Below are 60,948 nucleotides of genomic sequence, written 5' to 3'. Positions count from 1 at the left end.
ACATTAATATTCACCCTGAAAAAGAAAAAATTCCTGAAGAGACAGCAATTCACTGACATGCAGACAATGAGGTACCCATTGTATATTGTATACTGTGCACATTGCTCGTGAAATCAATTGCCTCAGCTGAGCTGCCTTGATGACCACAAAAACAAATACAAACAAATAATTTTTATGGTGAGAGCGAAGAACTCCTTCCTGGTCTTGGGATCGTCTTCAAATACTCCCAACATGACACTTGTAACAGTCCTGACGATCTTTTCGACGCCTCTCATCAGCATGCGCCCGTTGTGACGAAATGTTCCCGAAACGGAACGCAGACACCAGATTTGAAAGGAAGAGCACAGTAAAGGATTCTGATCCCAACACGGCCTCGGTGATCAGAATGGTTGCCCACGTCTAGTTGTGCCCTGTGACTGGCAGCCAGTTCAGCATGAAGTATGCCTTTTGCTCAAACTCAGCTGGGAGAGGCTCCAGCACTCCCGCAACCCTTGTGATGATAACCGGCTAAGAAAATGGATGAATGGATGGGAAAGTAGTTGCTACAGCTTGCTACAGTTGCAGTTGTTCCAGGTGTGATGAAACCAAGATGGAACTTTTTGAGCACAATTTCAAAATCAATGCTTGCCAATTACAACCCTCTGCATTAACCAAAAGAATGCAAAATCCACAGTAAAGCTTGGTCGTACCACTATCAATATTCGGGCTTGTTGTTTTAACTGGAGTCTTATTTGAGTCCACTCCCACCATGCACCCTTTGATGCAACACACGTTGGCATCAGCAAACCATTCGCGCCCACAACGCAATACAGTACATGCTTTCCGCTTATCTACCATGCCCAGTGACAACCAGGATTCATCACTCCCACCGAATTTTGTGGAGAATTTTTTGTTTTAATCTAAGGAACCAACCAGGAGGCACATTATGATTGCCATGGCTGTTCAAAGCACGTCATCGGACATAAAAGTGTAATTATATCGTAACTTATGTAAAATTGATTGTCATATTCCCAAAATGATTCTCATGATCAAACTTTCACAGGTAAGGTGAGGCGAAAGTTAGATGTGTGGCTGTAACGACAAATGAATCGCTTTTAACGTTTCCTAGCTACTCTTGAACGCATCACAAACTATGTCTCGCGCACACACACACACACACACACACACACACACGACTGCAGAGCTCATCTCGTTCAAAAAGCGACAAACCTTGTCCGTTCATGTAACAATTGCATGTCGATAATGCGGGTAAACAAAATGTGACAAATTATTGGCTGGTCATGTAACCGTGGTGAGTCGCTTGTGATTATATTGTGATATTGTAGTCCATGCAAATGCAACAAACCAGGCCACTCACTGTTCTGCACATATTTATGGAAGATTGTTATAAACAACAAAATATACAGTATATCTACAATATTTGGGAATCTTTGTTTGTAGTCTGGGCGGCACGGTGGCCTCACAGTTCTGAGGTCCTGGGTTCAATCCGGACCCGCCTATGTGGATTTTGCATGTTCTCCCCGTGCCTGCGTGGGTTTTCTCCGGGCACTCCGGTTTCCTCCCACATCCCAAAAACATGCAACATTAATTGGACACTCTAAATTGCCCCGAAGTGTTATTGTGAGTACGACTGTTTCTCTCGATGTGCCCTGCGATTGGCTGGCAACCAGTTCAAGGTGTACCCCGCCTCCTGCCTGTTGACAGCTGGGATAGGGTCCAGCACTCCCCGCGACCCACTTGAGGATAAGCGGCAAAGAAAATCGATGGATGGATGGATGATCCTAGTCTTACTGTATGTATTGATTAGCATTGTGATCTAAGTTTTGGATGGGTTTCTGAGGTTTTACAGATTGGGCCTCGGCCCTTTCAATAGTTTGGGGATGACTTCATGTTCAGTGTTCGATCTGTAACGTGTCGACATGGGCAAAAATGTGGAGCAACGTTTCCATAAGTTGATCTCCATGAATTACTTCTTTTCTTTAAAGCACAAAACATCATTGGTGTGCTGTCATGCAGGACTAAGGAAATCAGAAAGTTTTCACATGTTAATGAGAATCTGAAGATTTGGACTTAAAAAAAAAAAAAAATTATAGAATATATATATATATTTAGAATGTGGTTTGAATCGTTTTAACTTCCTTCCCATTTTGTGTGCAATAAGCTTTTTGTGGGAGTCACGATTTTACATGTTTTGTGTTCAGTGTTTCCTTTGTGCATTTAAATATCTGAACACTTGTGATTTCCATTCTCTCAGTGGATTTTGTAGAATTTTCATTCATGCATTTTCCTTTACTGAGAATGGTCCTGTGAATTCACATCTGGAGTATTATGGATGTATTCTTGCGTCATTTTGGTTTTCTTACTGTACTACAAAAAGTGCTTAGTCGATTCCAAATGGCCACATTACGGACGTAACACGCACACAAAATGCTAATTTGTTTCCATTGCACACTCAAAATATACTCATCTGTGAGTTTAATGTCATTCCCGTTAACAACTTTGATACTATATCACGGGAAGCTCATTGTGTGCACAATGTCTTTTTAACTTATCAAAGGAAATTCCATCTTACGACCAGATCCCTGACCGATGTCTTTAGGCCTGCCCTCAACTTCCAACTCCCCGTTTTTTTCGCTTTGTTTGCCCAACTTTCCAACTACGCTGTGGCCTCAAATTTGTATTTTATGCCCACATCATACGTAGCCCAAACCGCTAAATCGTTATTTCGTCACCAAAATTAACCATTTTGTGCGGATGTTATAGTGTCAATAATGTGGTCACAATGTCACACATAGATCATTTCAACTACATATGAAAGACATCATGCAAGTTCAAGATATATAGTGAAATATGTTTTGGTATGATGTTTCAAACTTTTGTTCCATGTGTCTCCCTTTTTTACCTTTGAGCACCTGCCCATCTAAAGTTCTCTGCACAAAAATTAGGACTTACATGTATGTCGTATGTCTTCACATGCTGCATTAGTTCCTTTATATTTACAATGAAAACCATTTTCCCCCCGTCTTTTTGGTAACTACCTGATTGCAGACCAACTGTTGGTTGAAAATATTTTGGTTGTGAACTTGACTCCCATGCGTTCATTGGGCAGAATTGCATTCACATTAAAATGGAATTAAATGTAGTTTAGTGGAAGAAAACATCTTGATGAGAATGTGCTAGTGTTTGTTTATTCGGAATTTTCACGTTAATTATCCATAGAACGTTACGAAAGCTAAGGTGTATATATCAACTTGAATAAAATGAAACCATTTGCAAAAACTTTTGGAACTTTATTTTCAACAGAGATACTCTATACATGGTTTATATACTGTTTATTGTTTTATTTGGGAATCCCAAAATATGGAGAAAGTTAGTGCAGGCAGTGAAGATGAGAATCTTCGCACATCACGGCAAGAGAGACTAAATCAGCACAAGTAACTTAAGTACATGAAACTTGCATACTGATTGGGATCATACAGTAGGTGGGACATTTGCAAAAATAATGACACCCCGTGTGCATTTAAAAATAAAAAAAAATCCAACCATTTTATATTACTATGATTGAGCCTTTTCTCTCTCTCTCTCTCTCTATATATATATAATATATATATATATATATATATATATATATATATATATATATTTGGGGGGGGCAAAATGCCTCAATCTTGATTCAAAACACATTTCGGTTAAAAAAAAAAAAAACGCGGTGGCTTGGATGGTTAAGATAAATGGTGAAACAAAGGTTCACATTTAAAGCTGTTTGTACTAAAAAATACAAACATTTATTTATTTTTTGTGTTATTCATGTTTTGTTCATAATCACACGTGCTGAGTTCCTGAATTTGGCCATTTTTGACTAAAACACTTTGCAAACTCGTTTGAAATCAGGGCACAACAATATAGCCCGATTTAACTGAAATGAAGGCATCTGATGTTACATCTCCCACCCCCAAAAAACTGCAACGTTCTCGGAAGTGTATGTATTTATTGGCTATGATCGCTATCATGATTAATCACAAACTTATACAGTCCATTTTTCAGGCATCATAGATGCTGTCCAAAGAGTACATGGCATCTAGGAAGTGCTTTGAAGTACTGTGACGTATTCAGTGGTATTTGTGCTTAGCGATTGCTACTCTTGTTGCTTTCACATGAACTTACTCAGGGAATTGTAGTTTCTTTTTGAGTTTTTGAGTCTTGAACTTAAAAACGAGTATAAAACGTTAGTGGAGTGCAAATAATAACTGTAACTGTTATTATTTGTAACTGACATGCAAGAAGCTCATTAGTCAAGGACATAATATAACCTTTCATCATCTTTATGAAAAAATAATATTCTCATATTAACAACACTTTAAATGCAGGGCATGTTACAAGATATAAATACATCGAGACTTCAGTCAATTCCAGTGGAGTGTTTTCTGTCGTCGCCACGTTACTCTGCAGGCCACGACTTGTGGCCGCCGGTCGGGCTCCTCGGAGACTTCGGACTTCCCTGAAACAGAGAATGTCAAGCGGGGTGGTTCCCAACCTTTATTGTGCCAAAGGATCCGGGGGGAAAAAAAGCCATATGAGCACTGAAATAATGATGAGCCCATCTCCGGAATTACCCATGAGGCCAAATTCACCCAAAATGTCAGATAAAAGTTGAAATATATAAAGCTGACATTTGCTGAAATTTTACTAAAATTGCTGACAACTGGGGACATTTAAGTTCATTTTTTCCCCTCATTAATGTACACACAGCACCCAATATTGACCCCAAACGAAATGGATTTAGTTACATTTTTTTTCCAGCTTTATTAAAAAATGTAAACTGAAATATCACAGAGCCATAAGTATTCAGACACTCATATTTAACTTATGTGCTGTTCTTTTCCTTTTCTCCTGATCATGCTTGAGATGGTTCTGCACCTTCATTGGAGTCCAGTTGTGTTGGATTATGCTGATTGGACTTGATTAGGAAAGCCAGGCGCCAGTCTATTTAAAATATAATACAGCTCACGGGGCAAGTGAGAATTATGAGGTCCAAGGAATTGCCTGACGACCTCAGAGACAGAATTGTGGGAAGGTACAGATCTGGCCAAGGTTACAAAAAATGTATGTTGCACTTAAGGTTCCTCAGAGCACAGTGTCCTCCACCATCCTTAAATGGAAGATGTTTGGGACAACCAGAACCCTTCCTAGAGCTGGTCATCCGGCCAAACTGAGCAATGTGGGGCAAAGAGTCTTGGGTGAGAGAAGTAAAGAAGAACCCAAAGATCACTGTGGCTGAGCTCCAGAGATGAAGCTGGGAGATGGAAGAAAGTTCTAGAAGGTCAAGGCATCACTGCAGCTCTCCACCAGTCAGGGTTTCATGGCAGAGTGGCCCAACCGGCCTCTCCTCAGTGCAGGACACATGAAAGCCCGCATTGAGTTTGCTAAATACACCTGAAGAACTTCAAGATGGTGAAAAATCAAATTCTCTGATCCTATTAGACCAATATAGAACTTTTTGGTCATAATTTTCAGTGGCATGTGTGGACAAAACCAGCCACTGCTCATCACCTGTCCAATTTAGCAACAACAGTGATGTACGGTGGTGGCACCATCAGGCTGTGGGGGTGATTTTCAGCTGCAGAGACCGGACGACTATTTGCAATCGATGGGAAGAGAAATGCGGCCAAGTACAAGGATATCCTGGACGAAAACCTTCTCAGACTGGACAGAAGGTTCACCTTGCGACAAGACATTCCGGAACTGTTCTTGAAAGGTCCAGCCAGAGACTTCAACCCAATTGAGTATCTCTGAAGAGACCTGAAAATAGCCGCCCACAAACGTTCACCATCCAACCTGACACAACTAGAGAGGATATGCAAGGAGGAATGGCAGAAAACCCCCAAAACACTCGAGGCTGTACCAGCTCAAAAGGGTACTTCTACTCAATACTGAGCAAAGGGTCTAAATACTTTTGGCTGTGTGATATTTCAGTTCTTTTTTGCAATAAATCTGTTAAAAAAAAAAAAAAAAAAAAAATTCAACAATTCCATTTTTTTTATAATTTACCACAGGCGCTCTGATGATCTTTCAAAAACCCTGGTAGGGAAATAATAAAATAAATAATACTGGCTGTCGTTAAGAAAACAAGAAAAATATGTCAAGAGCATCATGTTGCCAGTAGGGAGCAGCAAAGTACTCTATAATAATTTGCACGTGTTCTAAAAAAGACGCTGAAAAAATACTATTACATTGCTAAAACCCAAAATCAAAGGGTATCCTGAAGTTTCACACTGCAACTGTTTCTGCCCGTATGCCCATAAACCGCACGCAAACTTACCACAGCAGACGGAGTTTTGGCATAGTTCATGTGGGCGTAGAGGAGCACAGCGGTGTCGTTGTGAGATGCCTCCAGCGCAATGGAGAGAGCATTGCTGCCATCCTGCAGTCCCAAGGGAGGAGGATAAAAAGATTAGCAAAGACTGGAATAGACTCCTGCTTCCATGCGACACGGTATTGAGAATCGAAATGAAGTAACGGTGACTACGTACAACAACTTTGTTTGAGAAACTATGAAACCAGCGCTGATAGTCGGCGACTGAAATGGGTGAAGTTGTTTTTTGATTTAATTCCTGGTTTGTCATGTTTTGTAAGTCGAGTTGTGTGCAGTTGGAGTTCCACCACCCCGCCCCCCAGCCCCCGCGCCTTCCCTCACCCCACCCTCAGTCCAGCTGTGCAAAAGTGAAACACAATCCAGGAGCGGCCAACTCAATCTGGCTCGACGTCAGCAAGGAAATGTCGGCTTGTCTGGACATTTTCCTCCAAGCATGCAGACTAATACAATGAGAACTTTTGGTTTCGCCTTAGTTGATTGATTGCTGGAAATGCTTCACTGGTGAACCTCCGTTTTCCACAAGACTTGAGCCTCATCCATCTGCATACGTACATTAGAGATTAGGTTTTTTTGTTTGTTTTTTGTTCCCAGGGAGCTTCTAAGTCGCTCACTGTATTTTCGCCCACCAGGACAATTTGTCGTGAAGTGAAAGCAGACAAGTGATCGAATTCTGGTTCTATCTTTCCGAGATGGAAATAAGAGCATAAAAAAAAGCCAAAGTGCCAGTGAAGATACTGCTACAAGCTGATTCCTGAGGACAAATGAAGCTGAATCACAGATGTGAACACGCTCAAGTTTTTTGGTAAGATCCAATCGTCTGCAGAACTTGCAGGCTTTCACCACAAACACAATGTATTATTATCCATTCCATTATTATTGTATTGAGGAAAGCTATTATTTTCTTTGACATAAATGATCACTCATTTGGTACTAAATTATTGAGTGGACAGTAAGTAGTGAAAACTAAGATTACACAAATGTAACACGATGGATTTACAACTCATCTCAGATTTAAATTAATAGCTTGATTTAATATTCCACAATAAACTGAAAGTTTACATTTTAGGTGAGAACGGACTGGCCTTTAAGGGGGAAATTTTAAATACTTTACCATTTTGTATGAATTAATACTTGTTACTTGAGGAGTTGTTACTATGACTTTTTGATTGATTAAATTTTCTGGTTTTGCAAATGAGCTGAGATTTGTGGCCAGAAGAATACTAATTTGACCAAGAAGCAAGTTTCTATCTGAATTTTATATAAAATCACTTGAGATTGTGCTTATGTAATGTTCAAATTTCTTCAGATTAGGAATTTGGGGTTTTTGTTTGCGGTAAGATAATGATGATAAGGTAATACATGGATAAATACACCACTCGGTGCATTTGTGAGCTTCGCTTTTTTTTCTCTGCTGTGTACTGAACTATTGAAATGACGTTTTCCACGATATTCTAACCTAATGAGCTGAACATGTGGCCGTGGCAGCAAGTAGCATTGAAGCGATATTGAGTTGCCGTTACAAAAAATGCACAGTTAGTAGCTAGTAGCTCACATTGTCAACGATGGCGATATCACAACCGGGTTGCTCCAACAGAAGTTTGACGATCTCAGCACGGCCGTGTTCGCTGGCGCACATCAGCGCTGTGGAGCCTTCGTCGTCCTGCACGTTGACGTCGCCGCCGCACTCCAGAAGCGCCTCCACCATCTCCTGGCGCCCGTGACTGACAGCCAGCATCAGCGCCGTCTGACCCGCCTGCATCGGTAGAGCATAGGAACAGATGTTACACGCGCACACGCAGGGACTTTTTAAAATGCAATACATTGTATTGGGTGAAACTGTTGACAGATGAGTCAAACCAGGTCTCATATTGAAACAATCCTGGGGTAGCACAGACAGCAAAGTCCTTTTTTTTTCCCCCCCCAGTAATTTAGGTAAGGTAATCACTAGTAGTAAACTACAAGTGAAGAAACTATTGACCTTCCAAAAACAAGCATGCATCCCTTTTCCTGAAAGTTGTTGCTTCTTCTGTATCCAATTCACCATTTAGCGTCGAAAGATGTGTCACCAAAGAGCGTGTGTTGTTTGAAAAAGCCAAATGAACGTTCTTCATAAGTGGTTGATTCACATCTTAAATGGGAGTTTTTGTGAGCTCTCAAATGGAAAACTTTGTGTGGCTGATTTAAAACTAAATTCTAAATACCCCAGCAGCGTGACGTTTCGCTGCATGCAATGTTTCACGCACCTCAGGGCAACAACAAGCCTCAGTACTTGAATTTAAAGCCCGGGCCGTGACGCCAGAGAGTCTTATGACTTCCTATTGTGAGCGCATCTCCGTTGCATAAACCTGATTGAATCATCCCAACAGATAAGACCACAAACATTTGCACAATCGATTCCCACGGGATCGCATTTAACGTGGAACCAACAGACCTTAGCCCGGGAACACATTAAGAATTTCCGATAGAAAGGTCAGCTCACGTAAGCCTTTCTGCTCTCAATCTATGACAAGCTGATGGTAGAGCATCTGCCAAGCTTTGATATTAAATGTGTGATCGATCACCTGGGGTTGTAGAATAGCTATATCCACTAGTTCAGTGCTACTGCTTTTCAAGGGCAAAGTCACATCAAAGATTTTTCTTTTTTACTTTCCTAAAATGAAGCAGACATATCTGTCACCCAGCACTACGTTCAGCATCAACTCGGTTAGGAAATTTAAACACGTTTCTCATGTCATCCATAATCCGTTTTACATTGATATCCATTCAATAATATTCGCCACACCAACAAAATTATGTATACCTCCTTCAGTAGAGAAAACAAACTAGGTTCCAGTTAGGCTGCAATTTATCATCAGTGAGACCTTTGCAATGTCTTGGCCTGACATACTCACTTGAAAATCATTTCGTATACAACCACTACCCACAAACAATAAGCAGTACTCGGAAACTTGAAACTACGTGGCTATTCCTCGAGGGACAAGGATGTCTCGTTATCTTGATGACGAGCAAAATTCTGGGGAAAAAAAACAACTCTGTACCCATTTAAAGCACTAGATAGATCAAATCGAGGCGAGTAATCGTGCTACTAATCATTTCACAAGTCACATGGCCCCGCATCTACTCCTGGAACCAGGTCAGCGTTGTTTTATGTAAGGCTAAGTAAGACCAAGTCGAATCGACAGTCGACTGTCACATGCCTGGCTGGCTTTGGCGTTGACGTTGCCCTTGCTGAAGAGCTTCTTGACGACGGACATGTCGCTATCCTCCTTCACAGTGGACAAGGCGGCCAACATGATGGCCGTGTAGCCCGCCTTGTTCTGCTTGTCCACACAGCACATGTCTGGAATGGGCAAAAGACTCATTGATGTCATTGAAACAATAAAGGCGGAGCAGATTTAATTTAAAAAAATCTGATTTATAAAGATAAGCTTCAGTTATGTTGACAGTCTCAGAATAGCATTCATATAAGAATGCAGTATGTTTGTTATTGTGGTTGCTGTTTGGAGCGATGGAGAAGTGCACTGCTTCAGAGGTTTTTCATTTTTGTGACAGTTGATCAACACGGGCGGGAAATTGGTTTTTCAATCAGGTGAACTTAATTTTGTTCTTTGTAAGTGGTGCACTGGTTTACTGGTGGCCAAATTATAGCCAGTGTGCCTCATACTGCCCGCTTCATTCATTAGTAGAGCCCACCAAGGATTTTCAAGAGTTATGTACCGTAATTTCCGGCCTATGAGCCGCGGCTTTTCTTCACATGCTTTCCACCCTGCGGTTAGGGTTAGGGTTAGGATCATTTGTGCATTTTTTTTCTAACGGCCGCAAGGGGGCACTCAAGCAGAAAGGGTAAGAGTGAGACCTGTGGAATATATGTGGCAAGGAAGTGACTTTTAGCAGTATGTGTTTTTTGTTTTTAACTGGCCATATTAGCGCTGCGCTAGCCTTAGCATGTTGCTGCCGTGTCACTGACATGATTTTTACTGTATTTTTTAAACCAGCCCTGTTAGCGCCGCGCTAGCAGTTGCTGCTGTGTTACTGCCACGTCTCAGTGATTTACATGTTTTTTTTTACCTGACCTGTTTGTGCTGTCCTACTGTGTTGATACTGTGTAGCTGCCACATGCTGTTTTTTTGTTGTTTTTTTTTTTTTTTTTTACATCCAGCCCTGTTCGTGCTACTGTGTTGTTGCTATGTTAAGCTAAGCTAAGCTAAGGTATTAAAACTTTGAAAACGCTTTCTGTGTACAGTCTTTCTTTGTAAATATCTCGTGTTTCAAGGTGGGCACTCGTGGCTTTTACACAGGTGCGGCTTATGTATGTACCAAATGGTATCTCCTTTACAAATGTACTCGCTGAGGCTTATAATCAGGTGCGCTCTGTAGGCCGGAAATCACGGTAATTGTTCTGCCATTCATTTAGATGCTTTTCGTTCCTAAATTTAAATCTACTAATTATGTTTTTATCCATTTAGCTCATCATATTGTTTGATTTATTGTAGCATACTAAATAAAGAAAACATTTGTTAAATAATTTAAAATATTTTTTTCATTTATGGATATATAAAATAATTGGTTACATCATTAAATCAATAAAAAGTAACATTTTAAAATTAGTGAATTATTATTTTAATATTAAAAGAAGCATGTACATATAAATTTGACGTTTCCGTCCACCTTTTTTTTTTTTAACCCAAATCCAAATGACCTGGCATATCTGTAAATTTTCGAATGTGGCCCTGAGCATAAAGTTTGCCCCTTCCTGCACTAGATGGAGCTGCAGTGCAGTTGGGATTGTTGAGTCTTGGCAGGGGGTCTTAACCAGTGATTCCCCACCTTTATTGAGCCGAGCCCCCCTTTTTCCTCTAAATCACACGGCACACCAACAAATAAAAATCTCCCAAATGTATGTACTAGAATAATGATGATGTCCACTCAACGATTTCACACTGAGCAAGTCAATTTAGTAAATTAATTGATATGAGATCACTATTATTTCAGTAGATACACTTTTGTAAAATTCTAGTTTGGTAGTGTGCTCTGAGATTTTTATTATATAAATAATAATGCTCGATGAAGGTTGGGAAACAGTACTGGTTTTGACTAGACCAGTAATAAAGTGTTCAATTAAATGTTTGGAAATATTAATATTTTTAAAGTGGCTTAGAAGGTTTTGTTGTTGTTTTTTTTTAAAATCCAATACGCCGCATTTCCTCTCAATCTCTGTTTAACTTTTAAGGACAATACAGTCCATGTTTAAGTTAGTTTTATGAGGCTGCTCAATTGTCCGGTTTTAGCACAACATGTGATTGGAATTCCACAGAGCTTCAGCCTCTAGAACAAAAGAACATCCGCTGAGGAGAGCAGCGACCACGCACCTGTGTCCAGCAGCAGGTCCACAACACCAAAGTTGGAGTGCGAGACGCTGTAGTGAAGAGCGGCGTTGCCGTTGCCGTCCGTCATATTGACGATGTGCTCCAGCAGTAGCGCAGACACTTCAGAGAACGCCATCAGGTAGTCGGACACCCGTGAAGGCTGAGCCATTTTGCCGCTGGAAACCCGGAACCACTCGAGCTGGACCGTGTGGGTGCTGGCGAGCTGTAAGTAGATTTGGCATTACAACTTATTGGATTGCTTGGAATGTTTTTTTGTACATTGTTCGTACTAGCAGACATCATCAACCGTCAGTAATTATAAAAAGAAATAACATTGTTCAGGTGATGAGTGTAAATGGTTTAAAGAAGCATAAAGAGACGCACCACTTCCTTACTCTTCAGTGTTTGGATGTCGTCATTGAGGTGATTTTTGAGAATCAAGCAAGCTTCACGCATTTTGGAGCTGAGTTCAAACCTGTTCCGAACAAAGCAGTTGCTAAATTGCCCTTCAAAACACTTCTCGTTGTTTTCACAAGTTCGCTGTGAGGAATCCACGTTTCGAAACGGACACAAGACTGGAGTCCGTACTTCTCTTTGATGTGTTCAGATGACCCATTTGATGCTCTCAGAATTTCCTCGTCCGTGTCGCTCTCATCAATGTTGACCTTTCTTTCCTCCTCAGACGTCTCTTCCTCCGGGTCCACGTCATCCTCCTCCGTGCTGTCCAAGCAGTCCCCCTCTCCGCTTTCTTCAGAGGAGCTTCCCTCCTCCCCCTCCTCTTCATCTTCCTCTTCTTCACTGGATGTTGATTCATACCTAAATCAATACAAATACGATAAAACCTCTAAAAGGTCACAGTTATTGACTGCCTTTTTTTAAGTGATGTTGAACATACTGAAAAATGTTTGTTTTTTTTCAATGCAGATTGTGTTAATGGATTTTAAGGCAATTTATGAGGTGTTTTTAAAACTGGGACACCCACCCTCCATTTAAAATGCCAACAAACTGCAGACTCTTCTTGCCCGATGTGCGATTTTCACCTGCACCGTTTCCATCTTTCCGCTTCATGATTGATTTCAGCATACCTGTTCCCATTAGGGATGAAATGGAAAAGAATACATAATACTCAGTATTATAATCATTCAATATGTTTCACATTTAGTTTTGGGGTAACTCAAGGTGGAGCCAGTTCTCTGAGCAATTAAAAAAGGATTTAGCATGATTATATTGGGTCTAAGGCAGTGATTCTTAACCAGCGTGCCGTTAGAGCTCTTATTGTGTGCCACGCGAAATTATCATATTTCACGTAATTGGTCACAATATTATTTATTTACTACAAATAATGTATCTTTGTGGATGTGTCTATGAGAGCAGCATATAAAAACAGAACAAATAAATGATGGCAGAAAGGGTATAATTGACCTGTATCAGGTCGGGGTGCATCCTGCCTCTTGACCACAGTTAACTGGAATAGGCTCCAGCTTGCTTGAGACCCGAATGAGGACAAGCAGCACAGAGAAAGGGTGGATGTGTAGATGTATATTTGGTTCAGCATGTACACTGCGTGAAAGAGGATCATTTGCTATAGATGTCCTCTTAAAGTGCACTTGGCTATTTGAGTGTGCATAAACATATTTGTCAACAAGCTGCAACTTTACTCCAGGTGTTTTTTAGTAGGGTTGTTTCAACCACAACTTGATCCAGCAAACCTTTTCTGTTCACAGTTTTCGTGACCAGTAGGAGAACAAAGCGATCTCTCGTGGTTGATTGTGATGCATCTAGGTTCTTTTGAATTGTTTTGACTGTGTGAAAATGGACAGAACTATCTTGAAAACAGAAAGCATTCACAAACCCATCAACTGATTTGGACCAGACAACATGAAGGAAACGTTAAAGCAAAAATAATTACCGTAATGTCAAGTTACCTGTTTTGTTATTGCTGGGCGCCCTTATGTCGTCTGGGTCTTCCTCTTTCTCCTCAGACATACTGACTGCCTCCTCTGGAAAGATCTTGTAATCATTTATGGTTAACTGTCTCTTCTTGAGCACAGTTACATTCTCATCTTCAATCTTGTCACCAATCATGTTTTCATACTGGCAGCCAACAGTGACCATTACAACAGATGGTGTTTTGTCTGGTGTTGTCATAGCATCAGTTTGGGCACCTCGCTCAGTCAGGTCTGCTGGGAAGCTGTTACCTACGCAGACATCCATCACAACTGGCCGGCACAAAACAGCAGCATCTTTTATGGTAGAGAATGTAGTCTCGATCTGGGCATCCTTGGCGTCTGGTTTGGCTAGAACTCCCTTCTCAAGCGTAACTTTTAACGCTATCTCCTCAATCTGTGCTCGGAATGTTCCGAGATCTTTGTCTGCCATGCTCAGCTGGCTCTCTAGACTCGCAATAGACTCCTGCTGAAATTTAATAGTGTCCTGTAAGGTGTCCATCTCACGCTGTGTCTCAGATGCCAGCCCAAGTTGCGACTCCATAACCCAAATCCCAGCCTCTCTTGTCTCCGCTCTGACCTGTGTTCCTTCCTCGCAGAACTCAGGGTTTTCAGTTCCTGTGCCCTTCTCACAAACATGGAGCTCAGCTCCCACAGCGGCATCTTTCACACTGTGGCTGTAATAGAAAACAACTGAGTCTATGGGCTGATCATCACCCACAGCCACGGACTTCTTCTCAACAGACAGATTCCTAGTAGCCTTCAAAACAATTTTAGATGAAAGTTCTGCAGCGCAATTCTCTTTCCCCTCAAATTTCTGAGCAAGATTCTTCAGTTCCCTCGATTTTCCATGGACTTTGTGATCAGGTGAAGCCGGGGAACTTAACTGACTCTGGATAGTAGGGATGGATTGGGAAGTCTCTATGGTCTGGGTGGAGGATTGTACTAACTGTTTCTGTGGCTGAGAGATCACATCCATGGTTGCTTTCTTCTCCTGAAGCGCTAACATTAGCATGTCTTTCTCAGCACGAAGCTCAGCCACCTCTTTTTCAAGAGCTGGAACACCTTTTACTCGTTCTTCCATCTCTTTCAGTTGTCTCAAGGCTGTAGCCATCTGCTCTCTAACTGTCTGCAATTGGCTGGGAGGGACTGCAGTAGGAGTGTTGAGTCCAGAGGTTTGAGGACTAGGTTTAATCCAGCTGGTTTGCAGAGGCTGAGCCGATGCAGAGGTTGACACCTGCTTGGGAGGATCTGCAAGCTGGAATCGGCCACCATTGTGCTGACTTTGTTCCTGCTGTAGGCGCCGGCTGGTTTCTAGAAGAGTTCGCTCAACCCTCGGGTTGCGTTGTGGTGGAGGGGGTGGTACTTTGGCTCCAGCAGAAAGCGGGGGGACACTTAGGAGGGTTACTGGGGACAGAGAAAACACTTCAGACGGTGCAGAGCCAAGCCGGTTTCTTGGCGGGGGCAGGGGAGGCACCCTGCCATCCTCGCTACCAGGAGAGGCAAGAGACTCTGTGGAAGTCCATCCACTGGTGCGCCCCCCCACACATCTCTGAGATGTTTTCAGCGCCCGTCCGGAACGACGAGATGTGACAGCTGCCCTGCGAATATTATGTCCACTTTCTATCTCTTCCACATATTTGAGGAAGTCCAAATCAAGTTGGAAACCATATGGCGTTTGGACAGAGTAAGATGCCGGCTGGTCAACTTCCTCTTGACTGGAATAGAGAAATGGAGACGCCAAATCTGTCGGGAAGATTGGACATGTGACTGAACAAAATGAGACACATAGATGATCCTTCACACACATTTGGTTGAGAGGATGAGATCCCAGACAAAAGTTGTTTCAAAACTAAATCTGTTATTGCTATCTTTACAAAGAGCAAAACAGTGATGCGGGAGCTACTTTTTTAGTCATTATATGTAAACGGTTGATTAGTACTATTTTGATTTCTGACTTTCCCGTTCTTCATCTCTCCAGCCGTCCCATGCAGGAAGCATATTTCGAGCTCATTATTTTTACTTGCTGACAAATTGATAGTTTTAAAGTAAAAAGCTTTTTTCGTCCGTTTTGTTCCTTCTTCATACTTTTGAACACAATTATGTTTTCGAAAATTGCAACAGACACTACCTTCTGTTCACAATAGCATGCCAGCTAACAAAAATGTTACTGCATTTACTGACCTAAGAATATATTTTTTCTCTGTTCATGGGAATAAATTATTATAAACCTAAACAAGTTAGACTTGCATCCCGGAAGCGATTATTTTTTCATTTTAATGAAGAACATACTCATATACTTACCAGGCAACTTTGGGTTAACTTGCACTGACTGAGTCATCTTTCAGTTGCAGGACCTTTCAGCACACACTGCCTTAAACAACACCTGGCTAAGAAAACATACAGTGACATGATTCCATTTGTCATCTGTGACAAAGTGAGCAAAACCGATGTCATATCCAAAACACTCCCCTTAGTTACTTTGATTTATGAAGAAAAAAATTGCTGCCCCTCCGGCAAACAAGCCTCTTCTCGCTGTAGGTATTACAGGGCGATTAGTCTATATAGTTTGTCATCATGTCTTTAGTCCACATTTTTATGCAGGTGACCTTTGAAATAAAATGAGACACAACTTCTTAGCAAAGTTCAAAGAAGTCTGTGTTTTCATAACACTACTTTGTCCTGTGTTGTGTGACGGCCTGTCGCTGAATTGAAAAGAATCCATCGCAGGGATAAAAAGTTTTGTTAACTGCAAAACCAGCTGTTTGTTTTTCAACAGACTGACATTACCTAATATCTAATATCTTCTGACCTCTTTACCTTCGGGGCTCTTTCTACTGTAGCTAGTTTGTGCACTGGTGCATGTGGCTATTGGTTGTCAGATGCAGAATGATGCTTTCAGGCCTACCTCGATCAGGCTAAATGAAGGATTCATGCAGCTGGAGTCCAAGCTGGTTCCCTCTTCTCTGCTGTACTCAGCCCTACAAAATAAGAAAAGGCCATGAGTCTGTGTGATTGCCAAACACGATTCTCCCTCACAGACTTTGACATCTCATCTCTTGGAGTGAATTCACTGGCCCTTTGAAATTGACTTGATCCCACAACACCTGCGTTACAGTCTGCTATACGAACCACTATATGGCCAATGGCCACACACCATGGCATGTTCCCAAACTTCCCACCGAGAGATTCCATTCAGTTCCATAGCAAACACATTTTTCGTATTCCCATCGTCAAACTGGAAATAATACAAGAGGTTTTCATTTCATGATCGTGAACGGCATTCATTGAACTACTTCACAAAGCGGCATAACACTACGTCTCCTGGGACAAGGCGGCACACTCTGTTATTGCTATTACTTTGTGTTTTTAATGGAATTGTTTTATATCTATGGCCTATAAGTATTTTTATACATATATCTACTGTAATTCTGACTTAACTACCACATTAGTCTTGGTTAGGGGTAGACTATGGCGTGTTTTGACACATAAAAATTTAGATTACATCACCTCTGTAGGAATTCTGTCGTAAACCGTGGCCTACCACATTTTGGCTGTCCACTGGGTACAAACTGCAGTATTACAGTGCGGTTTAGTGGAACTAGACACATTGCGACTCTCTGGTGCTACTTCCATTCAACTACAATGATCAGGAAGAATAAGTAAATAACTGCATTTTATTCAAACCATTGAACTATATCACATCAGTTGTTGCAAGTTGACAAAACTATTTTCACAAAGCTTGTAATGATAAGCCATCGACATCAATAATCGTGATACTCTACGACATGAACCTGCAGTGCCTTGGAAATGGCAAAACTGTGAGACGACACTATGTTTGTGCTTCCAATCCATATGCATCATATGAGCTCACAGTGATACCAAACTTAAGAATAATAATAATAATTAATAATGTGTTGCGTGACTGGGAGACTCAGCTGGGAGAGGATCCAGCGCCCCTTCACCCTGAATAGGTTAAGCGGTATTGAGAATGGATGGATAATAATAATAGTTACGATAATTACCGTATTTTCCGCACTATAAGGCGCACCTCCAATGAATGCCATCTTTTAAAACTTTTTCCATATATAAGGTGCACCGCATTATAAGGCAAATAGAATAGACGTTACAGTACAGGCTGGGGTTACGTTATGCATCCTTTAGATGGAGCTGAGCTGCACGAAAGGCTCAATATTGATCCATATATAAGGCGCACCAGATTATAAGGCACACTGTCGGCTTTTGAGAAAATTAAAGGTGTTTAGGTGTGCCATATAGTGCAGAAAATATGCTAATAGTTACAGTAATTTAAAAACCCTTCATTGAAGAGAAATTTCTTCACCAATCCTCCTCCAACTGATTTTCATGTGACGCCTCCTTCAAACTACAATATGCCAAGCTGAACTGAAAAGAAGCGTGTCGTTGTTTTGAAGACACTTAAAAGACAGACAAACAAGAAATACAGTACTTGGAATAAAGCAAAGTTGTGCATTCACCAGCACCGTGACAAAGAGGAAATGACAAAATGCCCCATTTATGAAATGTGACTAATTGGTAGTTTCTCATCCAGACTCATTTCACGCAGAGAACCTCAAGCACATGCAGTCATTCATTTAGGTTCACAGATGTGTTTCCTAGCAGCCTCAGGCACATTCCTCCAACTTGCTGTTGAAACACGCCAGTCGTCCTTGTATCTGACTGACAAATGATAACACGCGCGCTCACCTGTCAACTCACACACTGTATTATCAAAGTATAAACCACAAAGCCCACAACAGACAAGACACTCAAAAAGTTATTATGGGATATGATTGCTGCTGGATGAATTCATAAACAGAGGACAGGGAAAAGAATAATACGTCCGAAGTTTCAGAAGTTTCTGCACAGCATCATCTTATCAGCTACTGTCTGTTTCTACTCAGTGTGTTGGTCTGTTTCTTGTCTCACTCCAGAGCACAATGAACAAGACAACACACACACACACACACACACACACACACACACATGCACACTTTTCAAGGGTGAAACCTCAGGCAATGTGTTTTCTTCCATACCAGACAGAAGCAATTAATTTTATTACTTTTTTTTTAACTGATGCTCATGCTTTGGCTTTGTTTACTTCTTTGCTTTCCCACAAACTGCACCAATTACATAACACCCAGAGCGCTTCACATGCTTGAAGACTTCAATTGAGTCTTCTACCAGTAACCAGTGTGTCTAACTGCGTCATATTCAGGACAATTGACCCCTCCGTGGATATTGCGCAATCCGCGTCACTGACCAATCAGAGGCCAGAGATCTGCATAAACCAAAGCCGGTTTTTGCTCCCGCCATTTTCTCAGACAACATTGCATGGTCCAGTATAGGTTTTGTTAGCGTTTTATCGCGTATTTGGGTTATTTAACAAAAAATATGGTTAAGAGGTGTAGTCACGGACTTTGTAATAGTGACGACAGGTATCCTGAAAGGCTAGTTGGTGGAGTTCGATTCGTACCCTTTCCAAAACCGAAGACCCAGTACGCCTTCAATGGATCAAACTTTGTGGAAGACCGCATCATCAACTAAATCCATCTAATATCAACCGGAACAGATATGTTTGCACGAAGGTATGCCGTATATTTGATTTTCAATACATGTCTCGTATAAATGAATGAGACGTTCTCCGCTAGCATAACACCGCTACGTGTGAACGATTAACACACTTATTCTTTGTTGAGCGATATTTAGCGATGATCGGACTGCACAAACGTGTCGGTTTCTTGCTGGCTCGTGGCCGAAGCTTAACCAGACTGTGTTTGCACGAAGATATGCCCTAAATTTGATTTTTAATACACGTCTCGTATAAATGAATGAGACGTTCTCCGCTAGCATAACACCGCTACGTGTGAACGATTGACACACTTATTCTTTGTTGAGCGATATTTAGCGATGATCGGACTGCACAAACGTGTCGGTTTCTTGCTGGCTCGCGGCCGAAGCTTAACCAGACTGTGTTTGCACGAAGATATGCCCTATATTTGATTTTTAATACACGTCTCGTATAAATGAATGAGACGTTCTCTGCTAGCATAACACCGCTATGTGTGAACGATTGACACACTTATTCTTTGTTGAGCGATATTTCGCGATGATCGGATTGCACAAACGTGTCGCTTTCTTGCCGGCTCGCGGCCGAAGCTTAACCAGACTGTGTTTGCACGAAGATATGCCCTATATTTGATTTTTAATACACGTCTCGTATAAATGAATGAGACGTTCTTCGCTAGCATAACATTGCTACGTGTGAATGATTGAATGAAATCAGAAGCATGGCGTCTCTCTCAGTTCAGAATGTATTGTATTTAGAATCTATAATGTATCGTTGATTTGAATGAAATCAGAAGCATGGTGTCTGCACGTCTAACAATGTATTGTATTCTATTGTATTTGCCATTTTTTACGAATTGTTTGTCTTACGTCAGCGCACGTGGCGTGACGTCACTCCAGGAGGCGTGGTTAAGTGCCCTGTACGGAGGGGTCAATTGTTAGTCCACTGGTGCCACAAATTGGTTAAGTGTGAGTCTATCACACACACACACCACTGTTCAAATCCCCAAAAGTGAGACCAAGAAAAAAATTATTTACATATTGCTTCCACCATTAAAGTGACCTATAACCTAGTACAACTCAAGTGAATAAAATACCATAACTTCCAGCATATAAACCGCGACTTTTACAAACGCATTCAACCCAGCGGTTGATGCGGTGATGCGGCTAATTTGTGCATTTTTTCCTAACGACCGCAAAAGGGCACTCGATTGCAAAAGATAAGAGTCAGAGTGGTGGAATATATGTGCCAAGGAAGTGTCTTTTACCGGTCCGGCCCAGTTAGCGCTGCACTAGCGTGTTACTGCCATGTCTCAGTGATTTTTACTGGTATGTTTTTTTTTTTAACCGGCCCGGTTAGCGTGGCGCTAGCATTAGCACGGCGGCACTAGCATTAAACTCTGTGTGTACCGTCTTTCTTTGTAAATATCTCGCGTTTCAATGTGGGTTTCATTGCGGGCACTTGCGGCTTTTACAAAGCTGGGGCATATGTATGTACCAAATAGTATTTCCTTTACAAATGTACTAGGTGAGGCTTATAACTTAAGATGGGGTGGTGGTGACAATCAACCAATAACATTCAAAGTCATGTTAAATGTGAGTCAGCACACACCTCCCACAATTTAGTGCCTGTAGCTGGCCCCAAATCAAGTTCAGATGTGTTAGTAGGCTTTTCCTGACATTTTTGTAGTCACTTGTTACACAAGCCATGGTCCACAAAGAGCTTCCACAGCATCAGAGGGCTCTCATTGTTCAAAGGGTATTAGTTTGGACTCAGGAGGAAGGTCCAAAGAATTAAATCTACCAAGGAACACAATGAAGTCGTCATCTTAAAATATGGGACAACAGTGATATTACTAAGATGCGAACATGAAGAAATGTGGTCAGGGAGGTTGTCAAATTTCTTTCAAGTACTGGCTGTTTCCGGGCTATGGAGTAAGACAGAAAGACAGTAGGAAACCTTATCTTACAAAGAAAAAATATACACCCAATCACGTGGGAAAATGCCTTGTCTTCGATAAGACCAAGGTTGAAGTTTCATGGCCCTAGTTTCAGATGGTATCCTTGCCACAGACATGACAGCGCGAGTCACCGAAAGAACAACATACTGTACCTCAAGTGAAGTACGGTGGTGGCAGCATCATACTTGCACACGTACATCAACAGGTTCCAAACACCTACCAGTGTAAGGACAGAAAGGTGAAAGATGAAAAGGAACAAAATCAAAAAAAGAAAAGCATTACCAGAAGAAAATTTAGGTTTTGGAATGGCCCGGCCAGAGTTCAGGCTTGAATCTGACAGAACATCTGTGGGGTGAGCTGAAGAGGGCTCACAATCTGATGGATTTAGGTTTTTTGGAAAGAAGACTGAGTAAGTATTGCCACATCAAGATGAGCCATACTGAAGAGATGTTTACCAAAAAACCCTAACCCTCCCAGTCACCCCCTCGCCTCCTTTAGCTAGTTATCTTGCGTTTTCAGTTTTTCTTTTACTGTTAACAGTGTAGTTTTACACACAGTATAACTTTATTTCAATCAAAGAAATATTTGCTTGTCCTTTCATTTAAGCCTACCTGTTTTGGTTTGTTTTGTCCATTGTTGCCCCGACAGAAAGCATGCCAATCATCTGGAGATGTGCAAAAATCTCACTGTATGTACATTATCATTCGGCTGATAAATGTCCATTTCATTTGTACTTTTTCACTGAAGTACATTTAGAAATGTGCACTTTTGTACGCAAGTAAAGGAGTGGTTTGAGTACTTTTACCAAAACTATCAGTACTTCAAGGTTGTGCATTTTACCAAACCAACATTTTCTCTCATATTTGGGATATAATAGTGTCTCTGTGGTGCATTAGTAAACATGTGAAATGTGTATTAAAGTCATTCACACATTCCTGATTTCCAGTTATTTTTCTGCCGAAATGTCCTGAACTTTGAATCTCTCAAGCTTATCTACGTCACTAACAAAAATCTCTGCCTACTTCTCCGCTCCCGAGCCAACGCTGTCAACAGAAAAAACACGGGCTCTCACTAGTGGGTCTTCTACAGAGAGGCAACCATTCAGAGGCAAGAGGGCAGTCTTAGCCAAATATGGACAAAGCGGATACAAAACTGGGTCAAACAGAAGTAGCTATGAGAAGGGCCTTTTCTGGTGTGATGTTTTTTCAAATTAAATTTACTCTTTTATACTAAGTCTATGTTAGAGAGTCACTATGGAAGTCTAAATAACCAAAAATAAGGGACCTTTAAGTAGTGAACACACCTTTGACATCCCAGGTGATCTTTATCGCACTTAACCGCTTTCTTTTCTTGTCGTTCCGCCCTCTTTACCCTTCGCATTTCACACAACCCGTTACGGTTAGTATTCTTCATGAGTGCACAAACACGCACAGACAGACACACAGTACGCTCCTGTCTGATTTGATGAGAGGCAGCAAATTACAGAGTGCACGGAGACGCTGCATTCCTTCCTTCGACACCCTGAGCTGTGAGCAGCAAAAAACTCACACACAATTCAATACTCATATTTCTTGGACAGCCCAAATTAAGTCAGTGAAAACCCCAAAAATGTTTAAATATATGGCTTGTACACACAAAAATGTCAACTTTTTATAAAAGGAAGCACTCATTTGAAGAAGCAGTTTCAGTTTGTTCATTGTGTGGCTATTACAAGTCATAGTATTTATTAGGCATGGGCATAATAACCAATGAGATGGAAAATAGTTTCTGGCTGAAATCTTTTTGATTATGTTAAATTAATTGTGGTAATTGTTGCTTGACGCAATTTAGGCAAATATGTGAAAATGAACTACTTGGCTGTGACCAGCAGATCAAAAGTTTGTGCCTGCAAAATTGACCCCAAACTGGATTTGTCACACAAACTGGAATTTTAGCATTGCGGCCATCTGCCAGATGCAGTAAATTGCTGTGCTGTTAATTTAATTGATTCTGTGAGGTATACAGATGAATTAGGGTGGCTGATTTTGCGACTTTAAATACAGAGTTGGATAGGTATGGGGCCAACATGTCGCTGTGTGTAACTATGTCGATGGGATGCAGGGGAAATGAGCAAAGAGAGGAAGAACACATCTTTTTCACTTGCGCAGACAGAAATAATCTTCGCAACATATTGTCCATTCAGCAATGCAATTTTTTGGAACTTTTGAACGATCAATGGGCTGATTTGGAGTCAGTCACGAGGAGGAGTCATGCCATATCAACTATGACAAACCTCCTGTGTCAAGTTTTAAACTCAATATAATGCAGAATGTGATTACTTAAATCAAGCCAAACATAGCTTTTATGTGGTTACTGGCTTCACGAAAATTAAGAGAGTAAATTATTTTCTGTAACTCAGTACTAAAATTCTCACACCACAGCAAGCAGGATAACAAAAGTAGCAAATAATAAAACATAAAACAACGACTGAAGAAATAATTGACGCAAAACACGCACTTTAAATCCTACTTACATCCTTAGTGCTGCAAAGCATGCTCGAACTGCCTCCCAGTATGCTTTTCTGCTGCATTTTGCTATTCTGTTTGGAGTTGTGTGATGATTTACGTTTTAATATGACAGTATGAGTTGTCAATGACATTATGAGTTGTCAACGTGTTGACTAATGACTTGCCTACACTGTCTGTGCTAGGAAATGTACACTTCTTCTGCTTACATATGTAAAATTGCAAATGTTCCTTACTTCCTCATGAGGGGCATCATATGGTAGCATTGTTGCATGCTGAAACATACACTAGCATGCATGCTAACAAGATGCATGGATTCAGTTGTACTTCATTGGAGTAGTCACATATTTAGAGAGTTTGGAACTTGGTGTGCACATAAGGTGTGCGTATAAGTCTGTTGATGAGAAAATCTAAGATTTTTAAGTGCACCTAATTGGTATGAAAATATGGTACATAAAGGGGGGGGGGGGCGACAAAACTTTGAGAGCAAAATCTATGAGTATGGAAGTCCACGAACGGTGAATCACAGCTTGTAATTTGTTTGTCTTCCACTACCTCTTGCAATTCCATCACTTCAAACTTCAATTTCTGCTCGCAGTGCTTTCCAAATTTTCCATGGTGAAAACCCATCAGTGCTACCTAAATTGCAAAACCCCCCTTTAAAACACGATGGTCTCCACCACTTTTATACATGTTTCCAACAGCACACCATCTGGTAGAATGAACACTCAATTTAGCTTTGTGCACAAGGCAAAGGTGTGAGATTGGCTCACCAGTAAATCACACCCAGCAACTAAAGCTTCAATCAATTGATTGTTGCAGAAAAAAAAATTGTGAAATCCCATTCTCATCATCCACGATAAAGTTTGTGTGCCAATTCATATCCATGTTAGAACAAAAATTACGTCAAGATGTGTCCCTCACATCAATGCTCGTCATATTGCAGTCAATTCTTTCACATAAATGTATAACGACCTGCTTCAGCAGCCTGTGCCAGTGTCTTCATACTTTTTACTACAAATTTGCATTGGTAACATAAAATGCAATCATCACAGTTATGTCATCATATTTACTGAGCCAAGGGAAGAACCACTGACTTACAGCAAGCACATTTATACAATTTTAATTGAACTAGTCATACTGCAACTATAAATATCCTATAATGTGGCCAATAAAGAGCACCTATTTGATGCAGATTCATTTTTTCCCCTCTTAGGTCCTGTAGGAACATGTGACGAGCGGCACAATCCCATTTCCCAGATGGAATTGGGCAAAAAGACAACACATTGGATCATCCAAATTTTCAGAGAAGAGGAAATGTACTGCTTTGGATCTCAGAATCATGTTTTGCAACAATGACCTCATTTCCCCACGACACTCATTTTCACAAAAAAAGATGTCAGGGCGAAAGAGCGAGACCCTGGCGATGGGGGGAAGGTTCTAAAAGCCGATGTCCTACTCCTGACTAGGCAAGTTCTTTTACTATGTGTAAGAAAATCCTCATTCACTCATCTGTAAATCAAAATTTCAAAATAAATCTTATGCCTTTTTGTTCTTAGAACCGCAGAGTGAAGTCATTCCTATTTTATCTCATCCAAAAGGACATTTATATATATATATATATACACACAGAACGAACAGACTGATCCTAAATGTATCGGCATATACAGTCAGTGCAAGTAATGAATGTCTGCCGCTCCAGTAGGATTTTTGGGGCCACTTTCATACATTCCAATACGAAAGGAGTGCATTTGAGACAGAAAGAAATGGGAGCAAATATCACACATTTCCATAACTTGAAATCGGCGATCATCTTTACTGTAGATCATATCATTTGAAAGAAAATGTTTGTGACATTTAGGCTTCACTGTGAAAATGATTCACACTTTCTCACTCTCACCCAATTTCAACCTAAACCGATTTTATCTTATTTGTAATCCCTTGTAAAGGTGATTTCATTCACATCTTCATCCATGAAAATGCAGAGGGGCCTCTTGCAGTTTTGACAGAACTGTGTAGTTTCCTGAAGGGAAGGCGACTTTTCCCCTAATAAATCCCACCCACTCTTGTGTGCCCCTGCAGGAGACCTGCCATTGTCTCCCAGTAGGAATCAGGGTGGAAGTGGTGGAGGGCTTGGGAGGAGGAGGAGCGGCCAGGAAGCCCATCAGGCTGTCCTGAAAGCTGCTTCCTGAATGCGGCAGGAAAACACTGCAGTGAAGACAAGCAAAAGATTGAGTACTGAACAAATAGAGTCAGCATGACCACAATACACACACACACACACACACACACACACACACACACACACACACACCACCGCTAACCAGAGGTCACACGAAGCTTGGGTCCAAGGTTTTTGACGGCTCTTCCTCACATACTCCACTGTAAACACTGTCACCTCCGTCTTTTACAGTACACATTTAAAGACTAACAAGGACCTACTTCCTGTCTCCCGTCTTTTCCGCACCCATCGCACCCTCACATCACATTTGGTGTTTGTACTTCAATCACAGTCAGGTTGACTTGTAACATCGCATCCAGGCCCTCCCCTTTCCTTCCAGATAGTCCACCAGGCACAATTGAGCACATTGAGGTACAACAATGAAGCTTTATGCCTCTTTGGTGGCGACACTCTCAGTGTCTTGTAAGGCCTCGTTGTTTCCTTTCATACCAGCATGCCTGTTCACTCTCTCAGAACTGCATACAGGTTCAAAATGTCGCGCAGTCAATCTAATAAAGTAAGCCAGTGTTTGGTGAGAGTACTTGAGAACCAGCTGGACAGTTTGACACAAGTTATATTATCCAGTGCCTGTTTCTAATGCATGGATTGAAAGTTATAGTACATGCACAGTGAACTTAGTCGTGGTCCAGTATTTGCAGATTCACAGTTGCAGATTTTTGGGCAGGAACCAATGGAAGTAAATAGGTGCCACCAGGATTTGAATTTGAAATGCCACAGAAAACACGATTTGAATTTGAAATGTAAAGTGATCACATTTTCATTAGTTGTATTTCAGTGTAACATTTCAATGTTAACAATTCAACCGGCTACAATTTGCTGTCTAAAATGCACCGTCTGTGCCACCAGGCAGGGTTACTCAGCCAATCCAGTTACGCACATGACTAAGTTAGCGTAACTGGATTGGCTGGCTCTTTGGTTCTTCATACTGCCTGGTGGCACATACAGTGAATTTTAGACAGCGAATTTCAGACAGCGAATTGTAGTTGGTTGAATTTCAGAGAGCGAATTTCAGACAGTGAATTGTTAACATTGAAAGGTTACACTAAACTACAACTATTGAAAATGTGACCACTTTACATTTTAAATTCAAATCCTGTATTCTGTTGCATTTCAAATTCAAATCCTGGTGGCACTTACTTACTTCCATAGGTTCCTGCCCAAAAATCTGCAACTTTGAATCTGCGAATACTGGACCACAACTAAATTCACTGTGCATGTACTATAAGTTTCAATCCACGCATTAGCTGCACTTTGCATAAGAAACAGGCACTGGATAATAGAACGTGTGTCAAACTGTCCAGCTGCTGGATGGAAGCCTTTCGATGTGCACATCGACACATTTAGCACCCCTGATTTACAGATTACTCCTCCCTCCCCAACTATTGTTTTTTTTTTAGTAACTGTATAGGCACCTATCTGTCATTTGGAACCCACGAAGCTCTCGTCCTTTGCACCCATTCAATTTTCATGACAAACTGGGTCTCTTGCAAACTTATGAAGGGTAAATCCATCCTCCCAAGTGTTCGAGCAATATCCAGCGATACAACGAGCCGGCATTCTGGCTAACATGAAGGAACAACGAGCGATCATCCCGCAGGTAAAACTAAGAGAAAAAAAACGAGTCTGATGGAGCGCGCTACTGCTTCCGTCACTTCCTGCTTGTTATGGAAAACAAATGCCTGGAGAGGATTTTCATGGCGGGAGTTACAAAAGGCCATATACGTCAAAATCATGTTTTGTGGTGAAAAAACGAATGGGTCCATACCAGCTGCCGTTTTTTTTCATTAATAACATACTAAAAATTATCCATTTCATGACACTTGACCTTTAAACAGCATAACCCTACATGTCCTTTCAATATGCCCCCTGAGGCCCTGAGCAATGAAGGGGTGACAGCGCAAAATGATTACAAATTTAAGTTCCTTTCGCACAGGGGCCGTGTAGGGGGGGGACAAACATGATGAGCATTCTAAATGACTTACTCGAGCACAATAAAATATTTACAAATTGTGGCATTGACGCTGTAGTGACAAAACACAATGTTTTCAGTTAAAAATTTGAGGGATGACAAAACGTTGCTGCATTATTGCTTTTCATGTTTCTGTTCTCTCCCTGATCCTTGCAAAAAAAGCCAATTATTTCAGAACAGGCAAAAGTAGTAGTTGCCCCACTCCTAACAGGCTAGAAATTAGAATAATTCAAGAAAAGTATATTTGTGACACCTTAACACATTAATGTGAATGAAGAAAAATGTTCCAGTGGCAGCTCTGTGTGTGGGCAAAGCAGCATTGTGGCCTTTTACTCTAACTGCAACATTAAAAAAATTATATATATATATATATTACCACAGTAACCACTGCCGACGAGATGTGAATTATTCTCAGAATAGCAACATTTCGTCTGTCATTTTTGAAAACAATGGCATTGGTGGCATTCTTTGTCATCCAAAAATGGTACAAAGAGCTCACAGTTTTCATCTGAGTAGCAACTCTCAGTCCGGAACCTCAACATGTTCCATGCTGGAAGGCACACAGCCACTCACAAAATGGGGTTTTCCCCAACTATAACATCGGTGATGTCAGATTCCCTCTTGGACCAAGCACACCTCGCTCTACCTTCATCACATTCTGACACACTCAAACGTAATCGTGAAATAGAAATACAAATACCTTGCTGGTGGTTGTTTTCTCTCATTGTTTATTTTCACTCCTCACCTTCAGGTCTTTGTGTTTTCCAGCAAGCACACACTAAAAGTCAAGCGTCTTGTGTTGACGTAGGTCTGTACTCAACAGTGTTGTGTTTAAAGACTTAAGTCTTCTTCTTCGCAACAGAAGCGACTGCAGTCCCCAGATGTTTGCTTCCTATATTTACGGAAACCGACCAGATGGCAGCAGCGTTTTCTGCTTCGAAACAACAGAAATGTGTTATTTACTTCACTCGCAGCAATTATAGCACCGGAGTACATCTTTGATGGAGTGGCTGGAGTAATGACAAGGTACATGATGTGCAGTGCGTAGACTTGCCAAGAACACACCTTTGTCTCCGTGGAGACGCTATCAGTCGTGATGTGCCTTGTAATTCCGTTTCCTAGAATAGACTAATTCAGTTAACGTTTAATTGGTGTTGTCTGACATACGAAAATATGATAACTCCTTATATTTCCTCACTATTCTTTAATGAGTTTATCTTTATAGCCAGTTTCACACAGCTGAACCGACTAAAAGGTGGAAGAGATGTCTCTTGACCGTGTTGACCCCCAACAGTTTGCTGAAAACATCAAGGTTTGTGTGCAAAGTTAAAAAAAAAAGCCGGATAGAAAGCAAAGGGAAATTTTACCCTCTCATTTTCTCCTTTTGTTTTGTGCGTGTGCATGTGTGTGTATTACGAAATTAACCAAAAATTTGCAGGGTTTTTTTCATGGCTCAAATTGGCCACTATAGTACCGTTATTGTAAATAAGTGTAGATTTAAAAAAATAAATGATGGACATCCATCCATCCATTATCTACTGCTTTTCCGGGTTGAGTCGTGGGAGAAGTAGCTTCAGCAGGGATTCCCAGACTTCCCTTTCCCCAGCCACTTCTTCCAGTTCTTCCAGAAGGATCCCGAGCTGTTCCCAAGTCAGCCAAGAGACATAGTCTCTCCAGTGTGTCCTGGGTCGTCTTCGGGGTCTCTTTCCGGTGAGTCATGCCCGGAAAACCTCACCAGGGAGGCGTCCAGGATCATGACACAGGAGAGTTGCTTTCATGAGCCGTGAGGAATTTAATGTGCTTCCTAGTTACAAATCTGTTGCCAAAGGTGAATGGCTTGACAACAAAAAATCCTGTACCAAAATAGCATGTTCCAGACTCCAGAGACTTGTGTTTTGTATTCCTCAGTTAACACTTCCACCATGACACACTTTGCTCTCTCTTTTTCTCTCTCTCTCTCTCTCTCGCTCTTCCTCACCCTCCCTTCTTCCCTCGCTTTCTACCTCCACTGTAACTGATGCATTGCTATTTTTGTGCACTAATAATAGACTGAATTTGGGGAAAAAAATAATTTATTTTCCATTTACAAAGGATTTGGTGACTGCACATTCAATACTCCCAACAAAGCTATGAAACATTGTGCAAGATTATGCTTCACATTATAAGGATCTTTTTGGCCTTTTGCTACTTTTACTTGTCATTTCCAGCTGGAAAACTCCTTTACATCACTTTTACGCAAACAAAGACAGAGAAACTATTTTTTAACACATTATTCTGTCCTGATGGTCCATTTTATCTGATATCTGTTATTTTGGGGTTCATATTATTGAGGTTTCATTTTATGCACATCAATTTAAGACACAATGTACACATTTCAATTTCTTTCATTGACTTTTTCATATTAAATAGAGATTCTGGATATTTATTTATTTATTTGGTAAGGTACTGGGTGTAGACTATGGGAAATGATTAGATTCAATGACTTCAAGAAAGAAAAAAATGAAGCTCGAGTTGGCTTAATGTGCTTTGACGAAGCTCTGTTGACACCAAGTTCAGCTTTCTGTAATGACTTCATAGGGCAGGGAAGCATTTCCACAAGCGGCGCAACATTTCCGTTAGGAGCTACTGAACAGAAGAGATTTGTATGCAAACTGAAAACTGAAAATTGTTCTCATGTTACCAAAAAGGGACAGTTTTCAAAGTGTTTCATTAGGAGCAACGTGTTCTGAATGTACTGTATGCTATCACCACATTGCATCCCGACTGAATGACGCACTATTCCCTCGTGGACTTCATCAGATCTAAAGTAACAATTCTCGCTCAGCAAGAAACATGTGTCCTTGTCGTGACGTGTTAGAAATGATTTCGCAAACTGTCGTTCAAGACCAAAACAAAGGCTAATGATGAGCTGATAAAGCCAGTGCAGGATATACTGATGTTTCTTGACAAAATTCTGGATAGTGGTTAAAAGTGACATTCAGGTAATTGCATCCAACTTTCCATTTTCCATACTTCCTCCTGTTCAGGTTTGCAGGGAGCTGGAGCCAATCACAACCCAACATTGGCTGCGAGGCAGACAACACCCTGCACTGGTTGCAAGTTCATGTGATTATGGGAGATCAAAATGAATCACAATCCGAATCTGCTTTCTTGGCCAAGTATGTAACAACACACAAGGAAATTGTCTGCAGTAGTTGGTGCCGCCCTAGTACGGTGAGTGCTCTCTAATCATTCATTCGTCATTCCATAATTGCATACAATGCATAACAGTCCACTGTTAGATGTTTATCGTTGAATAGCACATATTAGATCAGCAATTCTTAACCTGGGTTCGATTCAACCCTGGGGTTAAGGGTCTCGGTAAAGTGCCAGCAAAAGTCACGTTAATTTGCAGCAAATATTCATTACTTTAGTTAAGTCAGAGATTCTTTTTTTTTGTTTTGTTTTTGGTAAAAGATACAATTTGGAGAAATAAAATAATCCTGTATATTTTTCCATCTACAAAGGGTTTGATGACTACATATGAAAGTTGTGGGGTTTTGTACCTCCAACAAAGTTATGAACCACTGCGCTAAATCATGCTACACGTTATAAGGATTTCCTTCGTCTTTTATCACTTTCACTTATCAAATCTGCCCACAAAACTCTTTTGTCACTTTTACTCAAACTGTAACCATAGTCTGAATGACTTTTTAATCTCTACTTCTTAACCACTAATGCAATCGAGACAGGAATTAAGTGCATCCACGTTTTTAACCAAATGTGATATCAATTAGGTTTAACGCCATCCAAAAATCTTGTGTATGCGTCCCATGTGCTGTTCCAGTAATGCAAAATTTGATCCAAAAAAAGAAGTATTTGCGGGATCACTGTGGTTCTAAAGACGGTCATGCTTTCGGTCTTCCAACAAGGAAGTGCTCAGTTAAGAATTGAACCTTTTGGGTGATCCCACCACGACGTTGTCATGCGCTTAAAGTGATTTACTTTCACACTCAACTACTACAACCATCAAATACGTGAAAGTGTGTCACTCTATTGGTGAGTGTGTGTCTTCACAGACAGGCAGTAGATTAATGTCTCATCCCCAACCCTTGCCAGTACTTCAGAGAACAAGTATTTTTAGCATGGAGCAGACAGAAGGTAACATTGGGACACACAAAACAAACAAACCTATTTAATGTATAGTACTGTTTCAATGGACCAGATGGCTTCATTTATCTAAACTTACCATGAAGATGAAAGAACTCCTATAAGTAAGCACAATGGTTCAATGGCACACCCAAAGTGTGTCTAAAGACTACCTAGCGTATACTCATAAGCCAACATGTACGTGCATTCCCATCAACATGAGCACTGTTTATTTTAATACTCTCAAATGTACTTAACTGACAGACAATTGTAAATACCTCAAAGCCGCGACTTTTTTCACATACTTTCAACCCTGCCGTTTATGGGGTGATGCGGCTAATTTGTGCATTTTTTTCCAACGGCCCAAAGGGGGCACTCGAACAGAAAAGGTAACAAAGAGTGAGACCGGTGGGATATATGTGCAGAGGGAGTGATTTTTACCAGTCCGGCCCTGCATTAGCATTAGCATTACCGGGGCACTAGTATTGAACTCTCTGTGTACTGTCTTTCTTTGTAAATATCTCGTGTTTCAATGTGGGTTTCAATGTGGGCACTTGCGGCCTATACATAGCTGCGGCGTATGTATGTACCAAATGGTATTTCCTTTACAAATGTACTGGGTGAAGCTTATAACCAGGTGCGCTCTGTAGGCTGGGAATTACAGTACTTATAATATACTGCACTTCATCCAGTTCCTAAAAACAAGAACATGACTTGCATTTCTTACTGTATTCTTCAAATGACCTGAGCCACAGAGTTCCCATTTTCATGTTTTTTTTTTTTGTATCTATTCCTCATTTAAACACAAGAACACCTAATAGAATGTTGATAAGGATTTGACTCAACTATGGTTGAATTCTAAAATTATAGCTACACTACAATTTCATCGTGTCATCATTATCGTGTCATTATTGTAACACAAAAAGATTGTTTTGATTTACACGTTTTTGTCTACATTGACAAATCATATATGTAATCAACAGCCCAGATTTGCGGACGCGTTCGGTGGAATTCTGCCACATTACATGAAAGGAAACTTGAGATTTTCACCAATTTTTGAGCTCAATATCATTTAATAATCTGCTGGAGTGCACCCCTTTTTGTAGAACATGAGCTTGAACCCATTGTAAACTTGATTCAAGCAGACATTTGACCTTTTCACTTCGTATTATACAAAATAGGTCAAGCTTCATAAAGATCACAATTTCACCGTCTAACCTCTTAAAATAGCATGAACACACTCTTTGATGCTGCTATTTGTTCCTCGAGGCAAAGTTGTACAAATGGCCAAACGAGACATTCCTCTGGATAATAAAGAAAGAAATCTGGAGCCCGGCCATCACCGTCTCCAATATGTCCTACATTACTCCTAACAAGAAGTTAACACAACTGGAATTCCACAAGGCTCTGATTGAATTCCGATTTAATTCTCTCAAATTATAACAGACTTTGAGTGCTGCAGAAAAAGATACAAAAAAATAATTGTAATTATTCCAAGCCTGTTTTAAAAGCAGATCTGATATCACTGAGCTCTGATTCAATTTGAAGAAAACTGGCTTAAGAATTGAGAAAATTATCATAATACATTTTGGATCAAAAACATCAACTGGATAATCAAGTGCAATGAAGTCAAATGAAATATTTGGGGATTTTCAAAGAATATCCAGTGAAGTCAGGCTAGACAGTCATAAAAAAATAAGGTGTAATCTCCATTTTTTGCCCACCACAACTTTTACTATTGCCCCAGTTCCACCGTTGGAATATTTATGCTACTCCTGATTGTCTCATTTGGGTGGGTACAGCTGCACTGTTTGCATGAACTGTGTGTGTTCTTCCTGGAGCCATTGTTTATTATAAAAAAAAAAAAATTGCAATAACGCTACACATCAAACAGCTGTTCTGCTCCATCTGACGGTTTTTCACTGAGGCACTGACATATAGCTACCAGACAACATGGCTTTGAGGGATAAAGTACATAAAGTATGAGCTATTAATCATTTATTCAAACATCCGTCCATTCATTTTCTTTACCGGTTATCCTCACTAGAGTCGCGGATGTGCTGGAGCCCATAGGGCACATATAAACAAGTTTATTTAATCAGTCAGAATAATTGATACAAAACCAGTTAAAGCTGAGAATTGTCCACTTTTTCACTAGTGTGAAAACCACACACACATAGCCACACATAGAATTAGGGAACAAGTGTGGCTTCCAAAATGTTGCTTTAATTTGAATTTATCTTTAATTAGGACCGCTAGACTACATGACAGTATCATGTTAAACCCCAAAAGGAAGCACAGACTAGCATTCACTAATGGTGTTGTCAGCATTGGTTTCTGATTGCCAGCACATATGAAAATGTTCAGCTCAGCTATCAAGGGAGCACACAGTATGTGTTTGGCGACGTGTCCGATGCATGTGCCACATGCAAAGATCTCGGAGACTAAACTGAACTAATTCAATTTATTAATGGGCAACTTAGTGACAAAGTGCTGTCTCCAAACGTGAAAATACAATTGATCCTATTTTTTTTTCCCCCTTTCACACGCGGAGTTAAAAGCAGTTGCCGTTACTGCACCACAACACTTATCTCCACCCCCCGATTGTGATGGTAACGAAAATGGCTCATTGGCATGAGACAAAAATGCCTTTCCTTTCAACCTGAGTACTAAAAGAGGGTGGGTGCTCAGTATTCTGTAATTCTCTACCTGTTGCATATTTGGACCCTTGGCAACTGTAAGAACTGTTTTGAGTTCACAATGTCTCCTTTAAACTATGAAATAACTTGCTAACTAACAATTACAGCCAAACAAACACAAACATTGCATTCTACAATGCAGATATTAGTTTAGCCTTACAGGAGGTCAGCAGCCATTCCGTTTTCTCACCGTGGTAAACACACGCCATTCAGTCTAGCCTTTCTCGCCTCGTGTGACCGTGTTGGACCGAGCGGCTGATAACAGAACTCGTAATAGAGCTAAAAAAGGAAATCAGCGGCATGCATTTAATCAAGCATCAGGACATTGCATGACTCCAGAGCTAAATTTAATGGCATTTGATTAAATAAACTCTGCCTTCTAAGTTGCAGACACAAGAGGAGCGTGTGCATAGAGCAGCAAGCGTTTTGTCTGTGTAGAAGCAGAGAGTTCCTTTGGCTCTCTGACACGTCTGACTAAAATTACAGAAGGTCTATCACTCTTTGAGTAGAGACTTTGGAATAGTTTAGGTGGAGGATTCAAACAAGGTCCAAATATAAAACAATTTAAAACTACAGTAAATATATAAAATTGCATAATTTATAGAATGCATTAACAAAAGGTTGTGTGATAGTCACCATTTGTTCACTGGAGAGTATCACTGATAACCGGGTAATTATTAGCGGTGCAACGATTAATCGACAACTAATCGATGATCAAATTAATCTACAATTATTTTAACAATTAGACCATGTTTAAACCAAAACTCTCCGAATTTCAGCCTCTCAACAGTCAAAATTCTCAAGATTTCCATTGTCCTTAATGAAAGCAGACTCGTTATCTTTGTGTTTCTCTTATTTTGGAAAACAATGATCAACATATTTGCTGATTTTCTCACGTTACTGACTGTTGTGGATTTTCTGCACTGTGAATTGAAAACTATGTTCTCTTTTTAAAAAAAAATATGATTATGGATTCATTGATGAAGTGAAAATATTATTAATCAATTATGAAAGTAATTATTAGTTGCAGCCCTTGTATCTATTTATTATTACAGTATTTGATAGCTGTCTTGTAGTACTTCTCCGCCCGTTCCACATATCTTCGCAAAAGGCCACGAGTGTGATAGAACCAATCCGAGCTGACTTTTGACAGGAGCCTGTAATTTATTTATTTTTTTTAATTATCAATCACTTTCATGAAAGCATTAGAGGAAAACGGCTCATATTTTTCATGTCTATGTTTCTAAGTTGCGACTTATCTGTACACTAAATGTAATGTTGATGATTCCACGACATATTTGCACTCGTGTTAATTGGACTTTTGGTGAGGATAATTAAAAAAAAATAATAATCTCACCACTATGGAACAAGTGATGCATAGTACTACAACTAATAATAGTAGTGGTAATAATCATAATACAGTAATAAACAACTACGTAAGAGTCAGTAATAGAAGTCATAAAGTGTGTGATAAAGTAACACTTGGTTCCAGTAGTGGCGACCACTAAATCACTAGAAGACGTACGACGGTACGGGAAGCTCCATTATCGAGTGCAGGGAGCAAACTTGTGTGCTAACCGAGCCCCGCGGTTCTTGCTTACCTTCTGACTTGTGTTCTCCCGGGCCGGACCGCCACACTGGGACTGCTCATGCCTCCCGTGCAAAGCAAGGAAAGGTTCGGGAGGGGAAATGAGAGAACGTTTCCAGTCTACTCAATAAGTTCAACGCATGTGTCGAGCGTGGCGGGGAGGTAGACCGGTTCCGTTTGGGACTTTCAAAATAAAATAAGTGGCGCGCTTCTATAAAGTGGATTTTTTTTTTTTTTTTAATTCGGCGTGTCACTACTTGCATGTTCTCATGCCTGCGTGACTTTTCTCCAGACACTAGATTGGAGATCTTTTCAGGAATTCACATAGCTCACTGTAGCCATTTTGGTGGGTTGTATTTGATGGAGGGAAAATTCTATCAACACTATGGATGGATGCTTGTCATTGGGCAGCCATGGTACACTGTATTCATGATGATAAATGAATACCCTCCCGATTGAAAACACAACAAATCATCAAGTTTATTGTGAATTATGGTCAGTTGTGGCATCTTCCAGCTGCAGTTATCCGCTTTTACTAAAATCTCTCAAGACCCCATTGAACACTACTCAATGGGAGGCCTGCAGTTTATTTAAAGTTGTCCTGAGTTCCTTTGTGAATCCCCATGATGAATTCTCTCCGTGCTCACGGGATAATATTTGTAGGCCGGCCACTCTAGGGACAGGTCCCCAATCTACCATGTACAGTATTTTCCGTTTGAGGATAATGGCTGCTACCACGCTTCAGTGGAGTCTTAAAGCTTCAGAAATGGCTTTTGTAACGCTTTACAGATAGATTGATTTATTTCTCATCTGTTCTTCAATGTCTTTGGATTTTGGTATTTTGTTGCATCTTAAAGAGAGTTTCTTGATTGTACATGAGTCGAGGTTATCAGGCTTGGGTGTGGTCAGTGAAATAGAAATCAGTTTTTGGGGGGGGGGAAGATTCCTTACTTAATAACATAGCGATTTACAAATGGCATGTAATGTTTACATAGGTTATCTTTGTTCTGTAAATGTGTTTAAAGGGCAAAAGCACTGTACATCATCTGGAGCAGTTCAAAGTGAATATTTATCCATTCATCCATTTTCTTGGCTGCTTATCCTCACAAGGGTCATGGGAGTGCTGGAGCCTAACCCAGCTGTCAACGGGCAGGAGGCGGGGTACATCCTGAACTGGTTGCCAGCCAATTGCAGGGCACATCGAGACAAATAGCTGCACTAGGGGCAATTTAGAGTGTCCAATTAATGATTTGGGGTTGTGGGCGGAACCGGAGTACCTGGAGGAAATCCACGCAGGCACGGGGAGAACATCCAAACTCCACACAGGGAGGGCTGGGATTGAACCCGGGTCCTCAAAACTGTGAGGCCAACGCTTTCCAGCTGCACCACCATGATGAATGTTCGTCTAAAATAAAATGAAAATAAATAAATAGATACATCACACTCACTCGAGATGCTGATTATTAAACATATTAATGTGTGCAGATTGTTGCAGATATTTTGCTTGTTCAAGTTGTCAATAACAAATTTTGCTCTGGACATCCAATCACTGGACGGAAAAATATTTACGTAATCAAGGATAATTTCGGTGGTCCCGAGTGGAATTATGAGGAAGAAATTGAAATATAATTGCTTACAAATAGAAAAAGATTAAGAAAGAACAAGAAATAGGAGAAGAAAAAGAAGAACAAGAAGAAAGAAGAGTCCCATTGTATATGGACGTGGCTTGATTAGGCTGATATTACAGCTATATGACAGTCGCGGCTAATATCTAATTGGACGACAACAAAAAAATTAGCATCCAGATACGATACAAGCATCCAATAGAAATGAGTAGAAATTTTGTGAAAAAATTTCCTGTAACAAATATTAGAATGTAGATTTTAAATACTGTGCACACCGTGCGCCCTCCCCAGTTGCTTCATTCAAAGTGTTTCAGTGCACGTTGCATTCCTGTCGTTTCTCCAGTAGAGAGAGCTGCTGATTCATGCTTCCAGCTTCCCAAACACTGATAAAAAAAAAAAAAAAAAAAAAAAAAGGGGGACCGGATTGCGTGTACACACCGAGTGGTATGTCGATTGGTTGAAGCCAGTTGCCCGCCATCTTGGTACTCCCAAAACGTGTGGAGGACATGGTTTACACGTTGGATTATGGTGGGGGTTTTTTCTCAAAATTTGGAATGTAGAATTAAAACTGGTCGTGTGAGCTTGACATTTTTTCAGTTCTTGTAACATGAAGGATTTTTAATTCGACTTGGTAAAACGAAAAAAGGCGAAGTGCAAAGGAAAGACATAACACCGTGATGACCAAGAAACCTTACATATTACCTAGGACCCGATTTTGGTAACACGTTAATTTTTCCCAGAATACGCTGTGAAGCACTACCATCATAACATAGCAAAAAACAAAGCATTTTTTGTCATAAAACATAAAATTTTAAGCCAATCAGTTAGATACCTTTTTGGAAATAACGACTTGCAATGGGAAAATATATGCTAAACTCATTGTTCATTTGTTGTCTCTCCGACGTCCTATTTCAGACGGAAAATTTGAACTTGTTTCCTTGCATTTGAAAATCAAATTCAATTTGAGGAGTTCTGTATTATGAAATTCATCAAAAATTTCACAGAAAATGTGTTTTCTTGCTTATCCACTGATGAAGTTTGGGAAAATATTTACATTGCTTTCTTACGAAAAACCGCCGGCCTATTAAGGTGAAGCAGAGAGTGTACAGGTAACAACAACAACCGTAAACAGAACTTTGTCCAAGTGAATTTAGCTCATCACAGAAACAAAAACAAAAAAAAAAACCTTGACAAACAAACTTTAACAATGTCAAAGTAAATCTTTTTAACTTACCTCTGGTATGTTTTCTCACAGCCATGAAACTAGCAATTAACGCTGCACAGGTCGGCATGGTTGTTTTGGGAGTATCAAGATGGCAGATGGCGACTTCAGTTTTGGTGGCCAATGAGCCATCCAGTCTTTTTTTTTTTTTTTTAGATCAGCGGTGGCAACGCCAAATGGGATTTCTCAATGAGGGGGCAGCGCAATCACACTAAAATGACAGGCTGGTGAGCAATTTCAGGGTCACGTGCAAGATGTTCGCACAAAATAACTTGTTATACGTTTTTTTTAAAAAACGGTCCTGGATGATAAAACAACGTAAAAAAAAAAAAAAAAGTTCTTTAGTGTTGTCGATATAGCTATCTCTGGGACATAACAAAATCCTAAATATCAAGTGTGGGAGAGGGGGACAAATTGAACAAAATAAAGGAAACAAGAAGGGTCTTGTTCTGCCATGTGAGCAAATATTTGACCACAGTTTGAAAATTCTGCTCCATTTTCATGAAGGATAATTATGATGAGGATACCGAAGGTACATCATAGTGGTACGATTGACCTTGGTCACCTGTGAAGTTGTTGTCAAAAACAACGGGTATGAAAATGTAATAATTCCATGATTCACAGAGAACAAAGACACACACTGCTACTATTCTGAATATATCACAGAACATAATCAAATGGAGCTTTCCTTCCGATTCCTCCATCTGTTTTGATCATCTCGTTCCTCGCGGTCAAGCCGACCTCTCACCCACATGTTCAAAATCTCCGTGACCCTGACTGACCACAGCAACAACACCACAAAAACACTGAGCAGCAGCCAAAATCCATCACTATTTTGAGCTCATTGGCCAAGAGTGACTTTTGTTTTATTTACTCTATGTTTGATAACACTTACTTGAACTGTATTCACATGTATCGCCACAAAAACTCTCAATGTTATGTATTTTGTGTTTTTTTTCTGATTATTTATTTGTTTTTATGGTAATTACTTTTATCGGAATCAAATGGGGCTGGTAAAGCGTTGGCCTCACAATTGTGAGGACCCGGGTTCAATCCCGGCCCCGCGTGTGTGGAGTTTGCATGTTCTCCCTGTGCCTGCGTGGGTTTCCTCCGGGCACTCCGGTTTCCTCCCACATCCCAAAAACATGCAACATTAATTGGACACTCTAAATTGCCCGTAGGTGTGATTGTGAGTGCGGCTGTTTGTCTCCATGTGCCCTGCGATTGGCTGGCAACCAGTTCAGGGTGTACCCGCCTCCTGCGCATTGACAGCTGGGATCAGCACTCCCCGCAACCCTCGTGAGGATAAGTGGCAAAGAAAATGGATGGATGGATGAAATCAAATGGTTATAAAACCATCATGCAATATTTTTGGCCCCTTTGAGCTACTGTACTCTCTGCTACTGGTCAAGTAACATTCTACTCAAACGCCCCCCAAAGTTTTCAAATGTTTATAACACATGAATTGATTCTGAGGTGATTTCGCTTTTTTTATTTGTTCTATTGTTTGTCGCTCTTTGACCCACAGACACACACACACACACAACTAGATCTTCACTTTTGAGCGATTTTCCTCATTGCATGACACGTTATGCGAACTACATGGTCCGACCTTGAAAGTCTGAGGCCGAAACATATCTTTATCAGAACAATAAAATCATTTCCCACCCCTCCAATGCCACGGTTGTGCTGACAGGATGGCGATACGGCAATCCCTGCATGTCACGTCGGAGCACGCATCAAAGTCCACGCGTGTTGGCAGCAAAACATGTTTTTAACTTTCCTTCGTTAGGGTCTAGTGAACAAATCAGGACAAAGCCATAAACACGTTCATGTTGCCTTCAATGTCTTCAAGGAGAAGACGCTTTTTAAAAAAAAATAATAATAATAACTTATACATCTTAAAAGTAAAACATTTTAATTCAACTCAGCTCATAGCTTTTACAAACCAACGTTTTCATGATGGTGTAAAAGTTTGAAATTGTACCTTTTTTATGTGCTTCAGTTGATCCTTATGTACACTAAAAATGAAATGGCAATCCCTGAGAGCTTGCATGTCTTTACTTTCTCCGGCCCACCCACCCTCACCCCCAAAATCCCGCATTAATTGGACACTGTAAATTGGTGTGATTGTGAGTGCGACTGTTGTCTGTCCCCGTGTGCCCTGCGATTGGCTGGCAACCGGTTCAGGGTCTACCCTGCATCCTGCTCGGTGACAGCTGGGACTGGCTACAGCACTCCCGCAACCCTCGTGAGGATAAGCGGCAAAGAAAATGGATGGTTGGATGGATGGATATTGTATGTTTGTGGTGAACAAGTTAAAACATTCCATGCTAATCCCCACTTACTCAAGAAGACTGAATGATGTCACCAACTCAAACAAAAGTTTAATTGAGTGCACACCAATCAAGATCTTGAGATTTTTTTTTACTTCTTTACTTTACATTATTCCCTCCATCAATTTACATGTTGGTGTTGACTTTTTTTTTTTTAATCGACTGCAACTATGAAACTCCTAATCACAGTTCCGCATCCTCGCCACATCCCTCAGCTTTTGCTTTCTAGGTAAAAGGTGAAAGAAATTTTGCAAAGGAAGGATGGGACCTGCCTGCCTCCGTGGAGCCGTCCTGGCCCAACAGGACGTTGATGTACCAGACCGGGAGGGGTAGGGGTGGGGGTGGGGGTGGGGTTGGGGAACGGGGTGCAGGGTGCAGGGAGTTCACCGCGTTGCCTCGCTTCTTAAAGGCACCTTTCTTCTAGTTAATACCTCACCAAATCAAAAGGGCTTACATTTGTTCATTTACACCGTTTTACAGTTCATTGTTAGCGCTCCAGAATTCTCACCCAATTTCTACAGAAACACCAATACTATAAATAAAAAGCATCCCTAATCTCACGAGTAATATTTGTACATCTATAAAATATACCTTTGCAGATTAAAAAATATTAAAATAAAGCAGCTAAATTAGAAACATTTTTACATACAGTACAATAAATCCAATAATTGTGAAGCAGCTGGTAAAGCATTGGCCTCACAGTTCTGAGGACCCAGGTTCAATCCCGGCAGCGCCTGTGTGGAGTTTGAACATTCTCTCCGTACCTGCGTGGGTTTTCTCTAGGCACTCTGGCTTCCTCCCACTTCCTAAAAACATGCAACATTAATTGGACACTCTAAATTGCCCTTAGGTGTGATTGGGAGTGCGACTGTTTGTCTTGATGTCCCCTGCGATTAGTTGGCAACCAGTTCAGGGTGTACTCCGTCTCTTGCCCGTTGACAACTGGGATAGGCTCCAGCACTCCGTGCAACCCTGGTGAGGATAAGTGGCAAAGAAAATGGATGGATGGATAGTGTTTTTGGTTCAGCTATTATGTTATGAACCCTAAAATTGTAATGACTACATATGTTTTGATGATGATAAAATCATTCCATCCATTGTTCGTCACCGATATTGGAAGCATAAATTTTATAACATTTATATTACAATGCACACAAAAAAAGAAAAAAGAATGCCCTCAAAGAATATCTGCAAGTGTTTGGATGTCAGTCACAAATTGGACTTATTGAAGGTTTTTATGATTGTGAATGGCACTTTTTGGATTTAAGGAACGCGTGGAGGGATTATTGTTTTAAATAAACTAAATCTTATTTTGTCATCAAAACCGCCAACGCAAGTTTGACGTCGCCCAACCAAAGCAAGAAAATAATACTTGAATTGTTTTGATTGCAGCTGTCACATCATGTGGAATCTTTTGGGCATTAAGGCAAAATACAATTTGCTCATTTATTCGGTGAAAGGCCCCATTTATGATGGTCTGTAGTCGCATTTCACATTTTATTCTTTATCCCAAAGTTGAACATTACTCAGTCAGAAACCGTTTCAATTCCCTCTGAAATGACTGAAACAGGACGAACCTCGATTCTTTTGTTTTTGTCATATCCTGAAGACATTTGGGTTTGAGATCAAAAGATGAATATGGGGCAAAAGTTCAAAATTACAGTTTTTATTTCATATTTATATCTCTATGTGGAAAAGAACTGGGGCCAGAGCACCTTTTGTTTGAGGCCATCTTCTTTTCAAGTGAGCAAAAGTATTGGAACGAGACAAATGGGTACGTGTTGCCTTGGGAATGATTGCTTAAAACATTATATAGAACTTGTTTTCCTGCAACCCTTGTGAGGATAACCGGCTCAGAAAATGGATTGATGGATGGATAGTACTTGTTTTGACAAATGTAAAGTCTTTGGTACAAAGGGAAACCACTTAAAAAGCAAAGTGTGATGTTGTACAGAGGCCTCAGAAAAACAACATCGCTTTCTGGGTTAAAGTGCACAGTGGAGAATGGAATTGTAAAAAAAAAAAAAAAAATGACAAGAACAGGGCCCGGAGCAAGGTGGGACACATGGATCCGTACTCTGTGGGTAGAATCTGGGTAAAAGGTCAGTCCGAAGTAAGTGAATGAATAAAGCCTCAACCTTTGGTGTATAAAAAGCAGCTGTTTTTACTTCCAGGAGGAAATGAATTCTTTATGGCAACAACATATAAATGTAAATCATGTATTTTCGTTTTTTTTTTTAAATTATTATCAGCTTCTTTTACATGCTGAAGAAATGTTCACCCTAGAAAAATACAAGATAATGGAAATGGGGGGGGGGGTGATACTGACGGTGCCCTGCAACTCACTGGCGATCAGTTCAGGGTCCATTCTCCCTTTCATCCTTAATTAAGATGGGTGCGCCGCACAAGCATGAACAGGATATGCAGCGCAGGAAATGGATGGATGAGAATGGATATGAACACGTTTCTCACATCTCAATGTAGACTATGGGGTGGTGGTTGGGGGGGGGGGGTCCTTGGTTAATGCCAGAACACAATGCAGTTTATAACATACATGAACACAGTAGTAACATAATCATTACTGTAAATATATGGGACAAAAAAAGCCTCTTGGTCATAACTGGCATAATGGTTCATAAAACGGTCCCAAGTGAAAATGTATTCCATCCATCTATCCATTTTCTTAGCCGCTCATCCTCACCAGGGTTGCAGGGAGTGCTGGAGTCATCGGGCAGGAGGCAGGGTACACCCTGAACCGGTTGCCAGCCAATCGCAGGGCACATAGAGACAGACAACAGTTGCACTCACAATCACACCTACAGTCAATTTGGAGTGTCAAATGAATGTTGCATGTTTTTGGGATGTGAGAGGAAACCGAGTACCTAGAGAAAACCGACGCAGGCATGGGGAGAATATGCAAACTCCACACAGGGAGAGCCGGGATTGAACCCGGGTTCTCAGAACTGTGAGACCAAATGTATTCTTACATGTAATATAATCTTTTAGTCACTGTGTAAACTTATTCATTGCGTACTGAAAACGATGTATTTGGTGACTGTTGACCACTTCGATATTGAGGTAAAGATCAAGTGTTTAACATTTTACCTCCATGTTCAGAACTGAATGAGAAGCGTCATATATCAGAAACATTGCGAAATGTTGCCAGCATCTGATTATTTTCCGTACTGCTTATACTCACAAGTGTCGTGGGCATGCTGGAGCCTATCCCAACTCAATCTGGTCACCACCTAATCGCAGTGCACATATTGTATAAACAAACAACCATTCGCACTCACAATCACTCCTATGGGCAATTTAAGGTGCTCTATTAACCTACCGTGGATGATTTGGGGATGTGGGAGGAAAGCGGAGCACCCGGAGAAAACCCACAAAAGCATGCGGAAAACTTGCAAATGCCACACAAGTGAGGCCAAATTTGAACAGGGTCCACAGGCCAGTGTACCGCCTCTGAGTCGCAGTCAGTTAAAGCAGTGATTTTCTACTGGGAGGTCTTATGACAGGGGAGGCGGGGGGCTGCCATGGACTACCATGACATTTTCTATTATTAAGTAACACCCAGTTGTTGTTCATGATTTTGTTGAAGGAAAAATGTTTGGAAGTGGGGTGGGGGTGTGCTGATAATTTGCAAGAGAGGGGCGGGGGGGGGGGGCATTGAAAATTTCAGCTCTCAGTCGGGGAGCGCTGCAATAAAAGTTTGGGAACCACTGATTTATTTACTGTACCTTGGGGATGCACGCTGAACAACTGATTAGCACATCTGCCTCACAATTCTGATGACTCGGGTTCAAATCCAGCCTCGTCTGTGTGGTTTTATGCATGTTCTCCCCGTGCCTTGGTACTCTGGTTTCTTCCCACATTCCAAAAATATGTGTGGTAGGTTGATTGCCCCTAGGTGTGAATGTGAGTGCAAATGCTTGTTTGTTTATATGTGCCCTGCAATTTGCTGGCAACCAGTTCAGGGTGTACCCCTCCTCTGGCCCGAAGATTGGTGGGATAAGATCTGGCACGCCTGTGACCCTAATGAGGATAAGCAGTCCAGAAAATGGATGGATGGATGGATGGTGGCTAACTTGGGGAGAGGAAAACAGAAAAACGGTGGAAGACACATAACACATACATTAAAAAAACACAACAGTAGTTAAAAAAAAACATGATTCATGTCTGTAGCTTAAATATTAGTACTGCAGTTTGCAGAAGTATATAGGAATAATCAACAATATCTTTCTGGCAAGTGGCAAGATTTTAGACATCGTTTATGAGAGTGCATTGTTGTGACTGGAGAGTTATTTGTGATCCAGCTGCAGGATTTCAAATTGACTGACCCAACAGAGCAGGCACGTGACGTCAGGTTCACCTTTCACACACTAACCCACTGCTATCTAAAATCACACTCTAGCCAGTGGAAGGAAGCCCGTGTGCTGTGGGGCTTACATATGTTGTTCTTGTCATCTATACGGCGGCCTTGAGGATCAGTCACAAAAATTCTTAGGGATGTTCAAAAGATGAAAACCAGCAAGAATTGTTCAGAAGGGGTTGTCCAATTGTGTCCCGCGTTTAATTTGCTGCAGAAAAACTGGAAACGCTTTCAATTTAGTTTGGAGGATATTGAATTGTGAACCACCTCCAGCAAGACTTTTAGGAATAGAGGGAAAGATTGTTTTGATTTAGATGCTCACATTTGGCTAAACAAGGCGCTCCCAAAATATCACAGCCACCTGTTTCGTCAACCATTGTTAAAAGCCCTGAATTGCATTTATTGGTTAATTCAAATGTATTCATTATTTTTTATCTCTTTAAATAACTGGTAAGTTGATTTAGTGTGAATAAACAAAAAAGTGTGTAGATTAGAACCATGGATAGATAGATAGATAGATAGATAGATAGATAGATAGATAGATAGATAGATAGATAGATAGATAGATAGATAGATAGATAGATAGATAGATAGATAGATAGATAGATAGATATAGATAGATAGATATAGATAGATAGATAGATAGATAGATAGATAGATAGATAGATAGATAGATAGATAGATAGATAGATAGATAGATAGATAGATAGATAGAATCCTGCGTTCCACGGACTCACCACCTATGGGAAGGACCAAAGGGATATGGTAGGTAGCAGCCGAAGGCGGAGACTTCGTTGGCACGATCCCCAGGTATCTAAGACCCGCTGGGGACTTTCTCGTTTTGCTGGGAAATTTCAATGCTCTTGTGGACAAGTGCACAGCGAGACCTGGAAGGGCATTTTTGGGAGGAATGCCGCCCCTCCGATCAGAACCCGAGTGGTGCTCTGATATTGGACTTCTGTGCTCTTCATGGATTGTCCATATGAACACCATGCTCAGACAAAAGGGTGTCCACATGTGCACTTGGCACCCAGACATTGGAGGGGTGGTGGTTGAATGCCGGTCTGACCTGGGAGATTAAAATGTATTGTGAGGGTCTGTTGGAAGTGTCTGGCAGACCCCCCTGTCAGAAGGAGTGACAACTCACACCTCCAGCAGAACTCCATCCATATCCGAGGCAGACAGGCAGAAATTGAGTCTGAAAGGACAGTGTTCAACACCTACATTGTTGACGCGGCCAACCGGAGCTGTGGCCGTAAGATGGTTGGTGCCTGGCGTGGCGAGGAACCCACTGGTGGACACCAATGGCAAGATAAAGGGAAAGTCCTATCAGGGTTTTTGGGACTCCGGAGGCAGCTGATGGGTGCAGTCAGCACTTCCAAAACGGAGGCCATGGTCCTTTGGTGGAAAAGGACGCAGTGCCTGCCCACTTTGGCCTGGGAAAGAGACTCTGCCCCAAGCGGAGAAGTTCAAGTATCTTGGGGTATTGTCATGAATGAGAGAAGAATGGAGCGGATCAGTGCTGCTTCTGCAGTAATGTGGATACTGCATTGGTCTAACGTGGTGAGGAAGGAGCTCAGCCAAAAGGCGTATGTCTCAATTTACCGGTGAATGTGTTACTCTCATCAGGTATGGTCACAAGCTGTGGCTCGTGATCGAAAGAGCAAGATCGCGGATGCAAGCGGCTGAAACGAGTTTCCTCCGCGGGATGTCCGGGCTCTCTCTTAGGGTGAGAACCTCGGTCCTCTGGGAGTTGCTCAGAGTCAAGCAGCTGCTCTTCAGCATCAAGAGGAGTCAGATGAGGTGATTCGTGGATCCCGTTGGGATTCCCCCCACGCCCCGAACGCCTCCCCAGTGAGATGGTCCAGCCACATCCCACGGGGGAGGAGGCCCCGGGGACAACCCAGGACATGCAGGAGAGACGAAGCAAGGCAATATAGCGCATTTCGTACACAAGGTAACTCAACTCGTGCTTTACATGATTCAAAACATTTGAATACAAAGAAATAAAACATTTAAAATAGCTGTGAGGCGGGGGCGGGGGAACACTAATATTAAATATGAAAATAACAAAAAACATGTTTAAAAATTTAAACTAAAAGTACAATTAAATATAGTGTACTGTGTAAGAAATATTGAAAATTAATCAGGACAAGTAAGATAAAAATGCATAAGAAAAAAAGTTTTCAACCAGGGTTTAAAAAAAATTCACTCTTGGAGCTGACGTCACCTCTGATGACAATTTATTCCATTTATGTGCAGCATAAAAAAAATAAATGCTGCTTCACCATGTTTGCTTTGGACTCCGCCCTCCACTATTTGACCTGAGTCAGCCGATGTCTGAGCTCTGTTGGGTTTGTAGTCCGTAAGAATTTCTTTAATGTACTCAGGACCTAAACCATTTAAGGGTTTATAAACCAGAGACAGAACTTTAAGATCTATTTTAAACTGCACGGACATTAGAATTGGAGTTAAATACTCTGACCTCTTTGTTCTGGTCAAAACCTGAGCTGCAGCATTCTGGGCAAAAAAAGGAAATGAGAAAAGAGAAGGATATGGAAAATAGAGTCAATGTCTGAAATAAAGCCCTCCCGTGAGGAAAACATTTAAATTAAGATCCATAAACAATAACTTCATTGCCTTATTCCACCTCTTCCTGGCTTTTTATCAATTGCTTTTCCGGATTTCTTCCATCAAAGAGAAAAACATTGTTTGAAGAAGGCTTAACCTTGTGCGCAAATGGGACAGCATGTTCTGACATGGAGGCGCTTTGGTCACCAACTACGGATGCACTGCTGTACTTTACGTCAGTTGAGGGTACGTGCAGAGTTGCAGCTGCAGCGGGGAAACGTGCTTTGGGTCGGCACGAGGAATTGCCATGTCCTCGACATGGCACCCACACACACACACACACACACACAAAAGATGGCAGATTAAAATTTGGTGGAGAAAGTTCAAATGGGAATTTTATAACGAAAATATGACAAAATATTTTCATAAAATAATCCTCATTTTAGTCTTGTGTTATTTACAATTACAAAGTCTTTTTAAGGTAGCTGTAAAATTATGTTATGCTTTATTTTTGAAACAATAACAAACTAAAAAATTGACAAATGATTTTTTTTACAAATATGATAAGTTTACAAAATTTTTAATTGGCAGCAGCACATAGGATCAGCCGGAAAGTGCTGGCCTCACAGTTCTGAGGTCCCGGGTTTGATCCCGGCCCTGCCTATGTGGAGTTTGCACATTCTCCTCATGCCTGCATGGGTTTCCCTGGCAACTCCCACACCCTTAAAACATGCGTTAATTGGAGAATTAAGATTGCCCCAAGGTGTGACTGGTTGTTTGTCTCTATGTGCCCTGCGATTGGCTGGCAACCAGTTCAGGGTGTATCCTGCCCATTGACAGCTGGGATAGGCTCCAGCACTCCCGCAACCCTTGTGAGCATAAGAAGCTCAGATAATGGATACTTAGATAGATTCTAACCCTGTTAATGTTCAAACTTGGCATAATGTTCCACTGGATTATAATACAATTAGAAGTTGGAAGTTTTTCTGACAGATTAATACACAAGTCTATGTATCACAATTGTATTTAAATGGAAAAGATTTCGCTTACTGAGTCAGACACTGTATATTTTGTAAAAAACAGTTTTTATACTATTTAAACCAACTGTGTGTTTGTGTGTGTGTGCGTGTGTTCAGCAATCGTGTGTGTGTGTGTGTGTATGCGTGTGTTCAGCGATCGTGCGGCATGTGCAGCACGTGACTTGTGTCTGAGCGTGCGTGTCCTCATGTGTGTGCCATTGTTTTGGATTTTGATGTCAGGAGCGAGGGTGTAAAAAAAAAAAAAAAACTGCTCGGTGAACTTTCCCCTACTTCTCACAAATTCTTCACAGCATTCCTGATTCATACTAGCGGCCACCGGCCCAGAAGTACGCTCATCCACGTAAAATATTACTTGCTGGAATTTTGTTTTTCTGGGCTAGGATGTACGTAAAACTTGTCTTCATTTGATTGTGAATTTTTGCTGCGATTAATGTGAACTGGCTAGCTATCCATCCACTTTCTTTAGCCGCTTATCCTCACGAATGTCGCAGGGAGTGCTGGAACCTATCCCAGCTGTCACCCTGAAGTGGTTGTCAGCCAATCGCAGGGCACATCGAGACAAACAGCCAATCATACCTTGGGACAATTTAGAGTGTCCAATTAATGTTGCATGTTTTTTGGGATGTGGGAGGAAACCGTGGTGCCCGGATAAAACCCACGCAGGCACGGGGAGGCCATGCAAACTCCACACAGGCGGGTCCAGGATTGAACCCAGGACCTCAGAACTGTGAGGCCAACGCTTTACCAGCTGCTCTACTGTGCCACCCAAGCTAACTACAAAAAGATTATTTAACATCGATTGAAGTCATATTTGAAACACACAGAAATGTGATTCATCATCATATACTGTAGGTATGAGCCTATTGATGACAAGTTGTATGGAAAATAAATAAATTGATTGATGTATATTAGTACATATTATCCAGCCATATAACGTTTGTTATTTTTTGTTTCTTTGGCAAAATTTGTGTTTTTCCTTTTGAGAAATTAGTGATGCTGAAGTTGGTGTTCTGGTAAAAACGTTAAGTTTCATTGGCTGCATGAAAAATTAAATAATTTACATGAATAATTAAACATTTAAACATTGTGCAATTACTTACGTATTACATCAACAAACGTGCTACTTGAACTACAAATTAATCAGTGAAATAATAGTAGCATAATATTGGACATCAGCCAGAAATTTAGAAGTTTGATCGTATCCTTTTCCAAGTAGTGACCTTCCCCCCCCTCGCCCACCTCCAACGCCTCGCGGCCAATCAGCACAGTCCCCAGCTGCAGCGCTCAGCTATAAAAACCTCACAATTCCGTCAGCGGCGCACAACAAGATCAGCATCGGAATCGAAACAGCCCAAAGATGACACTTCAGATCATCGTCCTCATCCTCGTGCTGCATTTGAACGCAGCGGCAGCTTTCCCTGCGGACGGCGGTGACAAGTACGCCTCCTGGGACGAAGTCAACGTGTTGGCCCACGGCCTGTTGCAACTGGGCCAGGGTCTCAAGGAGCACGTAGACAAGACCAAAGTCCAGATGAGGGATGTCAACAGCCAAATGAAAGCCTTCAACGGCTCGGTCGCCGCGCTGGAGAGAAAGCAGCGCGAGCAAGACGCAGACCACAAGGCCAGACGGGAGGAGGAAGAGAGGGTGGACCAGAAAGTGGAGCAAGTCATGAAGCAGACCAAGGACTTCCACTCCCGCATGAACACACTTGAGAAGAACGTGGATGAGCTGCTTAACGTGACACCAGATGGCAGCTTTGGAGACAACTCAACAATCCCATTCATCCAGGTGAGCACAAAAGAGGTCACACGGTGGGAAACGTGCAAACTGCATCACCTGCACAGCCAGACAGAAAGATGATGGGTGGGTGACATCCTTCTGACGTGTGTTTCCAGAGAGTCGTGGCAGCGCAAAACCGACGCATCGACCAGTTGGTGGACAGGATCAGGCAGCAACAGGACAAACTGGACAAGCAGAGCTTGTACATGCAGACGCTGCAGAGCAAGGTGAGTTACGAGTCCAAAACGCAGCCGCCGCGGCGTGTGTTGGTCCATTTGGACTGATGGTCTCTGTTATTCCTCTAGGTTGCACACAAAAGAGTGAAATTCCTCAGGCGGAGGGATGAGGAGACAACACTGAGGGGAGAGGCGGCGCTGAGTCAGGCCGAAACAGGTCATTAAATCACAGTGAAAAAGCAAAAGTCACGACATTAGTTCTGCAAATGTCAAATGTTGGACCGCCCGGTGACGAGGATCTCGCATACTTTCACTTTTTCTGCTGCGCAAACCAAAACTAAAGTGAAATGTTCAAGATGTTGTACTTTGGCACTGTGGTAAATGTGTCATGACAACAAGGAGCAAAGAAGGATGAGCTGTCTAAAGTGGTGTATTTCATAATAAAACTAAACCTTTGATCCTCCGAGAACAAAGCCTGACTCGTTGGCACGGCTGTTTGCTGACAGTCCAAAGATCAGGAAAAGGATGGCACCGCTTTCCACTGCATGGGCTCAACAATCTTATCGTTCCTTTTGCCACCAACATGCGTGACAATCATTGAGCACAACAGCAATGATAAACTTGAGCGGGTGAAGACTTTTGTACAACTGATCCGATCCGTTTGCGTCGCTTTGCTCAGGTCGAGCTCGGGATTGCCACGACCTGTTTTTGCGAGGCCGGCGAGCCAGCGGAATATTCACAATCCAGCCACAGAACTCGCAGTCGTTCAACGTCCTCTGCCAAATGACCTCAGGTGAGCCAAGAGGACCCCTACCCCAATCCTAACCCTAAATCTGTCTTGACGATCTACTTTCAGACAGAAAGCTCAACTTCTCTTTGTTACCTTCACAGAAGGTGGCTGGACCGTCATCCAGAAACGTTTTGATGGCTCGCAAAACTTTAATCAGTTTTGGGAGCGCTACAAAAATGGCTTCGGCAGCCTGAATGGTGAGCCCGCCATCCGCGCTTTAGGTGGAATATATAATAAATGTGTATCACAGAACCCCAGTACGCTTAATGAATGATTTCCTTCACCCTCAGGTGAGTTCTGGCTGGGCTTGGAGAACATTCACGCAATCTCCAAACAAGGCCAGTACCGGCTCCAGGTGGAGATCACCGATTGGGCGGGAGAGACTCAAGCGAGACAGTATCGCATCCAACTTGATGGAGAGGACAAAAACTACACTCTCCACATCCGGCAGGATTCTACATCTGGAGTTCAGGGGGGAGGCGTTCTGACGGGTGCCTCGGGCCTTCCTTTCTCTACAGCCGACCGTGACAGTGACCTCGCGGTGGATGTCAATTGCGCTGAGTGTCACTCAGGTGAGATCTTCGATCTGCTCACGTCGTGCGTGACGTCACAGCAACGGATTCCAACCGGTCATTTTGTTGCAGGAGGTTGGTGGTTCAGCGACTGCGGCGCCTCAAACCTCAACGGCAAATACCCCAGAAGGTCCGGTTCGCTAAGGGCGCAACCAAGGAGGATGTTCTGGACCTACGCAAAGGGCCAAAACAACTCTTTAAGGACGACACTTATGAAGCTTGCACCAATTTCAATAAACCAGCAATAAATTTGTATGCGTGTATGCTGGAGAAGAGCAAATGATGGAATAACCCAAAAATGAAAACAAAAGGCTGACAAACTCTACATGCAGATTTATCATCCGTTTATTGCACTAAATTATCAAATATTGTTATGCTATGCCATAAGATTTTTCTTAGTCATATTGACAGTTAAAAGACTCTTCCCTTTATAAGGGCTTTAAAAAAAATTATATATATGTATATATACATATATAAGCTGTGTATTGTTCCCTTCAATATTTTTGCTTCAAATATACCATTTGTAAGAACTGAATGCAAATAAAGTGTTCTTCCTAAGATTTGTGTCCCTGGTAAATAATACAGTCGATAAAAATTCCGCAAAATGTATTAAACACCCAGGACTGGTCGCGAGTCGATTACAGTCAAACGACCAGTCAGGCTCACAGTGATTCCACCACTGAGTAGATTGACAGAAGTGATCCGAAATAGATGAAAACAAACCTCCTCCAGCCTAAATAAATCAACAATGAGATGATGGGCTGCATCTGGCCCTCCGCCCTTGAGTTTGACACCTGTGCTCGTTTACCCACATAAGTTAAAAAAAAAACAAAAGAACACACACATTCAGCCTTATTGAAGCTACTGTAATATGAATCAAGGTGCTTTCAAAGTACAGTGAGTCCTCAGGTTAAGACAATCTCTACCCAAGAGTTACAACGACCGTCCCCCGTCTGCCATTTTGTCTGGCTAATGCTTGTCTGTGTTTGTGCGCCAGGAGTATCTTTGTATTTTTCGCCCTCCTTTTTAGACATTATCGCCCCAAAGAAGAAAGCTGTCTTTTAGCAATGCTTCTGCAGCCAAAGAAAAATCCATTAACATGGAAACGAAGCTCAAGATCATAAAAAGATTGAAGAAAGGAGTGACACCAGCACCACCAAGGCTTCAGTCGGTCGACTGTGGTGACAGTTATTAAAGACAAAACCCGTATTTTAGCGCACGAAAAGGGTTCCGTTCCTATGTCGGACACAATGATCACAAGACAAGGCTCTTTGATACTTGTCGAGATGGGGAGGATTGACGACCAGGTTCCTTCGCAATAGCTAAGCACAGCCACGCCTTCTTCTTCTCCATCCACCTCTCAGCAGTAATGCCAAGTACATCATCTTGTTTATTTCAATGATTTTTTTTTAATACAAAGTATTTTGATGTAAATTCTGACTTTAATGATGGAATCCAACTTAAGTCGAAATTCCTGTAAAGTCGGTACTGGAGAACGGATCTCAGTCGTAGGTCGAGGACTCCCGTACAGTACAACAATGACAGCGGAACAAAGTGCTTGCTCCCTCTTGTGGGAAAATCACATTTTACGGCTCCATGAACCTTGCGATATCTTGTGAAACCAAAAAGAGCTAAACGTACCCTCCACCCCAAATGAAACTCAACTGCGTTCTGCACTGTGCTGGACACAGGCAGTTTTTTTTTTTTTTTTTTTTTTTAATTAAGTAGGCATTGGCCAACGTTTTATGGACAAAAGAACCTGCGTGTGGGTATCGGTAAACACCAGTGCTGCATTCCTGAAGATGGCACGTGGATGACGTCAACTTCAGACTCAGCCACTTCCTCATCCAAAAGGTTCAGTTTTTCCACCATCTGATTCGGAGATCAATATAAACACAGACGAAAAAGACAATGCAAACGAATGTGAAATTGCAATAGATGGAACAAATACGTGGCTTGCCAATTATGACATTGTGTACATTGCTCACCAGCCGCTGTACTCCTTTTCGTCCACCATCACTATTTAATTTCACGATTGTGCTGATGGGTCAAGGCTCCAAATTTCCCATAAACTCACACTTAAAAGTATATACATGTTTATACACACACACACACACACACACACACACACACCACACACACACACACACACACACACACACTTGACTGTTCCATGTAGGTTTACATCGCCAAAGACACGATTATGGAAGTAAAACTGTTAATATTCAATGAATCTTTACCAATAAACGTTAAAAGTGTCGTCTCCTTTCGGCATGTGCCGCTAGGGGTCACGATAGCGCGTCATCCTCCTCCTTCATGTCAGCCGACCTCTTGCGTCCTCCTTCCGAACTCGTCTTCCCTTACTTGAAACGCCACAATCACATACTGTACTTAGCGTACTAAAATCAATAAGGATTATTCGCAGTGGTTCCTTCATCATTTAAAAAAAAAAAACAGGACAAATCACACGTTTAAAACGTTTTTTTTTTTTTTAATAATTTGTCCTTTTTGCATAAGTGCAAAACGCACCCAAAACTGCCACCTGAGGGAAGTCTACATCTTCAAATAAAAAAAAAAAAAACCCCAAAAAAAGCAAAGTGTACATTTTAGTACAAAAGTCCTTTTTAAAAAATTGCACAGTTTGTGTATAATATATATCTATAATCTCAATTTCAAACAAACTTGAAAGGCTCAGAAAGTAAACAATATTGACCAAATAAAAACTATTTCCCTAGAATTTAAAGCTGGGGAAATGCAAAACCCTGTTTTCATTTGTGTCAACCATAAATATACATATTTATATGCAAGTTTCTTTCCATATAGACTATGTGCTAGTGTTCAACAAGACAATCAAAATTATTGCAAAGTAGTTTTAGGTCTACTATAAAACATTTTGGAATAACAATAAAAGCATCTTTCTGACGAATTTTTCCTTGAACTGGGTCAAGAAAAATATTTTTACAACTCTTTTGACCAAACTGGAAGACCTACTTTCATCAACATTTCCATTCCACGATGTGCATTTGAAGTACTGTAATCCGTAGAACAATCCACCAAAACTTTCCCCCCCGAACATTATTTTTCTTTAGGATTTTACATAACATCTTTGTCCCAAAGTTACAGTCAACGTCGATACGGGTGGAATCCTTGTACGTTGTGGTTCTGCCCCCTCCCAAACGCGCTGGCAGCTGACTGTGGAGCCGTGGGGTGCTGTGCTGAGCCATATGAGGCTGTTGTCTGACACGGGTCTGCAAAGGTGTGGCTGTACGCACTCAGGTCCTGAGCGTAGCCTGCAGTGGATGAGGAAAGTTGAGGCAAAAGAGGAAAGATGAGCTTAAAATTGACAAATGGAGAAGAGCCATTTCTTCATTAGGGTCATGGGTAAGAAGGAGCCTATCCCAGCCAGAAGCAGGCTGTACCCCCCATTGGTCGACAGCTAATTACAAGACACATGGAATAGAAAAACAACCTTTCACACATGAACACATCATGTATGGGCAGTAGAGTCTTCCATTGACCTAATATGCATGTTTTGGAGAATTAGGAAACCCACCCTAACCCCACACAGGAAGGCCACAGTCAAGATTTGAAACCTGGCCTTTAAAAACTTTGATGCAGATGTGCTAACCAGTCCCCCACTGGAAAATATGTCATCTAAAATAACAAAAAAAAATGTTTGGGTACAAAAATGTCTTCCTTAGGCTGCACTAATTCTCAAGCGTACACGGAGTTCTCGGGTTAAGATGGTCTCGACCAAAAACGTTTGGACTTCACGACACCCCTGTCTTGTCCGCCATTATGGCCCTAGCCCCATTGTGTTTCTGCTTAGCTAATACATATTGCTTATGTGGGCTGGGAGTTTATTTGCCCTTTTTGCAAACCTTTTTGCACATTATGGCCTAAAAGAAGAAAGCTGGGTCTTTTTAGCAATGCTGGTCCAGGCGAAACAAAAGCATTGACCATGGAAACGAAGCTTATTATATACCGTAATTTCCGGCCCACAAGCAGCGACTTTTTTTCCCCCACACACTTTCAACCCTGTGGTTTATGCAGTGATGCAGCTAATTTGTGCATTTTTTTCCAATGACCGCAACGGGGCACTCGAGTAGAAAAGGTAAGAATGAGACCAGTGGAATGTATGTGCCGAGGAAGGGAATTTTACCGGCCTTGTTAGCGCTGCGCTAGCGTTATGCTAGCATGTTGCTGCTGTGTTATTGGCATGTCTGTGATATTTACCGGTAAGTTTTATTTTAACCGGCTCTGTTAGCATTAGTGCTAGTGCGGCGCTAGCATTACCACTGGAGTTAGCGTGGCGTTATCATTAGCGTTAAACTCTGTGTAACGTCTTTCTTTGTAAATATCTCGTGTTTCAATGTGGGCACTTGTGGTTTTTACACAGCTGTGGCGGATGTATCTACCAAATAGTATTTCCGTTACAAATGTACTCTGTGAGGCTTGTAACCAGGTGCGCTCTGTAGGCCGGGAATTACGGTATATACAGTAGGATTAACACTGACGGACATAAAGACTTGGACTTCAGTCGGACGAGCGTGGCAATTATTAAGGACATAGCCCATATTTTAGCACACATAAAGTGTTTCACCCCAATGAGGGATACAGTGATCACGAAATGACTTTCTTTGTGAAGGAAAAAAAGTAACGTTCTTCGATTGTTGCCGAGATGGAAAGCTTACGTTATGGATCGAGGATCCGAACCAACGTAGGCTTAATATCAGCCTCATGTTCATTGAGGGAAAAAGCATGGCGTATTTTCCTAACTTTGAATGAGCAGAACCGCAAGGACGCTCAGGAGGAATTTATTGCTAGCAACGGCTACCTGCACTCACTTACTCAGCAATAGCTGAGCGCAGCCTCCCTTCATTCTTCACCATCCCAGCCTCCCTTCCCCAAACGTAAGTGAAGCATCTTTTTACTTTAATGTATTTTATTTTTTTTATACGAGGTACCCATATCCACCCACCAACCCATTTTCCGAGCCGCTTATCCTCATGAGGGTCGCGGGAATGCTGAAGCCAATCCCAGCGGTCAGCGTAAATTTTAACTAACGGTGAAATCCGACTTAAGTTGAAATTCGAGTTAAGTCGCTACTGTAGGAACGGATTTCAGTCGTAGACCGAGGACTCCCTGTATTCCTCTCTTCTTCTTTTTTTTTTTTTAAACAGCAAACACCACAGTTTTTTTATAACCACTGCTTCATTATGAAAAACACCCAATATCAGTTGCAAATTAGCTTGCTCGTAACAGACAAACCCCAATTCTGTTCCACTTTTCTTCAGAAGTGTTACAGCCGTGCTGGAGCCTTTGGGCGAGTGGCAGAGTACACCCTCAATTGGTTGCTAGCCAATCACAGGGCACATGTAAATAACCAACCACTTGCACTCACATTAACACCTCGAGGCAATTTAGAGTCTTCAATCAACCTACCACGCATGTTTTTGGGCTGTGGGAAGAAACCGGAGTATCCGGAGCAAACCCATGCAAGGCACGGAGAGAACATGCAAACTCCAAAAAGGCGGGGTCAGGATTTGAACCCCGGTCCTCAGAATTGTGAGGCAGATGTGCTATCCAGTCATCCACAAAATCCTATGTGGATACTAGGTGGCAGAGTACCGCTGCAAACTGGACGAGAAATACGGACAACCAGTTAAGTCAACCAGTCTGTAAGGAAACTAAATATCTTGCTGTTCATGAGCGCTTTTGTTTTATTAATTTCCCTAATGGGCCAGAGTTTTGCAAGTCACAAACCTGATACATGGAACATTTTACTAACTGGAATGGGAGCAAGAAGAACTTACACAACAAATAAATATGTTGGACTTTTATACTTGCTTTAAAATGTTTTTAAAAAATAAGTAAGAAGACTAACAGACTAGCAGAGCGTTGTCTCTAAACTGGGAACTGTGTCCTTTAAATTGGCCGGTATTTTATAGGCCTTCACCTATTTTGTGGCATAAGGAAAGTACTTGTTAAATCAGCGGTTGGTTTAAAAAAAAAAAAAAAAAATTGCCGTGAACATACTGTATTTCCAACCATTAGATCATCCTTTATATTAAGCAGCAAAACATTGCAGACAAGACAAAAATAAAATAAAACGGGACCTATCTTGGTATAGTAAAGCAACAGCCACAGCAGGAGGTAATAATACGTGTGGTGCGCCGACAGCTAACATGAATGTAAACGACTTTCAAATACCCTCACAACCAATGGCCACGCTTTATTATATATGCAGTAGTTTGAATGTAGATGCAAAATTAAAAAAAAGAGGGGGTGGCAGGGCAAAGAACCAGATACTACAGTAAAGCTACTTTTGTTGTTGGAGAAAATAATGCTGACACCTACCTGATCTACATCCTCCCTGATAATCCTGACCATAAGTGTGAGGACGCGTTGGTCCGTAGGCAGAGGGGTCCTGAGGGTAGTTACCCAAGCCTAGCAGGGAGACGAGGAGACCACGTTGACTGAACCCAGATACTGCTGGCTGACTAATTAGTAACCCCTTACTTTAAGGTGACAGAGCTTTACAGTTCTACTCATTAACTATGTCTACAGTTCACATCACCATGTCATTTGGAAGTGAAAATATAGTGTATATCGCTGCTGTCAAGCAGAAACCATACAGGTCAGTTTCATATTTTTTTCCCACAAATCACTATTATTGTTCAGTCCACAGCTTGTCTTATTTTTATATATTATTAACACATTTAAAGTGTTGCAAATGGGTTGAAAAATCATTATTAAATCTCTTGAAAGTGAGCTGTCTTAGAAGTGTCGAAAAATGCCTTTTCCTCACGTTGAGAGCCATGTGGCATTATGTCGACTCAAGATTGAGAGTCTGGATGTACGTACGTGTTTAGGCAAACGAGGTTAGAGACATTTGGTTGAGCCTGTTTTGTTAATCAATGGCAGGAATGCGTCAGTGCATCAGCAGTGAAGGTAAGCACATACTGAATAATTTCTACCAATAATGTGGCAATCCCACTATGAGGTGGGTTCTACTATCTCTCGGGCTGAGGTCATCGAGATGGTTAAAAAGCTCCTCAGTGGCAGGGCACAAGGGGTGGACGAGAGCCGTCCTGAGTTCCTAAAGGCTCTGGATGTTGTGGGGCTATCCTGATTGTCATGGACATCGGTGACAGTGCATCTGGATTGGCAGACCGGGGTGATAGTTCCTCTTTTTAAGAAGGGGGACCGGATACAGCCAGTTCGGCCGGTGTCAGGGTTTGGTCCCCAGTGTAGGCATAAAGTTAGATTCATTTCTAGTGAGTGTTGGACTCTGTTTATAACTTTTATGGACAGAATTTCTAAGGGGTGGGGGTTCAGATTGATGAGGTCAGTATCACATCACTGCTTTTTGATGGGTTCATCAAGCTGTGGCCTCCAACTCTCGCTAGACCAGTTCTCAGCAGAGTGTGAAGCGGCTTGGATGAAAATCAGCAGCTCCAAGACTAAGTTGGAAAAAGGTGGAGTACCCTCACGGAGGAAATCCTGCCAAAAGTAAAGGAGTTCAAGAATCTCGGGGTCTTGTCCACAAGTGAGGGAAGAATGGAGTGCAAGATCGATTTACCCATCAATCTACGTTCCTCCACTCCCATATGGTCATGACCAAAAGAACAAGATCCCGGATACAAGTGGCCAAATTGAGTTTCCTCTGCAACGTGTCCGGGTTCTCCCTTCGAGATAGGGTTACAAACACCCTCGAGAGACTCAGAGACTAACACAGAGGAGCCAGATGAGGTGGCCTGGGGATCTGATTAGGATTCCCTCATCCCCAGAGGCCTCCCTTGACAGGTCTTCCGGGCATGTCCCACCAAGAGGACATGCTGGAGATCTAATTCGGCTAGCCTGGGAATGCCTCAAGATCCCCTGGAAGAGCTGGAGGATATGGATGTGTAAAGGGAAGTCTTGACTTCCCTGCTTAAATTGCTGCTCCTGTGACCCGACTTCAAATAAGGGCACGAAGATGGATGGATGGATGGATGGAATGAATCAGCTGTTGCTGTTGGGAGTCCCTTAGCCTCTCTGGGGCAATATGGAGCAACAGAGTACATGCATTGAGCTACTCATTTTCTGTCAGATTT

At 41.5% G+C, this 60,948-nt stretch overlaps 3 protein-coding genes across 5 annotated transcripts in view; 1 reads left to right on the top strand and 2 right to left on the bottom strand.

The window, feature by feature from the left end:
* Positions 1 to 4,306: 4,306 nt before the first annotated feature.
* kank3 (KN motif and ankyrin repeat domains 3) lies at positions 4,307 to 36,529 on the bottom strand. The gene is made up of 12 exons (XM_061825727.1): positions 36,376 to 36,529; positions 16,594 to 16,666; positions 15,990 to 16,075; positions 13,665 to 15,431; positions 12,722 to 12,824; positions 12,328 to 12,555; positions 12,124 to 12,214; positions 11,743 to 11,962; positions 9,571 to 9,713; positions 7,926 to 8,126; positions 6,320 to 6,421; positions 4,307 to 4,498 (listed from the first exon to the last, which is right to left on the bottom strand). The coding sequence occupies exons 3-12, from the start codon at positions 16,024 to 16,026 to the stop codon at positions 4,439 to 4,441; spliced, it is 2,952 nt and encodes a 983-aa protein (XP_061681711.1). The 5' UTR covers positions 16,027 to 16,075; positions 16,594 to 16,666; positions 36,376 to 36,529; the 3' UTR covers positions 4,307 to 4,438.
* Positions 36,530 to 50,857: 14,328 nt separating this feature from the next.
* LOC133503627 (angiopoietin-related protein 4-like) lies at positions 50,858 to 53,360 on the top strand. The gene is made up of 7 exons (XM_061825416.1): positions 50,858 to 51,320; positions 51,428 to 51,538; positions 51,617 to 51,704; positions 52,167 to 52,280; positions 52,379 to 52,474; positions 52,568 to 52,849; positions 52,922 to 53,360. Exons 1-7 carry the CDS (start codon positions 50,889 to 50,891, stop codon positions 53,095 to 53,097), a joined length of 1,299 nt encoding a protein of 432 aa, XP_061681400.1. The 5' UTR covers positions 50,858 to 50,888; the 3' UTR covers positions 53,098 to 53,360.
* A 1,981-nt stretch (positions 53,361 to 55,341) lies between these two features.
* The window catches only part of dazap1 (DAZ associated protein 1), a 21,713-nt gene continuing 16,106 nt past the window's right edge, over positions 55,342 to 60,948 (bottom strand). The window contains exons 12-13 of one of the 3 annotated variants that reach the window (XM_061825414.1): positions 59,210 to 59,299; positions 55,342 to 56,139 (exon numbers count right to left, since the gene is read on the bottom strand). In XM_061825414.1, coding sequence (XP_061681398.1) covers positions 55,973 to 56,139; positions 59,210 to 59,299 — 257 coding nt within the window. In that variant the 3' untranslated portion in view covers positions 55,342 to 55,972. The remainder of the gene's footprint in view (positions 56,140 to 59,209; positions 59,300 to 60,948) is intronic. The other 2 variants (XM_061825413.1, XM_061825415.1) reach the window with 2 other exon arrangements.

The sequence above is a fragment of the Syngnathoides biaculeatus genome, chromosome 7 (assembly GCF_019802595.1).
Source record: "Syngnathoides biaculeatus isolate LvHL_M chromosome 7, ASM1980259v1, whole genome shotgun sequence".
NCBI classification, from domain to species: Eukaryota; Metazoa; Chordata; class Actinopteri; order Syngnathiformes; family Syngnathidae; genus Syngnathoides; species Syngnathoides biaculeatus.
Note: the sequence above shows the minus strand (reverse complement) of the source record. Positions and strands in the feature narration are given on the sequence as shown.

Coding starts and splice junctions, on each gene's coding strand:
- kank3 (XM_061825727.1), bottom strand. CDS start 16,026: ATGACTCAGTCAGTGCAAGTTAACCCAAAGTTGCCTG. Junction 12,825..13,664: donor GCCCAGCAATAACAAAACAG/GTAACTTGACAT, acceptor TAATGGGAACAG/GTATGCTGAAATCAATCATG. Junction 12,215..12,327: donor TCTGAACACATCAAAGAGAA/GTACGGACTCCA, acceptor TGTTCGGAACAG/GTTTGAACTCAGCTCCAAAA.
- LOC133503627 (XM_061825416.1), top strand. CDS start 50,889: ATGACACTTCAGATCATCGTCCTCATCCTCGTGCTGCATTTGAACGCA. Junction 52,281..52,378: donor CCTCTGCCAAATGACCTCAG/GTGAGCCAAGAG, acceptor TTACCTTCACAG/AAGGTGGCTGGACCGTCATC. Junction 52,475..52,567: donor TGGCTTCGGCAGCCTGAATG/GTGAGCCCGCCA, acceptor CTTCACCCTCAG/GTGAGTTCTGGCTGGGCTTG.